Source organism: Schistocerca piceifrons, chromosome 3 (genome assembly GCF_021461385.2).
Source record: "Schistocerca piceifrons isolate TAMUIC-IGC-003096 chromosome 3, iqSchPice1.1, whole genome shotgun sequence".
Lineage (NCBI taxonomy): Eukaryota > Metazoa > Arthropoda > Insecta > Orthoptera > Acrididae > Schistocerca > Schistocerca piceifrons.
Genome location: NC_060140.1, coordinates 93,807,753 through 93,879,841, shown reverse-complemented (window position 1 = coordinate 93,879,841; position 72,089 = coordinate 93,807,753). Strand labels below are relative to the sequence as shown.

The window sequence follows — 72,089 nt, the reverse complement described above, 5'->3', positions numbered from 1 at the left end:
AACCGAAGGCAGCTTTGGATACAGGCCCTGAAACGGAAAAACTTTAAGCCATCTGCACATACGCGCCTTTGCTCAAAACATTTCGCGGAGAAGTGTTTTCATAGGTTAGTTATTTACAATGTATATTTATAATTTATATTTAGTGTCTGTAATTTTTAAACTTGGGCTCCAAAATTATTTTCTGAAACTTCAAAGTCACACCTTTCATCTAAAATATTTTTTTAAACTGATAGTTTAAACTTTTGTAAAAATAGTGGGAAGTGAACCTTTGAAGTGCACCTAAAATTGATACTCTAAAATGGACCTCCTCCTAAAGTCGACAATTTTGGCGCCTATAGTTGATATAATTCCCGTACCCCATTTTCTGTTATAAGCGACTAGAGCTCAAAACGCGGCGAATCCAACGTTTAAAGTTTTGACACGAGCCCACTCTTACTGTTTAAAAGAATTTTAAAGACATTTTACTTTAATTGATAGTTTATAGTAATTTCGTCCCGCTGCCCACCAGAGTGGCGTTCGATGTATTTGTTAGATTTTATAAATGGTAATGTGCACAAATCCAGGTCAAAGTAGTTCTGGCATAATTTTTCGAAAATAAAGTAATTTTTGTGGGAAGCGTTTGGCAGTCAATTGATAAATGTGGGGAAATACATTATAAACATAGGATGGCAGACCGCTGATTTGATATCCCGCCACGTTTTGCCAACAGTCACGTGGTTTATGTTGGAGCCACACCAGCCCTATAGCTTCTGCACAGCAACGCCAGTCTACTAGTATCTATGGTCGAAGTGCTGGCTACAGATAGTGCCCTTTGCGTCTGAACGCTCACTCCATAGATATTAGTGCTGTACGTGTCGAGCCAGAGATAGTGTCGGGTAGCACGGTGTCAGCGGGTATCTTGTCCCGCGTTCCGGCACTAGAGGCTGGCGTGGCGTGGCGTGGGCCGGGCCGGGCCATTGGCAGCCGCGCCACGTACGGCCCGAGGATGTCGGCACTTAACACTAATTCCTGCCAGTTCAGCCTCATTTCCTCATCTGGCGCTGCGCTGCGCTGCCGGCCCCGGCTGTTGCCGCCGCCGCCAGCGCTGCCTTCTGCCGTCTGGCGACCCTCGCGAAATCCTGCGGCCGCTCGGGAAACGTCAAGGAGCGGCGCAGTCAGGGGATGGCGAAAACCGACCGGTTAAAAACTATAACCGGTATCTTAGTTATGAATAACCGGTATTATTCCGGTGTTTGTTTGGTCTCGGCTATACCAGTAATTTCTAATTAATTAGTAATAACCGAGTAGGAAAATGGAAATAGCAGCGATCCATAGCAACATTGCTTAACTTTTTCGCTTTTAAGTACTTTTTTTTAAAAAAAAGTAGTAATTTCAATTCGCAACCTTTACTTCGATTTGAAATATTGTGATAATATAGAAAATGGGAAAAGCGACCAATGCCATGTTAACATCAGTGCCTACAGAAACGAGCAACAAACATGTGAGATGAGAAATGGTACAGCATTGCAGAAACAATACTGTCCCTGTTGCTGTATATCGTGGCTTAAGGGAACTGGTCCGTGAACACCAGGGGAACTCCTGAAAAAATTGTCAGTTTTCTGACCAGTGTGACTCAAAGAATAAGATTTGTAAGCTTATATAATGCTTACCACCTTTCACGACATCTTTTGCGAACATTTTTATGTATGGACCACAGCTTTAGCATCCTCACTTTTTTTTAATTGTATTTTTTGTCGCAAATGAAATAAACGTTGCTAAGTATTTATGTACATCGTAAGTACACATTACTCAAAATACAAACAAACTAGAAGGTTTATGTTTTTCCTGTAAGCTCTTTACACTATCATCTTTAAAGCAGACTATTGATAAGACAGTGCTGTCATAAATTGTGGTAAAAAAAATTTTAAGTGTGATTATCAAAAATTATGGAAATGAATTAAGAGTTTTTCTTCAAAAAGCATTTTATTTTCAAATTTAAGTCACAAGAGTAGTCTACTATTTAGTTAAGCGTGTTTTAAGACAGTATACAAAATTTCAGCTCTCCATCTTTAATAATCTTTAGCCAAAGTGTACCAGAACATGAAATAATTTAATTTTCAGGAAAATCAAAGTAAAAACTTGCTTTTTCTATTAAAATTGCATGGTAGTAATGCATCCCAGGCACATATTCATCTTGTTTCCTGTGTTGTTCTTGTTCCCATCTTTTTTCACACTTTTTTCACTTATTCTTGCTTCTTTGGTGCCTGCCAATACCGATTTTTCTGCTTCGGAGAGTCTCCTTCGGTCAATGGCTATTAGAGCTCTATGCATATTTAGTCCACCAGGCACTCCCATCAGTTTCATAACACTAAGCCTTGACACCGCACCATCCTTGAAAAACAGAACAGCATCTAGCATACCTATTTTCAAAATATTTAGTCCTACTAGAACATTTTTGGTACCCGTTCCCATATACAATTGTTGAAACAACAGCAAACAATGACTTAACACTTTGTATAAACGAAAGATAAGCAACGGTAAAGCTTTCGCAAGTCATAAAATCGAAACAGGTGAGAGCAAAACTTTATTTTTAACAGAGCTGACTGTGTGCCAAGAGGGTGACGTGGTGCGTGCAGCCACTTTTAAAGTCCTCTAATTTTGCTACTTTCTGTGGTTCATTTTCTCTGAAGTAAATTGTTTCTCGTTCAGAAAACTGAGAATTTAAGACAAAAATTAAAAAATCGATTTGACTTTTTCACGTACAAGTCCTCTTAAGGTACGCGTGTAGTTGCAGTGCGCAAGACTTGCCCTTGCCCCCACCTGGTCTATATGGCAGTTCCTCGTTGTCGATGCTGGACATCCGTTGTGTTGCAGAATGGCACCAAACCTAGTCTGGAAATGTGTTTACGAAATGGCGTAACAGTTAAATACAGCAATCCAATTGCTTTAAAAGATTAAAGATTCATCTGACATTTCTACGAAATAATAAAACAGGAAGGGGATTATGGTAACTGTAATAATATGAATACTTAACAATTCACCCATAGTATACAATAAAAATAGAAAGTAGCTGTTCTGCTGTCTGTGTCTACACAATATGCCTTTATATGCTTGTAGCCCTTAAAAACTGAGGAATTAACACGAAAAAGAGTTCTTCAGCCTCAGTTTACTCCCTCTAGCACTGACTATTCCAATGCCAAAATAGTGGTATAATCCCCAATTACACGATTTTTGATCAGAGCTTCAAAAAATTAGAATCAATATAAGAATACTGGTGGTATTATTCAGCCAATTATCACTTTTCGAAGAAAGCAGCGAATGGTGAATGGACCAAGTTTTCTTTTATTAGGTAGTCAATCTTTGTTCGATTTCTGAATTTATAACAGGAAATAACGGAAATAAAAGCCCGAAAATCAGTTATTTCAGAAACCAGTTACTTTGAGCGGCTTTAGCAGTCAGTCTAAAATGGCTTGGAAAGAAAACCGATACAACCGAAAACTGGTTGTTTCAGCTATAGCCGCCATCCCTAACCGCGCAGTACCGTAATGGAATAGCGGTACCCTGCCAGATGCAACGGACCAAAAGTCTGCAAGAATTCTTTTGAATTAGCCTATACTAGATGTCCTAGGACGAATCGTCAATATTTAAGGATATGACAAGCAAAAGAGTCTAATAAAGATGAGCTCGAAAATGCCTACCTTAAGACCGATGAGCGCCTATACAGTCGAAGAGGTGTGTTTCACAGTAGAGGAGACGAATATGTGCTCATATGTCTTAAAGCATTCGTTTCAGAGCTCATCTTTACCAGATGTTTTTGCGTCGAAGGATCGTTCTTGTCAAATCGGTGGGACACCCTGAATGCGCTCGTCGTGCAAAACTTTAGTCACCCTCTTCATACCTTCTTGGTTGATGCTGTACTTCTGTCCCATTAAAGTTATACGCAGTTTTGAGTGTCTGCCTGGCAAGATGCTTTCGGAATGTGGAGAAAAATACTACGCATCATGGGGTGGATATGCCAGACAATTTATTATATGTACAGGACCAAGTAGAGGGCAATGAAACAAGCAAAGAACCTTAATAAGGACATATCTGGAAACCAATTGTTTCTCCAGTACGACGTATTACGAATGAGTACATGTAGACCTCATGTCTCAGAGGACCCAAACTGCAGATATGTAGTTGAGGATGGTTGGTTGGTTGGTTGATTGATTGATTCGGAGGAGGGGACCAATCAGCGAGGTCATTGGTTCCATCGGATTGGGGAAGGGTGGGGAAGGAAGTCGGCCATGCCCTTTCACAGGAACCATCCCGGCGTTCACATGCAATAGTTGAGAACAAAGACATTATGCCAAATGATTAACATGGCGACCGTTCATGCGAAGGCAGGTTTCAGCACCTCTCCTCATCCATGACCGTACACGTTCAAAAATCCAAGGCGTGTTTCAAATCCGTTGACAACCATACACGTGCACCCATACAGAAGTGCTCATCAGTCAACCAATCCCTAATGATAACGTACAACTAACACGTTCAGGAAAACAAACCCAAAACAGAACCGAGCGGCGATAAATGCAAGCTTAAGGGCGAAGAGTAATGACGGCATTACTGTTACAAACAGTAACTGTGAATGGAACAAGACACATACCGTCGAAATTTGGACTACCGTGCCGGTATGTCCAGAGCACTACAGATACAAAGGTAAATAGGGTAGGAAACCAGACGAAATGAAACTGCTCTGTAACGCACCACCGGAGACCAATGGGTACGTTGCACCAAAATACGCAGAAAATATACCCGTACGACCTCCGAGATATTGTCAGGGGATTTCTAGTTTTTGTTTTAATCTTTCAAGGTATCCAGTAAGAAAATCCCACTTATATCGTAGAAAACATTTGTTTCAACACACTTTTCAGTGCTGGTTTTGTTCCTCACGTGGAATGGCCAGTTTCAACTGCAGCAACAAACAGGCATACAAAATCAGTTGGTGAATTTTTAAACCGATCGTACCACTACCGATAAATTCGGTTTCAAATTTCTTTGGACCAATATTCTACAAAAGCGGCTCCCAGACTGTACTAAGCTTTAACATAGCTAACTTTTATCTAAAGGGCACCATACACGTGTGATATCTCGCTGACGAACCAAAACAAAACTATACAACTATGCATAATAATTACCCTAGTAGCAGCCAGGCAGCCATATTGCCACACGTGCCCGGTTCGTCGCGCCATATTCATCAGATTCTTTGGGAATCGCGAGCTATCAGCGATCGATCGCTCCAGTTCTGTAGCCTTGTTATAAAGATGGCCAACTCCAGTTTTTTACAGGTTGAGATTTGAAGAGCAAAGAGACTAGGTAATCCAGTAGTGATTCTATAGCAGCAAAAACGTCCAGAAGCATGTTAAAATTGTACCTAAAAGTCTGTCCTGGTTACAAAATCGGCCAGCCCTATACTGAGGTGGTGACAAAACCGGTCACTTCCTCCAAGTAACATTCACAAAGTTTTACTCTGTCGCGTGACCACGCAAGCACATGACGTTTATTAGAGTTGTATTGACGAGCAGCGTGTTTTGCATCTATTATTGCTTGTTACTGCAGAGTTTATTAACGAACCATTATTAAGTAACACTTTGTTCAACGATAGCAATAGAAATAGAAATATCGAAGGAGTTGCAAAAGAACCTCCCATGTATAAAGGAACAATTAAAGTTCCAAATCTATTAAACTTGAAAAGACAAAAACAGAAACAGAAGTACAAATACACTTTCTTGGATATAACTTGGCTGTTGAGGGAGGTTTGCAGTAATTGTTAATCTCGTTTCTCCTGTGATGTCTATATGTTTGATATAAAACATGACTGTTAGTATTCTAAGACAAATTCGTTATAATATTATGAATAGTTTCGATATGTTTGTGCTTCGAAAGAATATAGGATGTTTTTAGCTAATCTGTTGTACCCTATATCCTGGATTCTGGTTAATAATCAAAGTCAGTAAATGACTAATGAGCCAATAAACAGCTGATGGTTAAAATGTATTTCATAAAAAAATAAAAACAGAAGGCACCGAGTATTAAACGTAACCTAGTTTTTGTTTTAACGTCATTGTTCATTTTCAGGTATGCAGCAAATGCATTACCTGAACTTGCATATTGCCACAGAGGAAATAAACGTTGCAGCTTGTTATAGATGCAAGATATAAACAGGTTTCATACAGCATTTTAATCCGTTTAATCCAAAACCAGCCAACATGCCTTCCTTCTCAAGTTTTTTCAACAGCTCTTAACAGATCCAAAGAAACAGACCTGGGAACGGACCAACGTCCATTAAAAGAGTAACCCATACTTTGTTCAAACTGTGGCAGCAAACAGAAGTATGTAGTCAGGTATTCATCAAGGTCTTTCGTATTACAAAACAAGGAGCTGAAGATGTTTTATAATATTTAAGAAAGGAGGATCTCTATTCCCTGTTGTAATTCGAGTTGGTTAAAGGAAGGCTGGCATTTATTAAAAGAAAACAGATTAACTCATGGATTTTGTCAAACAATTTAAAGGCACAGAATCGCACTACATTAGAGCAAGCAAATTGCGTTTACGTTGCCATAACGCATGACGCCTCATTCCGTCGAGCTGACGTGCCCGCCTTCATCGCCCTTGCCTTCTTAACAGTATCAGGCGCAGTATGTCCATTTCCATGATTCTCAGCTGAAATGCATAAAAAATTTTACAGTTTCTCTGACCGCATGTTTCCATGCATGCATAATAACGATAGCGTATTTGACTACTGTGCAGATTATCGTACATGCCGCATTATGTCATCTTATTCTCATTCACACTGACATCGTGTTTTGGATTTTACGTTTCGGAAAATGAATTAGGAATAGTGTGTAGTACCACATTGTACTAATACATTTATAAAAACACCCGAGAAATTGATTCTGAGAGTTTCAAAGAATAAGATAAACAGAATGTTGTTATAACACGTTCCTAGAGATCCAAATTAAGTAGCTCACTTCCCTATACGATGCGTCAACGATTTGGGTCTTAAACAAAAATTGAAAAAAAAACGCATTTTCGAGAGCTCGTGCAGTTCATGGAAGTTTATAACATGCATCTCATGAATGAAAATGTTTCGTATATGGTGCTACAGTCTAAAGATATTACGGCAGAGACCTTTCATCTCTGTCTACTGTGGTTGAGGATTCGACCGTAGACAAATACTTGTGACAAGCAAGATTGTGAAGATGACTGCTACTAGTTACATTCCCAGTAATTTAAGTTGTGCTCTTAGATTCCTGTCTACCCACATACTCGGAAATCGCTACATATTCAGAAAAAATGGTGAATTATTTCTGACAAGAAAAAATATAAAGGTCACTGTCAGCTGTTTCACTCATAGCAATTTCATCTCCAACAATTTCATATTTTAAACACACAGAAATGACGAAATCATTACTGAGGAAGTGCGCTCTTACATGTAAGTAATAACGAATATTGCAGAAAAATGTTAACTTACACGAATAACGTCTCAGAACGTGTTGCATATATGAACAGGAAAAAAAAAATTTTTTTTGCGTTCATCCACGCGCGAACCCGTGACCTTTGGTATCGCATTCTCGCGCGCTAACCACTTTTGGCCACTCCACACAACTGACATGCAGTGCTCATTTGTTGTTGTATTGTGTAGAGGAACATAGGCTGACTTCGTTGCCAAACAGTGCTGCGTAAGTCATAATTGCGTGATAATTTGGGAGGTTTCCAATATCAGGCTTCACATAATTGCTTTCCATTGTTACTTGAAAGTTGTTAAAACATTTCGATAATTACTAACTAACCTATTTGTGGGAAAAGTACACAAAGGCAGTAGTAACGTTAGTTCACACTCATGTAATATATGCAAGCAGAGCTGATGTCTTGATATTTAATGATCTTTAAACTCTTATTTGCATAAAAATAACAAGTAGGTTGAGAGAATATAGACCGAAAACTTTTTTTATGTAATCATTCACAGTAATAACCTAACCATATTTCTAACAAAGGAAAATAGTCTACTACGAACTCACTTTCCAACTGGATGCGTCCTGTGGTGATTCTTTAGTAACACAATCACTAAACCCAAAGCTAAAACCCCTAAACATGTTTAAAATAAATTATAGGTGGACATAAACCAAAGCTCACCGATCGACAGAGCCAGACTGAAATCCAAAACCTCTCGGTACAATTGTCGTAAAATCGGTGGGAGGACCGTTCGGTCTCAGAAGTTTACTGAATAGGCTATTTCGATGAAGAACTGAAAATGACGTCACTACCGAGACTAACCTACTACACCGATCGGTATGAACGATACAGAATAGGGGCCCTGCGTGGAACCTTAGCCGGGTAGTATTAATGTACTGTGTACAGCATATCGGAACGAAAGCGACAAATTTCGTCACGGGATCGTTTGTGAGGCATGAGATCGGTGCCGAGATGTTCATCAAATTCCAGTGGCAGTCGCTTCAGTGGAGGCGATGTGATTACTGTAAAAATTCCTAGAGAGTGTGTGCCATGAGGATTCACGGTACGTATTACTTCCTCTCACTCACACACACACACACACTTCGCGAAATAACGATGACTGGGAAATAATAGAAATTAGAGCTCATACGGAAATAAACTGGCAGTCGATCTATCTACGCAGCATTCGCGAATGGTACAATAACGAGGGGTACCAGAGGCCCCTTCCGCCACACTGTACAGATGTAGATATATTTGTACAAGAACACGGAAATGTAAATCCAGTTGGTATGGGACTGAAATATATTTAACGTCATTGAATTAGACGTGTAGTTTGGATCTGGTCCTACTACGTGAGTCCTACAGTTCCACAGAATTTCTATGAAATGAAGGACACTGTCTAATGAATTGAGGCTATTTATATTCATCAGGTGGTGGATGATTATAGTTTTGTAATGCACTCCAGTTAACTACGGGGAAATGCTCGTCAGGTTCTTACTTTATACTTCTCCGGCGCAGAATTGTGGTTAGTTACAAATACAACAGGATAATTACACAGAGTGCGATAAATCATGGGCATTTGTCTTACTTCATACTAAGTAAGCCTTAGATAATATAGCAACTGTAAATCTACGCTTCACCAGGCTCAACATGTTTGCGCTCTTTGATAGTCGTGTATAAGCCGTCGAGCAGCGAGTACTTTACAGAACGACAAATACTAGTAAATATAAAATGACATGAATGTTATCAAAAAACTTATAGCACTTTTTGTATACCGTAATACTTTTGATTCATAGTATCATCTTAAGTGGGCTGTGCACTATTTATCTGCAAATGCTTAGAATTTGATAATAGTTTAGAGTTAATAGACACTGATTTTTAGACGATTCGTAACTGATTTTTCTCTTGAATTTCTTTTTTTAACGTACTCTAGTTTCAGGCAACTCCACAGGCGACAGAGCTTCACAGAAAACAATATTTCACCGCCAACATACGAGTATCGAGTATATTCACCTCCTTCGATATTTCACTATATTTTCACGTTTCATAAGAAAATAACAAGACAGGAAAGCCCTGAAAATGTATGTAAGACACAATCAAACTTTGATGTCTTACTTTTGTTTAGTTACATCTACTTACTACAACTTACATAAACTTGTTACATGAGAACTGTCACGTTTTATTTTTTTTTATGGTCAGTTGTTCAGGAAGATGTGAAATTATGGTACATTTTGGAGGTGGGAACTCACTTTTTGATTACATTATGTTCAGTTGCTATTTATTTACTAATAAGCTGCAGTTCGTATTTCATTAAAATTACAGAGAAACCTCAAATATCTTCTGTAAGAAAAATTACTATTAATATTAGGTGTTAGCAATCGTTTTCTATTTCTGTTTCATATTAATCTGCATTTCCTTCATATATACATTCCCTCTGTCTTATGAGAGTCTCTGGATTGCTGTATACTTCCATGCAATTCTGAGAATTTTTGCAGCAACAACTGAAGATTGAAATAAGGTTCGTCTTTACCACCAGCTAAATAATGAATGGTGAACGTCTTATTATCTGAAAAATGTACCTCAACATGAGCACAAGCCAAAGAAGTACTGAATAGCTAATATGCTAGTTGTTACCGCACATCCAATCCGTTCTTCACGTATCAAGGTGTCCTACATTTTCTATTCATTATTCTGATTCCTGAGAACTAGTGCCAGATCAGCAGCCCCTGAATGACAAATGGGTCTGGGCGCTAGACGTACACAGTAAATGGTTCAAATGGCTCTGAGCACTATGGGACTCAACTGCTGAGGTCATTAGTCCCCTAGAACTTAGAACTAGTTAAACGTAACTAACCTAAGGACATCACAAACATCCATGCCCGAGGCAGGATTCGAACCTGCGACCGTAGCGTACACAGTAATTTATATATTAATGTGTCATCTGTGTTGTATGTAAAGCCGACAAGAATCGAATAAGTCGAAAAAGCATTTCTTATTGTTCGTGAATCATTCCTCCTCCTTTAATCGATAAAAATTACCCAGAAAATTTAGTCTGCTAGCAAGCGACAACTCGCACACTCACCCAAGTCAAATAAGTTCTTAATATGTTATTGACAAAGTTTCCTTCTTCATACCATCTTGATTTCATTGGTGGCATTGTATTACACCATTGTTCGTCTGTATCAAATTATTCTTTTGCTTATTCTGCCTGTACTTAATTTTTGATGGTGTGATTCTGATACGTCTTCCTAATACAAACATGCTACTTTTCAGTACAACTCTTTACTTTTATGCATTATCCTTCTTTAATTCCTTCAGTTTTGGTATGTCTATCCAACCAATTCGTGATAATAAGCAGTATTTTTAGTTTTACTGTAAAGGCGAGTCTTTCGATTTCCCAGTCACTTGTAGTATAATTTCTTATTTAATTCTCTTGTATTCACTTGAACGTTGTATCTGTGATAAGTTTTATGACATCACTATCTGTCTGTTCTGTAACTGCTCACCAGTCAGTGTGTCGGTTTGTCCCAAAAGAGTCAAAAATTTATTTCCTGTGGACAGAGTGGCTCTAGTGACGGATTTTCCCGCTGTGTGTGTCTACGACGCACATTTTATTAGGGGATCAACCGATATCCTTGAGGAAGCTTCAGTTGGATCAAAATGGTTATTTTCGTAAACGGTGTTCACATGTTTGGCGATTTTGCCTTTGCAAACATGGCCGACGCTACCTTCAACTTGTTCCCTGTTTGAAACAACCATCATAATCCTCGCTTTGTCCAGAAGCCAAGCAATAATCAAGCCAGTCGAAGACTGTTTCAGTATCACTACCAATGAATGCAAAAAAGTGCGAAGCAATGCGAAGAGATGTTGGTTAGTTTTCTCGACATGATGAGGACCCATCATAATATTTTTGTACCTCAAGATACTACAGTTAACCAGCATCACATCTTCAAGTGATGAACGGTTGAGCGTGACACGAGAGAGAGAGAGAGAGAGAGAGAGAGAGAGAGAGAGAGAGAGAGGGAGAGAAACCTACTTTGTGGGGATCAAGAGTGGATTTTCCTCCACAACAACTCCTCACCTCTCCACCAGGGACTGAGTGCCTTGAGTTTCTGAACAAAAACATGCCACCTGTGTTCATCTACATTTACATCGGTTCTGGCGCCCTGCGTGTTTTTTTACAGTCCTTTGCAATAAAATGGACAGTTTCAGAGTATGGAAGAAGAGAAACAAAAATTGCTGAATATATTACATGTCACAACACCTGATAACTTCAAAAACTGTTTCCATCAGTGCGTGGAATGCAGAAACAAGTGCATTAGTTGCAACTGACATTATTGTAAAGGCGATATAGATTTGTAAATGTTTTACGAAATACAAAATGCATTATTCGATAATTGTCACTTCTGGGCCTTACGTCGTATTGTCAGTGGAACTGCTGTGGTTGTTACCAATGTATATCATTGCTTTCTCTGTAATGTCATCCGTGCTCGTGTGGGATAAAAAAATAAAAACATCTCTTCCTTATTTCTCCTATAAGTTGCTCTGAAGTAGTTGTTGAGGCATAGCAGTAGATTCTAGATGAAAATAAGACATCAGACGAACTCCCTGGACTACAGTGGCCTGACCATTGGAGCGCACTTCACACAATTTGCTTTGTACCTCCCTATCGATAATGGATACTTCAATATTCAAAAGAGGCAACCAAAATATTGTATTAAGCATTTATAACTGCGTTTGCTGTGTGTTACTTAACACCACGTATTACAAAGTTATACATGCGTGTTTCCTCATTCCTGCAAAATTTTGATCAAAACAAGAGATACTATGGATACTTATGACATTGATCTACCTCCAAGGTCCATGGGTTAAGTTAACAAAACAGATACTTCATAAATAAAATGACAAAGTTTAATGCCAAGACAGCAAGAAATACAATTCCAATGTTAACAAACTAACAATGAAAACAGTCTTTAATAGCTTCTGATATTTATTATTGTACAGCATTTTAACACGTAGATCAGTATTTTCATTATTGTAACTCAAATAGAGCTCCACAAATTTAAAATATTTTCTTGTTACAGTATAATCCATTCTGATTTTCATCTTCATTGACATCACAATGACTCAAAAATTTGCATATTTAATCTTATGAAATTATTTTTTATATTTGTTAATTCATATTTTTGTTGGCATTGGTCTTTCACATTTGCTGATGTTTATACAGACCAACACAGACAACGATAGTTCAGGTATACATGTCGACGTCGCAAGCTGAAGATGAACAGATAGAGAAAGTGTAGGAGGATATTGAAAGGGTAATGCAGTATGTAAAAGGGGACGAAAATCTAATAGTCATGGGCGACTGGAATGCAGTTGTAGGGGAAGGAGTAGAAGAAAAGGTTACAGGAGAATATGGGCTTGGGACAAGGAATGAAAGAGGAGAAAGACTAATTGAGTTCTGTAACAAGTTTCAGCTAGTAATAGCGAATACCCTGTTCAAGAATCACAAGAGGAGGAGGTATACTTGGAAAAGGCCGGGAGGTACGGGAAGATTTCTATTAGATTACATCATGGTCAGACAGAGATTCCGAAATCAGATACTGGATTGTAAGGTGTACCCAGGAGCAGATATAGACTCAGATCACATTATAGTAGTGATGGAGAGTAGGCTGAAGTTCAAGACAGTCAGGAAGAATCAATACGCAAAGAAGTGGGATACGGAAGTACTAAGGAATGACGAGATACGTTTGAAATTCTCTAACGCTATAGATACAGCAATAAGGAATAGCGCAGTAGGCAGTACAGTTAAAGAGGAATGGACATCTCTAAAAAGGGCCATCACAGAAGTTGGGAAGGAAAACAGATACAAAGAAGGTAGCTGCGAAGAAACCATGGATAACAGAAGAAATACTTCAGTTGATTGATGAAAGGAGGAAGTACAAACATGTTCCGGGAAAATCAGGAATGCAGAAATACAAGTCGCTGAGGAATGAAATAAATAGGAAGTGCAGGGAAGCTAAGACGAAATGGCTGCAGGAAAAATGTGAAGACATCGAAAAAGATAGGATTGTTGGAAGCACAGACTCAGCATACAGGAAAGTCAAAACAACCTTTGGTGACATTAAAAGCAACGGTGGTAACATTATGAGTGCAACGGGAATTCCACTGTTAAATGCAGAGGAGAGAGCAGATAGGTAGAAAGAATACATTGAAAGCCTCTATGAGGGTGAAGATTTGTCTGATGCGATAGAAGGAGAAACAGGAGTCGATTTAGAAGAGATAGGGGATCCAGTATTAGAATCGGAATTTAAAGGAGCTTTGGAGGACTTACGGTCAAATAAGGCAGAAGGGATAGATAACATTCCATCAGAATTTCTAAACTCATTGGGGGAAGTGGCAACAAAACGACTATTCACGTTGGTGTGTAGAATATATGAGTCTGGCGATATACCATGTGACTTTCGGAAAAGCATCATCCACACAATTCCGAAGACGGCAAGAGCTGACAAGTGCGAGAATTATCGCACAATCAGCTTAACAGCTCATGCATCGAAGCTGCTTACAAGAATAATATACAGAAGAATGGAAAAGAAAATTAAGAATGCGCTAGGTGACGATCAGTTTGGCTTTAGGAAAAGTAAAGGGACGAGAGACGCAATTCTGACGTTACGGCTAATAATGGAAGCAAGGCTAAAGAAAAATCAAGACACGTTCGTAGGATTTGTCGACCTGGAAAAAGCGTTCGACAATATAAAACGGTGCAAGCTGTTCGAGATTCTGAAAAAAGTAGGGGTAAGCTATAGGGAGAGACGGGTCATATACAATATGTACAACAACCAAGAGGGAATAATAAGAGTGGACGATCAAGAACGAAGTGCTCGTATTAAGAAGGGTGTAAGACAAGGCTGTAGCCTTTCGCCCCTACTCTTCAATCTGTACATCGAGGATGCAATGATGGAAATAAAAGAAAGGTTCAGGAGTGGAATTAAAATACAAGGTGAAAGGATATCAATGATACGATTCGCTGATGACATTGCTATCCTGAGTGAAAGTGAAGAAGAATTAAATGATCTACTGAACGGAATGAACAGTCTAATGAGTACACAGTATGGTTTGAGAGTAAATCGGAGAAAGACGAAGGTAATGAGAAGTAGTAGAAATGAGAACAGTGAGAACAGTGAGAAGCTTAACATCAGGATTGATGGTCACGAAGTCAATGAAGTTAAGGAATTCTGCTACCTAGGCAGTAAAATAACCAATGACGGACGGAGCAAGGAGGACATCAAAAGCAGACTCGCTATGGCAAAAAAGGCATTTCTGGCCAAGAGAAGTCTACTAATAGCAAATACCGGCCTTAATTTGAGGAAGAAATTTCTGAGGATGTACGTCTGGAGTACAGCATTGTATGGTAGTGAAACATGGACTGTGGGAAAACCGGAACAGAAGAGAATCGAAGCATTTGAGATGTGGTGCTATTGACGAATGTTGAAAATTAGGTAGACTGATAAGGTAAGGAATGAGGAGGTTCTACGCGGAATCGGAGAGGAAAGGAATATGTGGAAAACACTGATAAGGAGAAGGGACAGGATGATAGGACATCTGCTAAGATATGAGAGAATGACTTCCATGATACTAGAAGGAGCTGTAGAGGGCAAAAACTGTAGAGGAAGACAGAGATTGGAATACGTCAAGCAAATAATTGAGGACGTAGGTTGCAAGTGCTACTCTGAGATGAAGAGGTTAGCACAGGATAGGAATTCGTGGCAGGCCGCATCAAACCAGTCAGTAGACTGATGACAAAAAAAATGTTTATACAGTATTCAGTTGAAGAGTTTCATACAATGACATGTCTCTCTTCATAATATTAATCTAGTTCTTCCTACAAAACCTTTAAGTTCAAATTTTCACACAATGGTTATGCACTCTTACAATATTTTTAATTACAAATAATTTGAAAAATAACTTTTCTGGTCCTAAGCCAGATTGATACACATTAATTGCCTGGTAATTACACTTAAAGACAAAAAAAGACAAACCACGAAGGAATTATTCTAATGGGACGGAAATCGGGAGACATGTACAGACAAACAAATGATTACAATATCAGAAATATTGGATGATTTTTTCGACAGAAAGAGATTCACAAACCGAGGAGGGGTATGACACGTTGACCTACTCTGGCCATTATCCAAGATTTGCAAGAGTGGCATTGATTTAGAGAGCTGTTGGATGTCTGCCTGAAGGATATCGTGCCAAATTCTGTCCAACTGCCGCGTCATATAATCACGAAGTGGTCGGAGGACCCTGCCCATAACTTTCCGAACGTTCTCAACTGGGGACCGTCTCTTAACAACCTCGTTGTCGATTCGACGTTAAAACACCCATCTCCTCCTCAACTGGGTAGCGATCCGGCGACCTTTCTGGCCAAAGTAGGGTTCCATAAGGCCGACGACACACAGCAAGAACTATCGTCGTGTGTAGATGGCCATTACCCTGCTAAAATGTAATCAGAGAATGGTTTACCATGAAGGGCAACAAAACGGGACGCGAATATCGTCGACGTTACTCCATGGTGTACGGGTGCAGCGAATGACAACGAAAGTGTCCTGCTACGAAAAGAAATGGCACGCCACGCCATCACTACTGGTTGTCGGACCATATGGCGGATGACAGTCAGGATGGTATCCCACCGCTTTTGCTGGTGTCTCCAGGCACATCTTCGCTGGTCAACAGAGTTCAGCTCGAAGCGGGGCTCATCACTGAAGAGAATTCTACTCCAGTTAATAAGATTCCCCACACCACTACAGAAGGGCTTGTTGACGTACATAGGTCAACGGTAGTCGACGCAAGAGGCGCCGTGAGCTCTGCCTCCTTTCTATGAGCCGCCTATTAATGGCACTTGTGTCCAGGGAAACACCATTTGCACGTCGGATCAATGATGATGATGAATCCGGGGCTGTGAACGCCTGTCTTACAATTGCTCGGCCTCACGTTCTGTCGTCGCTCTAGGTCGACCGTTTCCATCTTGACGCTGTGATCGACCACGGTTCACCCAATCCTTCCAACATCGTCCAACAATGGCATCGCTCGTATTCAAATGTTAAACGATTCGCCCGTTACTCCAACCGGCTTCTTTGAGACCAGCTACGCATCGTCTCTCAACTGCTGACACCTGCGTATATTTTACACGCACATGTCTGCGTGGTATAGTTACTGTTCAACTGAGTACGTGGAATTAACTTCTTAAAGATTTTATTCCATGGTGTCGACACGTTCCCTGTTTGCTATGCTTGCCAGGTGGCGCAGTGGTTAGCACACTGGACTCTCATTCGGGAGGACGACGGTTCAAACCCGCGCCCGGCTATCCTGATTTAGGTTTTCAGTGACTTCTCTAAATCGCTTCGGGCAAATGCCGAGAAAATTCCTTTGAGAGGGCACGCCCGACTTCCTTCCCCATACTTTCCTAATCCGATGAGACAGACGACCTAGCTGTTTGGTTACCTCCCCCGAATCAACCAACCACCGAACATCCATCGGCCACCGAAGTTAAGAATTTTGCTTTTTCCTTCGATACCTGTAGGAATATCAAGTTGTGAGCTGTTTGCCCTACTCCTTCGTGGTGCGTCGTTTTCTTGTCTTAGAGTGTATTAACAATTGACATAATATTACTGTACATCAACCAACAAGCGAGAAAAAGCAAAATTTAAATGTTACACACGTAGGTATTGTGCAGATCCTCTGACAATGAAAGCGATGATTTCATTATTCGCTTTTGTATCAGGTTGATCTCTCACTGAACGTGATTTCTTTACTTTTTTGTGTGTGGCGAAAACAAAAACTGTTTCGGTTTCTATACATCTATATCTACATACCTACTCTGCAAACCACTGAAGTACGATGCAGAGGGTACTTAGCATGGTACCAGAGTTTCTTCAGTTTCCACTCTAGTACAGATTGTGTGCGTGTGTGTGTGAGGGCCTTCCCATTGATAAGCACTTGAGCAGCAGGAGACCTCGTCTTCACACTCCTGCGGCACTAGTACTTAGGAACGGGACAGTGCGGGCGTCGGCGTCGACATGCCGTCTGTTGTCTGTTGTCGGTGGGCGTCGCCGAATGTGCTGTGGACGGCAGGTTCTTGATTACTCTGTGTCGTCTGACAACTCTTGTCTGTGTCTAGCGTGCGGTGTCCATTCTGTTACACTAAGACGTTGTATTCCTTGAGTTCTGCACACACACATTCTAACTTTTTTCAGAGTAAATGTGTTGAAACCCACAAGAAACTCCAAGATATTTTTAGCAATACCATAGTGGTTAGGTTAATCACGATGCTACAGAATCGATATAGCCTTAAAAATACCCTATCGAAGGCAACAGAATCTGGAACAAGCCAGCATTATTCCAGCTCCATACCACAGGACTCCATGGGGAAAAAAGCGTTATGTTTAATAAATAAATGATAACGTAAAATATAAAACTGCCTTCGGTTACAAATCGTGATATTTATTTCAATACACGATGTCTTTCGAGCCCTGAGGGCTCATCTTCAGGTGCTTCACTAGTCTACATTGCCTTTTGAGGTATATACGTATATTACACGGTGGCATATTGTAACTATAATTTTATGAAACAAAGACAAATTAGTTGCTTTTTCCAGCAGCGGTTACATAGTTTTCAAGTACAGTATGAGTAGATAGATTTATCTAGATATACACACTTTTCGTCTCACAGCACGTATGTGAACAAAATTCAACAAGTCAACGAATATCCAAATGTGAGGATACTCCATGTTTCGCATTCACAGAAGTGTTGCTATTTCTAAGATGATACAAGATGGTTACATTACTATTTATACATGGGTGTAATTTGGGAAACAATTATTTGTGCAAATATGAGATGTGATCTTACGTTATGAAGTGGTTGCAGCTATTAATACTTGTTTCTTTATTAAGTAAATATTTTGAAATTTTTGAAAAATCTGTCTATTAAAATAGAAAATTTATCTCTGTGTGACAGTATTTACAATTTTCGTAGTAGATCAACTTTTCTACGCTTATTTTCTGTGTAGAGTATGTGTAGAGTACAGGTGTGTGTGTGTGTGTGTGTGTGTGTGTGTGTGTGTGTGTGTGTGTGTTTAGCATGTACATTAAATGACTTCCACAAAGGCATAACTCTACTTCACACAGAAAGTAATGGTAGGAAACTTGATCTGCTGTAACTATTAGATATGCTCTTACACAGCGAAAAATTTTCTGAAACATGTTAAGCGAACAAACTGAGTTTAACCGCCACTATTTGTTCAGCAATTTCAAAAGTTTATTTTTAGTTAAAGAAACAAGTATTTAATGCTTGCAACTGTTCCATAGCAAAGGGTCACATCTGATATATGCACAAATAATCTTTTTTCCAGACGACATCTGTGTATGAACAATAAGATCCTTATATCATCTTAGAAATAGCAACGCCTTTGTATGTGTGAAAATGTAACAGCTTTGGATTTGGTTTTTTTTTACTCCTTTGTATTTACACTTATTGTGTGAGACAAAGTGTGTATGAGCAGACAAATACGTCTACTCATACTGTAACTACTAGTGGAAACAGTAAGTACTTTTTCAGGTTCATCTTAATTTTTATAAAAACTGTAGTCGCAGTGTGCCACCTTCTAGAAGTAGGTTATCAGTGTCAGTTCCAAATATAATGGGCATTGCTAATAAGAGAAGGACATCCAGTGTCAGGTTACACACTTGGGCAATTCAAGGTCACCCCCACCCTCTCAACCCTGTGAAATTATGAGGAATTGATCAGTGCCACCTAGGGGAGCCACCCAGGCGATTGTGCGACTTATATTCAAGGCCATGACGTAAATGTATAGTCTTCACGTGATATAAAAATTGGGGTAACTCACCCTCAGCCAGTGGAGTACAACTACCTGGGTAACCTTGCTCATTTCCCAGCGATTCCCTGGGGGAACAGAGAGTGGGAGTGGCTTTTAATGTAACTCGTCCAAGAGTGTAAACAGAACTGGATGTTCTTACTTTATCAGCAACGCCCACTATATTTGCAACCGGCACTGATAACATACTGTAATTTACCTATGTACTTCTTAACATGACGAGTAAGAACTCCAATACGAAGATGACAAACTTGTCAAGCATCTGCAGCTGGCCCCCAAGGCTCGAAATGCATCTTATATTGAAATAAAAATCACGATTTCTGACTGAAGACCTTTTGTTTTCTTTTTTACTAGAGTAATAAAGTCACAGATGCAACACTGACAGCAGTGGACAACGTTAAGAAATAATGTTTAAAGCTTTCAACGATGTTTAATGGTATATATTCTGTTAAATTTTGAAGTTATCAGGCATAAAATCTAGGAAACCAAAGCTTACCTAAATCTTGTACGAAACCATACTGCAGTTAGATGGGCCGAGCGACATGAAACAGAGCTAGTACTGTAGTTGGGGAGTGAGTGATATAGGACTGCACCATTTCCCCGTCGTTAGTACATCTGTGTAGAGAGCAAGCAATATAGGAAACCAAGGCGAATGTTGGAAAACGGATTAAAACTTCTGGGAAATGAAACCACACTTTTAATTTACCGATGAAATAGTAATTTTTTTCACAATTGACAAAAGATTTCGAAGATTGTTGAACGGAATGGATACTGTCTTGAAAATAGGTTGTAACATGAACACCAAAAAGTAAACAGGCGGTAATGAACTGTAGTTGCATTAAAGTGAGGTACTTCTTGGGACATTAGAACATGAAATGTGTAGGCCGAGTTTTAATAATTGGACCGGAAAATAACTGACCTTGGCAGTAGTAAACAGGATATAAAATATAGCTTAACAATAACAGCAGCAAGAAATATTTCCTCAAAAAAGAAAAAATAGTGATTTCTAAAATAAATTTAAGCGTTAGGAGGTCCTTCGTGAAGTCACTTGTCTTCAGTAAAACCCTGTATGGAAGCGAAGCATGTACGATTAAAAGTTCAGGAAAAAAGAGAATAGACGTTTTGGAAATGTGGTGCTAAGACTGCACAAGATTAGTGGGACAGAGGGATTACTGATGAGAAGATACCGAAGCGAAACAGGATGAAAAGAAATTTATGGCACAATTAGACTAAAAGCAGGGCTAACCAACAGGACATATTCTGATGCATTAAGATAGTATGAATTTGGCAATGGTGGAAAGTTTGAGGGGTAACTGCTGTAGAGGGAGACCAAGGGTTGAGTACAGTAAGCAGATTCAGAAGGATGTAGATTGCAGTAGTTACTCGGAGATGAAGAAGCTTGCACAGGGCAGACTAGCATGGAGAGCTGCATCAAACCAGTCTTCAGACTGAAGACGACAATAAGAACTGGAATAGATTCTCTTTGCTTTGTTTAATCTCTACATACAGGTCAAACTAGGTCTTTAATATTTTTGTTATTAAACACTGTCCTACAGAATTCTCCCTGACAAAGACAACTCAAGCTTAACCTATTCATTTATTACCCACAGTATACAAACCCAATGCAATCTGACTGCTATACGTCGACAACATGACATCCAATAATTAACACAAAAGAATAGCCCTGAATTGCAAGAAATCCTAACAATAATACAAATCCAAAAAATATGAAATTAAGGAAATTTGAAACTACCTCCAGCTCTGTTAATTGCCTAAACTCATTTCAATTACGAATCCCGATAGTGGAAACCCTATTCTTTTTCATAAGTCACTTACCCCACAGAAAAAATTCATAACACGAACTACAGCAATTACAGCAAGTAGCAACAACAGCCAGCTAACTAAGAGGACTCTACCTACCATAGACTAACTACTAGGGGGCATATGGTATCAAAACAGAGTTTGTTGAAGAGCAAACAACGTACTTAGAAAATTTTATCTAATTCATGTGAGATCCAGTTCCAAGAACTATATAATTGTCAATAATTTTACTACCCAAACATTATCAATCATACATCCATTATCATACCTTTCGTTGCATCTTATAAGCAATTTCATCTCACCTTACATTGCGTGCCCTACTAACACAGTCTCCACTAAGAAAAACATGTTCATGTTCATACGCTTCTCTATCCACTCGCTAACTGCTAGCCCGTCCAACCAAAGAATCTCTTGCCGAGGGCGCCGCAGCGCTGTCAGCGATATTAACACAGTCTATAGCGCTGCCAACATACAGACTACTTATCACAGGCAACGCCCTGACTGATTCACGCACTGACTCATCATCCCCCAAGCCCAAATTTGCAGAGGGTGTTGATCTTATATTGTAACTGGTGTTTAAGAAGAAAATTTTCGAAGTTCAACTCCTAAATGGGTGAAATAGGGAATTAAAGATTTTTTGAGAATATGTCGCTATTAAGGCAGTTTTGAAGTTAGACCTACGAAAAATCAGTATTTGGCTTCTCGATCAGAAATAAAGAAATATGTGTTTCACCATTTTTGGAAATTTAATCTCTTTGGGAATGAAATATGGGAGTATTTGAAAATTAATCGTTATTAAGTACTACTAAACTATTTTTAAAGCTACATCTATGAAAATTGGTATTTGAGTTCTCTGTTGGAAATTAAAAAACAGGTATTTCAGTGTTTTTGGTAATTCAACCCTCTAAGGGGTGAAATAGTGCATGAAGGGTTTTATGAAACATTTCATTATGAAAGCATTTTGAAAACTAAATCTTTGAAAAGCAATCTCTATTAGAAACGAAAAAATATGTGTTCATTGTTTTTGGGAAGTCAATCCATAGGGGGGCAAAACAATGGGTGATACCTTTTTTTGGAAATAACTCCTTGTTAAAGAATTAATAAAGCATTTTTGAAGCTATGTCCATGAAAATTAGTATTTGACTTTTCAATTAGAAATTAAAAAATTCGTGTTTCACTGTTTTTGGCAATTCAAAGCCTAAGGGTGTGAAATATGGAATAAAAATTTTTCAGAACATATTTCCTGAGCTATGGAAATTGGTATTTCACTTCTCGCTTAGGTATAAAGAAATACATGTTTCTAGCTACCACAATCTCTCTCTGGTCAGAAGTACGTTCGGAAAAGACTAAGCTCCTGGGACATTAGTGTGAAAACTTTAGAAGGTGTTGTAGTTTGTTAATTATGTAAAAATTTTATTGAAGAAAAAAACAAATTTGTGCATACCATATAGACTACGCGAACCAAGCAGCGGGCGCTATGCTAGTTGATTTTGTAAGGCAATGTAAACTGCATACAAGCTGTGGACTGATTTCCGATGTGAGTGAAGCAGTCTCTTTCAGCCTTAAGCGATCTTCGCTTGTGGGACAAGTATATTTCTTCTACGTAACAATCACAAAATCATCTCTCATTTTCATATTATCGCTTATGTATTTCGGAATTTACGGATCCCTATGTCTACGCCGTAGATACTGCGCATTCCTGGCTCTGATATATGAGGCGCTATCACCCGGCTATGAGAAGAAGCTACAGTGTTTATGTTCTTATTGCCTACTAATCAAATAGTTCGGCAGATAAACTCTTTTTTCTGCTGAGATTGTCCTTCGGTCCTTCCTTACTTGGTTGGTTGTACTGATGGTGAACATTATCACTTGTTAAGCGATAATTTTATGGCTGAATCTCTCTTGTGTTGCCTAACATGGCGTAGGTTTCATGCTCTCATTGCCTTCCGAATGAAGCAACACTACACAATTCAGAATCGAGCGATGAGATTTATTTTATCAAAATATTTATAAAACTACATTTTTTATTTAGTCTCTTTTGAATCTGTTATTCAGCGCTATATCTAAAAGTGGAAGACAGCTTCGCTTAACTGGTATGGGGCAGTGAATGGCGTTCACGCCGGCTCCGAAAGACATGATCACAAGGCGAATCGCCACTAACAGATTCGAGACATGCTGTGGTCATGAATGTGGATTGCTCAGTCTGGTATTGTGAAACTATAATGTAATAAGTAGATTACCACACTGTTCAATAACAGCAAGAAACAGTCCGATTCATTGGTTGCAGTTGAATGGGAGAATGTGGGGTAATAGATTATTCCCGATTAATGCACAATATGCCAGTAACAGATCCCACACTCAGTGGCTTTCCACAGAGTTCAGCCTTGTCTCCAAATGGTACCACTCAATACACGAAGGACATCGAGGGACCGGGTGCAGCGTGCAGCCAAGTAGTACACGTGGGGAGACCAACTGAGTTTCCGATCGAACGTAAGCCCTAAGAACTTCGTTGCATCCACGAAGTTGAGAGCATTTTGGCCCAGTCGTAAGGACGGTGGAAGAAACGCCTTTTACCGCCAGAAGTTGACGCAAACTGACTTGGATGCTCAAGTTGGAAAGATATGCAGATGTCTGTTCGGATTTCGTGCTGAGGCAGAGAGAGTTGTTTAAAGTTTCGTTGGAACAGCGTGCGTGTGTGTGTGTGTGTGTGTGTGTGTGTGTGTGTGTGTGTGTGTGTGTGTGTGTGTGTGTGTGAGGTTAGAGGGGGGGGGGGGGTAGGGGGAGGGGACATGTTAGTACAAGCGCGGTGGTGAGTCCAGGAATTAATATTGAGGAATGAAACGTGTGTTGGTTGGTGTCACGTTTGTGATAAGGATAAGAAATTCGAAGGTGTTAAGTGTGGGGGAGAAGAGTGGGAAATTAATGTGATCACACAGGATCCTGATGGGGGAAGATAAATGTGGAAGGCGAGGAGTGCATAACTTTTGAGGATTCGGTGGGGGTGGTATAATTTTGGTGTAGTGGAAATTCAGGCGACATTGGTATAAGAGAAAAATGGTTCAAATTGGTCTGAGCACTATGGGACTTAACATCTGAGGTTATCAGTCCCCTAGAACTTAGTACTTAAACCTAACTAACCTAAGGACATCACGCACACATCTATGCCCGAGCCAGGATTCGAACCTGCTAACGTAGCAGTAGCGCAGTTCCAGACTGAAGCTCCTAGAACCGCTCGGCCATACCGGCGGCATAAGAGGAGATAAGTCGGTTTGAGGCGCTGTGAATATAGTGAAAGATGTGCCAAGCAAGTCCGTAGCGTTTTCTACTGTGGTCTGTTCAATTCTGGTATAGTGGATGTGCTTGCAGGCCTCTCACTTACGCATTCCCAGTCCAGGTGGGGATAACGATTACTCGGCAGGGATTTAGCGTGACTTTGGGGCCTGCGCGTAGGATGTGTCTGCGCCACTGTCGCAGCTGTTCCAGACACACTTGCCACGACCTAAACGGCCTCACATGGTTCCATGTGCGTCCACAACAACGTGCTTCGAATCACGTCCTTTACTGTCCTCTGTCATCACCCAAGGCAAATACCTTGTCAGTCCAAAAAGTTTAGAGGCTGGGTTCATAAATAACAGAAAAGTTAAGATGGTGGTTTTAATGCTTAATGTGTTGTACTTAGTTTTCTTCCACTTGAGTACGACGCAGAGAACATTCATACAACCACGTGGCACTGTCAGCAAAGCCCTTCTGTGGGATGTTCTTCAACCCACGGGTCACGATGGCTAGAACGTCTGTTATGGCGTCGAAGCGGTGGTCCCTGATGTGAATTTCTGAACTTTCGTCATTTGTTAGTAGGATCTTATTGGTAACACCAAGTGTCGTCAACCGTGATGATTTTTTCCAGAAGAGCTGTTCATACACTAGATTTAAATCACGTCGTGGTATTTTTTTTTTTTTTTTTTTTTTTGTGGTTCTAGGGCGCACAACTTCAGCGGTCATTAGCGCCCAGACTACGTTAGGAATGCGCCGCGAGTCGCAAGTTTAAAACAGCAACGAAACGGAAAACACGATAAAAGACAGACTGACAGGCATAGGATTAAAAAAAAAGCATAATCAAATGTCCTTAGAGAGGGTTGTCAAGTTGATAAAATGAAGAACGCGAGCACCTGCTCGTGAGTCATCCGCTAAAATGGCATCTAGAGTACATGGCAGGCCAAGATCAAGACGCAGTGTGTTAAAATCCGGACAGGATGTTAAAAATGTGGCAGACCGTCAGCAATTGCCCACATGGGCAGAACGGCGCCGGCGCAGCCGTCAGCAGATGGCGATGGCTGAACCGGCAGTGTCCAATTCGTAACCGGGCCAAAACTACCTCCTCCCGCCGAGAAGGGCGTGAGGAGGACGTCCAAGCCGCGGGAAGAGGATTCAAGGCCCGAAGCTTGTTGTCTGTAAGTGCAGCCCAATCGGCATGCCACAGCGATAAAATGCGCCGACAAATGACCCTGCTACAATCTGACGAAGGGACACAACAAGAAGCTGTCCGAGGCTGGAGGACCGCAGCCTTGGCCGCGGCATCTGCAGCTTCGTTCCCAGGGATACCGACATGGCCAGGAACCCACAAAGCTAACCGGAGAACCGACGTCCACCAGCTGCTGAAGAGAGCGTTCGATCCGGTGCACGAAAGGGTGAACCAGATACGGATCACTGAGGCTCTGGATGGCGCTCAGGGAATCGGAGCAGATGACATATGCAGAATGTCGGTGGCGGCAGATGTAAAGAACAGCCTGGTAGAGGGCAAAGAGCTCAGCTGTGAAGACCGAACAATGGCCATGGAGCCGGTATTTGAAACTTTGTGCCTCGACAATAAAAGAACACCCGACCCCGTCATTGGTCTTAGAGCCATCTGTATAAATGAAGGTCATATTAATGAACTTCGAACGAAGTTCGACAAAACGGGAGTGGTAGACCGAACCGGGGGTAACCTCCTTTGGGAGCGAGCTGAGGTCAAGGTGAACGCGAACCTGAGCCTGCAGCCAAGGTGGCGTGTGGCTCTCGCCCACTCGAAAGGTTGCAGGGACTGAAAAATTAAGGTGTTGGAGGCGACGAAAGCGAACTCCAGGGAGTAGCAGGGCAGAGACATACAACCCGTATTGACGGTCGAGAGAGTCGTCAAAAAAGGAACGATAAGACGGGTGGTCGGGCATTGACAGTAGCCGACAGGCATACCGACAAAGCAGTATATCGCGCCAGTAGGTGAGTGGCAATTCACCAGCGTCAGCATGAAGACACTCGACGGGACTAGTATAAAACGCTCCGATCGCAAGGTGTAAACCCCGATGTTGTATGGAGTTGAGGCGGCGTAAGATGGATGGCCGTGCAGAGGAGTATACGAAGCTCCCATAATCCAGCTTGGAGCGGACGATCGACTGATATAGGCGAAGTAGGACGGTTCGATCCGCTCCCCACGACATACCACTGAGAACACGGAGGACATTTAGGGAACGGGTACAACGGGCAGCCAAATATGACATGTGGAGACCAGCTAAGTTTCCTGTCAAATGTAAGACTTAAAAATTTTGTTGTCTCCACAAATGGGAGAGCAATGGGACAGAGTCGTAAGGACGGTGGGAGAAACACTTTGTAGCGCCAGAAGTTAATACAGACCGTCTTCTCGGCAGAAAAACGGAAGCCATTGGCGACACTCCAGGAGTAAAGACGGTCAAGAGAACGCTGAAGACAGCGCTCCAGGAAACACGTACGCTGCGCGCTGCAATAGATGGTAAAATCGTCCACGAAAAGGGAGCCTGATACATCAGCTGGGAGGCAATCCATTATTGGATTGATCGCTATGGCGAAGAGAGCGACGCTCAAAACTGAGCCCTGTGGCACCCCATTCTCCTGGCGAAAGGTGTCTGACAGGACAGAACCCACACGTACCCTGAACTGTCGATCCATTAAAAAGGAACGAATAAAAAGAGGGAGGCGACCGCGAAGGCCCCATGTATGCATGGTGCGGAGAATGCCCGCCCTCCAACAGGTGTCGTAAGCCTTCTCCAAATCAAAGAACACAGCCGCGGTCGGGCGCTTCCGCAAGAAGTTATTCATAATGAAGGTTGACAAGGTAACCAGATGGTCAACAGCAGAGCGGCGCCTACGAAATCCACATTGTACATTGGTAAGTAGGCGCCGAGATTCGAGCAGCCAAACCAAACGAGAGTGAACCATGCGCTCCATCACCTTACAGACACAGCTGGTAAGCGAGATGGGTCGATAACTGGAAGGCAAGTGCTTGTCCTTCCTCGGCTTAGGGATCGGGACAATAGACTCGCGCCAGCATGCGGGAACATGTCCCTCAATCCAGACGCGATTGTAAGTACTAAGAAGAAAACCTTTACCCGCAGGAGAAAGGTTCTTCAGCATCTGAATATGAATAGAATCAGGCCCTGGAGCGGAGGACCGTGATTGGCCAAGTGCGTTTTCGAGTTCCCTCATGGTGAATGGGGCATTATAACTTCCACGATTCGAGGAGCGGAAGTTAGGTGGCCTAGCCTCCTCTGCCTGTTTGCGGGGGAGGAAGGCAGGGTGGTAATGAGCGGAGCTCGAAACCTCAGCGAAAAAGCGGCCGAAGGCATTGGAGACAGCCTCAGGGGCCACAAGGACGTCATTCGCGACCGTCAAGCCAGAAACTGGTGAGTGGACCTTAGTGCCAGATAGCCGGCGCAGGCTACCCCAGACAACAGAAGGAGTAAAACTGTTGAAGGTGCTTGTGAAAGCAGCCCAGCTGGCTTTCTTTAATAATACGACGACACTGTGCACGTAATGGTTTATAATTGATACAATTCGCCACTGTAGGGTGCGTAAAGCACGTCGACGAGCACGTAAAGCGTGTCTACATGCTGCGGTCCACCAGGGGACCGGTACGCGACGTGGAGAAGAAGTAGGGTGAGGGATGGAATATTCAGCAGCAGTGAGAATGACTTCCGTGAGGTGTGCGACCTGACGATCGCAGCTTGTGAAGGTTTGATCCTGGAAGGTCGCCCTGGAAGAGAAGAGCCCCCAGTCTGCTTTGGAGATGGTCCAACTAGATGAGCACGGAGAGGGGGTATGCTGCAGGAGATGGGTAACACACGGGAAGTGGTTGCTCGAATATGTATCAGAAAGTGCATACCACTCAAACCGTCGTGCAAGTTGGGGAGTACATATAGATAGGTCTAAATGGGAATAGGTGTGAAATGTGTCCGAAAGAAAAGTAGGGTGGCCAGTATTGAGGCAGACAAGATTGAGCTGGTTGAAAAGGTCTGCTAACAGGGAGCCCCTCGGGCAGGATGCTGGAGAGCCCCAAAGGGGATGGTGGGCATTGAAGTCACCAGTTAACAAAAATGGTGCAGGTAGCTGAGCAATAAGTTGGATCATGTCTGCCCTGGTAACGGCAGACGACGATGGAGTGTAAACGGTACAAATGGAAAATGTAGAAGTGGGGAGAGTAATTCGGATGGCAACTGCCTGCAGGCCGGTGTGCAACGTGATGGGATCTTAGTAAATTTCATCCCGGACCAGCAACATAACCCCTCCATGAGCCGGGATACCTACCACAGGGGGTAGGTCAAAACGCACAGAGGTGTAGTGTGCCAAGGCAATTTGATCGCATGGGCGTAGCTTCGTTTCCTGGAGGGCTACGACGAGCGGACGGTGCAAGCGGAGCAGCAACTTCAAGTCCTCTCGGTTGGAGCGAATGCTGCGAATATTCCAGTGAATAAGTGCCATCGTAGAAGGAAAGGAAGATGAAAGAAGGGGTCACCTCGAAGGCCGCTGAGGGCCTGGCTTCGAGCGAGCACTACCGCTGCTATCAGTAGGCGGACAGTCATCGTCCATTGGTTCTATAGGTTCATCGGCCATCTTGGTAAGATGGCCGGGAGGGGGAGCTTCCTCCGCCGGTGAACGGCCAGATGTTCGGCTACCAGCGGTGGGGCCAGGCGAAACGGATGACGGCCTGGGGCGGCAACCGCTGGGTGGCGCAGGGGAAGAAACGCGCCGTGGCGGAGAAGGAGAACTGTGCTTCCTATGAGCCTTCTTGGAAGGTCGTTTGGTGGAAGTACCGGTCGATAGCTGGGAGGCCGAGGTACGTAGGAAGTCTGCACGGGACGGTTCCTTCTTGAAGGCCCGTGCATCTGACTTCTGGGTCTTCGTCTTAGCAGAAGCTGATGAAGAGGCTGGTGTCTGTGGGGTGATGGGAGGAAGAGGAGACGTCGACCGCGCGATCTTAGCACTGGCCGAACGGACGACCGTGGTGCTGAAGGTCAGATCGCATGTCTGGGTTGCCACCTCCCTGGTAGTCCGAGGAGAGGCAAGGACAGAACTGTATTTCCCCGCTGGGAGCAGCGTGGGCTTCTTACTAGCCAATAGCTTGCATGCAGCCGAGGTGGACACTTTCTCTTTGACCCAAATTTCTTGGATACAGCGTTCTTCCTTATAGACGGGACAGTCGCGGGAGGATGCTGCATGGTCACCCTGACAGTTCACGCAACGAGGAGATGGAGGTGGACATTCACCCTCATGGGCATCCCTGCCACAAGTGACACATTTAGCCGCATTGGAACAAGACTGTCGAGTGTGATTGAAATGCTGACACTGGTAGCAGCGCGTAGGTGTCGGGACATAGGGGCGAACAGAAATAACCTCGTAGCCCGCTTTGATGCGCGATGGCAGCTTAACACTATCAAAGGTCAAGAAAAGTGTCCGGGTTGGTACAAGGTCATTGTTGACCTTTTTCATGACCCTATGGACAGCCGTCACGCCCTGCTCAGCGAGCAAAGATTGAGTCTCCTCGTCAATCAATCCGTCGAGGGATCTAGTATAGACCACACCACGAGACGAATTCAGAGTTCGGTGAGCCTCCACCCGGACAGGGAACGTGTACAGGAGTGTGGCTCGAAGCAGTTTTTGTGCCTGAAAGGCGCTCTCAGTTTCTAGTAACAAGGTACCATTACGCAACCTGGTACAAGACTTAACAGTACCGGCTATGGCATCTACGCCCTTCTGGATAACGAAAGGGTTGACAGAGGAAAAATCCTTTCCGTCCGCAGATCGAGAAACGACGAGGAACTGTGGGGCAGGCGGTAGTACTTTTGTCACTGGTGGCTGGTCAAGTTTCCGTTTTTGGGCAAAAGTCTAGAGAGATGGAGTGAAATCCATTGCGGAGGAATCCCCCATGATTGCCAGCGTCTCCGATGGCGCGCTCCTTCCTTATGGGGACCCTCTCAGATGGCACTCCCACCTTAGGTGAATATTTACACCTCAGGTCACACCTCCCGAGAAACAGACGGAGGGACCAATCGGCATGGTCAGAAGGTATCAGCTCAGGCAATCACCCCTCCCTGGGCCTGGCCTTTACCAGGGGGTATGTGCGTGCCTTACTTGTCTACCCAGGGCAGGGAATTACGCGTTACCCCGTCACCGGCTACGCGTGCGAACGCGTGGGTCGGCCTTCAGGCGCGCACAGGGAGGAAGGAAGAAGAAGAAAAAGAAGAGAGAGAGGATTGACTGTCTCAAACGCCGAGGCGGAGACCAGAGAAGGCAAGGGGAAGGAGGCAAGGAGAAGGAGGCAAGGAGAAGGAGGCAAGGAGAAGGAGGCAAGGAGAAGGAGGCAAGGAGAAGGAGGCAAGGAGAAGGAGGCAAGGAGAAGGAGGCAAGGAGAAGGAGGCAAGGAGAAGGAGGCAAGGAGAAGGAGGCAAGGAGAAGGAGGCAAGGAGAAGGAGGCAAGGAGAAGGAGGCAAGGAGAAGGAGGCAAGGAGAAGGAGGCAAGGAGAAGGAGGCAAGGAGAAGGAGGCAAGGAGAAGGAGGCAAGGAGAAGGAGGCAAGGAGAAGGAGGCAAGGAGAAGGAGGCAAGGAGAAGGAGGCAAGGAGAAGGAGGCAAGGAGAAGGAGGCAAGGAGAAGGAGGCAAGGAGAAGGAGGCAAGGAGAAGGAGGCAAGGAGAAGGAGGCAAGGAGAAGGAGGCAAGGAGAAGGAGGCAAGGAGAAGGAGGCAAGGAGAAGGAGGCAAGGAGAAGGAGGCAAGGAGAAGGAGGCAAGGAGAAGGAGGCAAGGAGAAGGAGGCAAGGAGAAGGAGGCAAGGAGAAGGAGGCAAGGAGAAGGAGGCAAGGAGAAGGAGGCAAGGAGAAGGAGGCAAGGAGAAGGAGGCAAGGAGAAGGAGGCAAGGAGAAGGAGGCAAGGAGAAGGAGGCAAGGAGAAGGAGGCAAGGAGAAGGAGGCAAGGAGAAGGAGGCAAGGAGAAGGAGGCAAGGAGAAGGAGGCAAGGAGGAGGAGGCAAGGAGGAGGAGGCAAGGAGGAGGAGGCAAGGAGGAGGAGGCAAGGAGGAGGAGGCAAGGAGGAGGAGGCAAGGAGGAGGAGGCAAGGAGGAGGAGGCAAGGAGGAGGAGGCAAGGAGGAGGAGGCAAGGAGGAGGAGGCAAGGAGGAGGAGGCAAGGAGGAGGAGGCAAGGAGGAGGAGGCAAGGAGGAGGAGGCAAGGAGGAGGAGGCAAGGAGGAGGAGGCAAGGAGGAGGAGGCAAGGAGAAGGAGGCAAGGAGAAGGAGGCAAGGAGAAGGAGGCAAGGAGAAGGAGGCAAGGAGAAGGAGGCAAGGAGAAGGAGGCAAGGAGAAGGAGGCAAGGAGAAGGAGGCAAGGAGAAGGAGGCAAGGAGAAGGAGGCAAGGAGAAGGAGGCAAGGAGAAGGAGGCAAGGAGAAGGAGGCAAGGAGAAGGAGGCAAGGAGAAGGAGGCAAGGAGAAGGAGGCAAGGAGAAGGAGGCAAGGAGAAGGAGGCAAGGAGAAGGAGGCAAGGAGAAGGAGGCAAGGAGAAGGAGGCAAGGAGAAGGAGGCAAGGAGAAGGAGGCAAGGAGAAGGAGGCAAGGAGAAGGAGGCAAGGAGAAGGAGGCAAGGAGAAGGAGGCAAGGAGAAGGAGGCAAGGAGAAGGAGGCAAGGAGAAGGAGGCAAGGAGAAGGAGGCAAGGAGAAGGAGGCAAGGAGAAGGAGGCAAGGAGAAGGAGGCAAGGAGAAGGAGGCAAGGAGAAGGAGGCAAGGAGAAGGAGGCAAGGAGAAGGAGGCAAGGAGAAGGAGGCAAGGAGAAGGAGGCAAGGAGAAGGAGGCAAGGAGAAGGAGGCAAGGAGAAGGAGGCAAGGAGAAGGAGGCAAGGAGAAGGAGGCAAGGAGAAGGAGGCAAGGGAAAGAGTAAGGAAGACAGTGAGATGGAGAAGAACAAAGAAAGGAACCAACCAAAGAAGGAAGAAACGAGAAGTGAAAATCCAAAAAGACCACAAATATAGGTCGTGGGACCGTCCGTCTCCGGACACAGGCGCTAACTACCCCCTTGAGGGGGATGGACTGCTTTTAGTCGCCTCTTACGACAGGCAGGAAGACCTCGGGCCTATTCTAACCCCCGGACCCGCAGGGGGGACGTCGCAGTAAGCGTCCACGCGTCGTTTTTGTTCCGGAGTGACGGTCTGCGGGCCAGACTTTGTATACTCTTCTTCAAAACATTCTGGTGAACGTCCTGAACATTTGATTTAGAATAAAATTTTCACTCTACAGCGGAGTGTGTGCTGATATGAAACTTCCCGACAGATTAAACTGTATGCCGGACCGAGACTCTAACTCGGCACCTTTGCCTCTCGGGACAAGTCCTCTACCAACTGAGCTACCCAAGCACGACTCACGCCCCGTCCTCACAGCTTTAATTCCGCCAGTACCTCGTCTCCTACCTTCCGAACTTCACAGAAGCTCTCCTGTGAACCTTGCAGAACTAGCAATCCTAGAAACAACTCCCAGGAGTGCTAGTTCTGCAAGGTTCGCAGGAGAGCTTCTGTGAAGTTTTTGGAAGGTAAGAGACGAGGTACCGGCGGGATTAAAGCTGAGTCATGCATGGGTAACTCAGTTGGTAGAGCACTTGCCCGCGAAAGGCAAAGGTGCCGAGTTCGAGTCTCGGTCCGGCATACAGTTTAAATCTGCCAGGAAGTTTCATTTGATTTAGAGTTGATTATTTGGAGTTGTAGCCGCATTGCGTCCTGTGGCAACAACAACTTTGGCACACTACAGCCACGCAACCACTACTTAACACCGCCTGCTCACAACTGAGTGGTGGAATGGACATCTGTTGTTTACCACCGTTAGTTCGAGCTGCCCAGATAGTTACTGTGCTGGCGTCGCTTATGTGCGAGGAATAAAATCAGTCTCGCAATATTTTGGACGAGCGTTATATCCACTGCCTAAAAAAGTCGCAACACCGAGGAGGAGTTGCGCGACATAATCGAAAGTTGGTTAGGAGCGTTTCTATACTTTAATGATATCTATTCAAACTTCGCGCCTGTCTTATAAGAGAGGGGCTGGTAGCACTACAACGAGGATGTAAATCAGGTTTGCTCTAAACACACGCTGTTAAGGTCGTGAGCGTTGCTTACCTTTGAGAATGGACGTGGTGCGTTGATAAGTGTCCAGAATACTTAAAACTTTGAACATAGCTGCTAAGGTTCAGTGACCGTGTCAGAATTATATTAGAACAAATGAGCCCTCGGTCACAAGTATTAAGTCAAAATTGACCAGGTTTCGACGCTACTATGAGCGTCGTCTTCAAAATTAAACTGTGTGTGTGTTTGAGGTTTACGGGCGTTAAACAGCGTGGTCATCAGCATGAAAACAGGAACACATGCAGTGAAGGGACTAAGACGAACAGCGAACAAGGAGAACGGCCAAAAGACAGACCTGACGCAGTTCCAAATCCTCACATACAGAGGCAAAACAAGAGGAGAAGGAACACACTAAAAAGGAAGGGAAACAAGGAAAAGAGAACAGAAACCGAAGGGAAACATGGAGGTAATCGTGACTGGCTGACCTCTTACCTAAAACCTGGGTGAGCCAGTCACCCAGCAGCACATTAAAACCCTCTCCCTAAAATCCGAGGCAACAAATTGAACAGGACACAAAACCGTAAGACCTTAACTACAGTCGTTGCGTCGTCTTGCAAAATAGAGGGCAAATCCGGAGGCAAAGAAGCCACCGCCCTCTGGTCAGAGAATAAAGGACAGTCAAGTAAAATGTGGCGGACAGTAATCTGGACGCCACAAGCACTGCAGATTGGGGGGTCCTCCCGCCGGAGTAAAAAACCGTGCGTTAAGGGACTGTGCCCGATGCGGAGGCGAGTGAGGAGAACCTCATCCCGCCTGCATGACTGGTAGGACGTACGCCATGGCCGCGTGGTGGCCTTGACCAGACGCAGCTTATTTTCACCGACTGCCAGCCACTCCTCTTCCCACTGACGCATAACGCGAAAACGCAGGAGGGAGGTAACAGCATGGAGGGGGACGGCACATGCAACAACGTGAGGGAGGGAACATGCATCTTTTGCAGCCACATCCGCCGGTTCGTTTCCCCTAATACCCACATGCCCCGGCACCCAGCAGAAGGAAACCTCCTTCCCCTGCCGTTGCAGGTGGAGTAGGGCATCATGGATGTTCTGGACGACCGTATCCGCTGGGTATAAGTGTTGCATGGTCTGAAGGGCACTCAGGGAGTCAGAACAGATGAGGAACTTAAGACTGGGAACACATCTCATCCGCTCCAATGCCCGCAAGATCGCAAACAATTCGGCATCAAAGATGGTAAACGCCGCAGGAAGCCGTAACTTGACGACTCGATCAGGGAAAACAACAGCACAACCAACAGAGTCCCCCTGTTTAGAGCCATCCATAAATATTGGTACATGGTCGGGATGCTGGTTTCAAATATCATAAAATAAGGAGGTAAAAACAAACGCAGGAGTGCAGCTCCTCCGGTACTCCGACAAGTCTAAAAGGACGCTGGGCCTCTGGAGCAACCAGGGAGGCGGCGGGTAAAACCTTGTCGTTGGGGGGCAACACGCTCCACACCAAGGGACTCAAGCAAATGCTTGGCACGAATCCCAAATGGTCTCGTTACCCTGGGACCACTGGAAAAGAGACGTTCTATAGGCGGTCGGGCAACGGTAGGGTACGCAGGGGAGGTAGGACAGGCAAGGAATTTTCACACCCGTCGCACCATGAGGAGTTTCCGCCGGATGGCGAGCGGCGGTTCCCCTGCCTCAGCACACAGGCTGGGGATGGGACTGGTACGGAAGGCACCAGTGGCCAGCCTGATACCCTCACGGTGTACTGCGTCAAGAATCTTCAGATACGAAGGCCTTGCTGACCCATACACGGTGCAACCATAGTCAAGACGCGATCGGACGAAAGCCCTATAAAACTGCAGCAGACGCACCCGATTTGCTCCCCAGGACCGATGGCTCTGACACTTCAAAATATTCAGTGCCTTCAGGGCCCGCATCTTGAGGTCTTTAAGGTGAGGCAACCACGACAACTTGGAATCAAAAGTGAGGCCCAGGAACCGCACAGTGTCCCTCAGACGCAATTCAGGGGAGGTAAAAAGACGTCGAGAACGATTAAAATGAACACACACACATTTGTCTGCAGAAAAGGTAAAACCCGTCTTCGCAGTCCATGCCTCTAATCACTGTATCGTAAGCTGCAACTGCCGACTAGCAGTGGCAAGACTGGAGGAAGAACAGAAAACAGCAAAATCGTCCACAGACAAGGAGCACTGGGCAGGACTCCGGATAGTGGACGTGATACTGTTAATGGCGACGGCAAAGAAGGTGACACTTAAAACGCTTCCCTGACGAACACCATTCTCCTGCACATACAAATCAGATAGCATATTACCAACCCTATATCGAAAGAGGCGGTGGGGAAAGAAAGGACCGAATGAAGATGGGGAGACGGCCACGAAAGCCCCACTCATGGAGTTGATTGAGGATATGGCGGCGCCAAGTAGTGTCATACGCCTTATGAATGTCAAAGAATACACCTAGACAATGCTGGTTACGCAGGAAGGCCTGCTGGATGGCCGCCTCAAGCAGGGTCAAGTTGTCTATAGTTGAACGACATCTCCGAAAGCCACGCTGAGAGGGGCTAAGGAGCTGCCTGGTCTCGAGCAGCCAAACCAGGCGACGGTTGACCATGCGTTCCAACGTCTTCCCGACACAGCTCGTCAAAGAAATACCTCGATAACTACTGGGATGCGTTCGGTCCTTCCCCAGTTTGAGGAGAGGAATCAAAATCGCCTTCCTCCACGAGTCAGGTTATGTGCCGGACAACCATACCATATTAAAACAATTCAGGAGAACTTCCTTGGATGGCAGCAACAAGTGCTGCAGCATGCTGTACCGGATTTGATCATGACCAGACGCAGTATCATGAGCCACAGACAGCGCCGAATCCAGTTCCCACATTGTGACGGGGCAGTTGTAGGGTTCAGAATTTGGAGACCAGAAGTCCAAGTGACCCCTCTCGATGGCAGTGCGGTAGCGGCAGAAATCTGGATCACAGTTAATAGTGGCGGTAGATTCCGCAAAATGCATGGCCAGTGTCTGGGCAATGTCTCTCGGCGCCGTGAGGAGACATCCCTGATGCAGCAATGCCGTGACAGGTAGTTAGCCGAGTTTCCCGGAAATCCTCCTGGGAATTAAACTAACTGTTCTAAAACATAATAGGTACATAAGACATTAATAAACTAAAGTGTGTCCTGACTGGAAAGAGATGCAGTACTTACAAGTCACATTCTAAAAAAATCTAAGCCGGAAAGGCGACGTCATGAAAAGTTGTAAAGAAGATAAGAGGGCGAGCCGCTAAGGGCTGCTCGTACCTGAGTGAACAAGGGTTGCAACAAAACTTTTCATGACGTCGCCTTTCCGGCTTAGATTTTTTTTAGAATGTGACTTGTAACTACTACATCTCTTTCCAGTCAGGACACACTTTAGTTTATTGAAGTCTCATATACCTATTATGTTTTAGAACAGTTAGTTTAATTCTGAAGACGACGCTCATAGTAGCGTCGAATCCTGGTCAATTTTGACTTAATATTTGTGACCGAGGGCCTATTTGTTCTAATACAGTCAGGAATACGTTAAACGCGCCAAAAACGCCATTATCAGTACCTCACTGAGTTTGAAGGAGGTCGTGTAAGAGCTACAAGAAGTTGGATGTCCCTTCTGCGATACTGCAGAAACACTTGACAGGAATGTAGCCACTGTGCGTGACTGCTGGCAGCGGTGGCCAGAAGAATGTACGGCCGCAGGAATACTGGGGTCCAGACTGCAGAGAGCGAACACCATCGTGTTCGGCGTATGGCTCTGGCACATCGTACCGCATCTGCAGCAGCAATGGTGCTGCGTTTGGCACCACAGTGACTAAGAACTGCTTCAAATTGGTTGCTTCAAGGACAGACCCTAGCCAGAAGCTAAGTAACGTGCACTCGATCAACCCCAAACCATCGCCATTTGAGATATCAGTGCTGTCAAGTGAGAGCTCATTGGAAGGCCAGGTGGAGATCTTGTGTTTTCTGACGAAACCTGGTTCTCCCTCGGTGCCAGTGATGGTCGTGTGGTGATTGGGAGGAGGTCATTTGAGAGCCTGCAACCAACCTGTCTGCGTGTTAGACGCACTGGGCCTACACCTGAAGTTATGGTCTGGGGGTACGATTTCGTATGACAGCTGCAACACACTCGTGGTTGCCCCAAGCACCATGACAGTAAATTTGTGCGTCAGTGTGGTGATACGACTTCTTGTGCTGCCCCCAGAGCCATACGCCGAACACTGTGTCCTCCCTCTCGGTAGTGTCACGAGGCCTTAAGAGACCGATCTGATTGCGGCCGTACGTTCTCGTGACCACAGCGGTTACATTCCTGCCAAGTCTCTCTGCAATATCGCAGAAGGGACATCCAGCTTCTCGTACATTTATTACACGACCTCGTTCAATTTCAGTGAGATGTCGGTAATGGCGTCTTTGTGGCCATAAAGGCATCCTTGACTAACCAACTCACCACGTCTAATCTCAAAGGTAACACACTCACGATCCTTACAGCGTGTATAACATTTAGGCAGGATGAAGTCTGTTAAACAAAACTTTAGAGACTTAGTTGACAATTCTACCTTCCAACGTAATTCTGCACCACATGTGGGTTTGTTTGGGGTTTAAGGGCGCTCAACTACTGAGGTCATTAGCGCCCAGTCACAATTGTTAGAGCACATAGAATCTAGTAAAACTCAAAGGGGAGGGGAGGGGGGGGGGGGAGGGACACCAGAAAGTTCTTACAAAGATGCAGATAAAATAAGTGAAGGAGTTATATGTCTTTGGACAAGCCAGTCAAAGTAAGGAAACGAAGAGCACGAGCAGCTGCTCGAGCGTCATCAGCTAAAATATCCTGTAAAGTAGATGGCAGAGACAGGACAACACGAGATTGACTAAAACGGGGACACGACAATAAAACATGGCGCACTGTTAATGCATGACCACAAGGGCACTGCGGGGCTGGGTCACCGGAGAGCAGGTAGCGCTGGCTAAACCGGCAATGCCCAATCCGCTACCTGGTCAGAATGACCTCTTCTCGCCGAGATGGTCGGGAGTAGGTTGTCCAAGCAGTTGGGAATGGTTTTACTGCCCGGAGCTTGTTTCCTTGAAGTGATGACCAAGTATCCCACCACAGAGACACAAGCCTCCTACAAACAACCCCACTAATGTCAGATGACGGGACACAATGGAAGGCTGGCCGAGGCAGGAGGACTGCAGCCTTGGCTGGAGCATCAGCAGCCTCATTCCCAGGCACTCCTACATGGCCGGGAACCCACAGAAAGCTGACAGGAGAGCCATCAGCAGCAGAAGAATGGAGGGACTGCTGGATCCGTTGCACCAAGGGATGGACCGGATATGGAGCTCCAAGGCTCTGAAGAGCACTGAGTGAATCAGAGCAGAGTACATACGATGAGTGGCGGTGGCGGCGGGCATACTGAACGGCCTGACGGAGAGCAAAAAGCTCGGCCGTAACCACATGTGGGAAAAGACCTGTTTGGAGTAAAGTTACAGTAAAACACAAAAGTATTGTTTAACAGTATAATTTTGACGTTCTTTGGTGCCACGAGAAACTTACTTGAAGGTGATGTTATGGAAAGGGGAAAAGGAAGCAGGCGAAGAAAAAAGGGGACATACGGTACAGTAAGAGGAATTTGACAGAATATTGAAAAACTAGGTCGAAAGAAGCGACATGGGGCTGGCGACATTCCCTCTGAATTACTGAGCTCCTTGGAGAACATACCATGACGAAACTTTTCCACGTTGTGTGCAAGATACACGAGGAAGACGAAATACGCCTAGACTCCAGATAGAGTGAACTAGTTGAAATTCCAAAGAGGGTAGGTACTACCCATCAGTTCAATAAGCCATGACTGCAAATACTGACACTATTACTTACAGAAGCAAGAAAAACTGGGTGCAGGTGACCTCAGCGAAAATCAGTTTGGGTCCCAGGGAACGCACGAGGCAATATTAACCCTACGACTTAGCCTAGAAGATCGACGTAAGAGGAGAAAATCTACGTTTATGAATTTGTGGAGACAGCAAGAACTTTTGATAATGTTGACTGGAATACTCGCTTCGAAAATCTGAAGGTAGCATGAGTAAATTGTACCGAAAGAGACTACAGTTTAAGGGTCGAAGGCGATGAAAGGAAACCAGTAGTTGAGGCAGCGCAGAGTCAGGCAGGGTTGTACAGCCTATCCCAGAGGTTACTGAATATGTACATTGAGCGAGCTGTGAAGGAAAGCAAGGAGAAATTAGGAAACAATACTGAAGTTCAGGGGGAACAAACTTTGAGGTTAGTTTGTGAACGTTTTGTCAGAGACAGCAAAGAAATTTGAAGACCAGTGAACAGATTGAACAGCATCTTAGAAAGAGGTTATCAGATGAACATTGACCTATGTAAACCTAGTGTAATGGTCGAATTAAAGATGACGACGCTGAGGGAATTAGATTATGTAAGCAGGCATTAAATTTAGTAGATAAACATCACTACTGGGCAGTAAAATAGCTGATGATAGCCGAAATAGAGAAAATATGAAATGCGGAATTTCTAAAGAGACATTTGTTAACATTGAGTATAAACTTAATTAATATAAAGTATTTTCTCAGGGTATTTGCTTGGAGTGTAGCCTCGTATAGAAGTGAAACATGGGTCATAAGTAGTTCAGATAAGAAGAGAATGTAAGCTTTTGAAATATGGTATTACAGAATAACGCTGAAGATTAGCTGGGTCGCTGGATAACTAATGAGAAGGAAGGGGAGAGTGCTGGACGTTGGTACACTTCTCAGACTTCTGCCTCAAATCCAGCCCTGTAACAGAATGAGGGCATTCAGTTTTTTTCAATTTTTGTACGCTGTAGTCTTTTTCTGAAATAACAAAAAAGACGCCAGTTTTTCCAATGTCAAAACATGTTCCAAGGTACACCAACGTCACGTAATCAGGAACAAATATTGTTCTAAAAATTAAAAGCATAACAATCGAGAAAATCTTGTCACTATTTTGTGTAATCGTCTGTTATATTGTTACTTTACTACATACCAGTAATCAGTAAATGTAATCAAATTAAGCAGAAGTGTTATTAAACAAATTCAAGTTAAATACATTTTGAAACAAGCTATTCAGAACTAATACAAATTTTCATTTTCGAGACAGATAAAGTTATCAGGACATTAAGAAAAACTCAGTTCATTTCTAAGGGTCATATGTTCCATGGTAAAAGACCACCATCACCATCTACATCCATTCTCCGCAAGCCACCTCACGGTGTGTGGCGGAGGGTACCTTGAGTACCTCTATCGGTTCTTCCTTCTATTCCAGTCTCGTATTGTTCGTGGAAAGAAAGATTGTCGGTATGTCTCTGTGTGGGCTCTAATCTCTCTAATTTTATCCTCACGGTCTCTTCGCGAGATATACGTAGAAGGGATCAATATACTGGTTGACACCTCGGTGAAGGTATGCTCTCGAAACATCAACAAAAGCCCATACCGAGCTACTGAGTGTGTCTCTTGCAGAGTCTTCCGCTGGAGTTTATCATCTCCGTAACGCTTTCGCGATTACTAAATGATCCTGTAACGAAGCGCGCTGCTCTCCGTTGGATCTTCTCTATCTCTTCTATCAACCCTATCTGGTACGGATCCCACACCGGTGAGCAGTATTCAAGCATTGGGCGAACAAGTGCACTGTAACCTACTTCCTTTGTTTTCGGATTGCATTTCCTTAGGATTCTTCCAATGGTCTCTGTCTGGCATCTGCTTTACCGACGACCAAATTTATATGATCATTGCATTTTAAATCACTCCTAATGCCTAATTCCCAGATAATTTATGGAATTAACTGCTTCCAGTTGCTGACCTGCTATATTGTAGCTAAATGATAAATTATCTTTCTATGTATTCGCAGCACATTACACTTGTCTACATTGAGATTCAATTGGCATTCCCCGCACCATGCGTCAATTCGTTGCAGATCCTCCTGCATTTCAGTACAATTTTCCATCGTTACAACCTCTCGATATAGCACAGCATCATCCGCAAAAAGCCTCAGTGAACTTCCGATGTTGTGGATAACATCGGAAGTTCACTGAGGCTTTTTGCGGATGATGCTGTAGTATATCGAGAGGTTGTAACGATGGAAAATTGTACTGAAATGCAGGAGGATCTGCACACACACACACACACACACACACACACACACACACACACACACACACACATATATATATATATATATATATATATATATATATATATATATATATATATATATATGAATAGCAACGCTCCTACCACACTCCCCTGCAGCACACCTGAAATCACTCTTACTTCGGAAGACTTCTCTCCATTGAGAATGACCTTGTGTTTGAAGATGCACGATGGACCACGACCGACTAAGTAAGGATTATCTGTCCAAATGTTACGTAAATAGTTCTAAAATATATAGCATTTTATTCACCATAAAATGCTATAACTGAAGAATTAAGTCTACTAACGGAAAAATGCTCTTATCTAAGCAGCAAAAGGCGCATATGCTCCTGTTTAAAAGACTGAATAGTGGGGTACCAGCTGCCTCATTCTATTTTTCTCAGCATCTTTAGAATTTTCCCAAAAAGTTTTGGCGCTGTTTTTAACAAGCAGTTCACTTCTCAACCCATTCTCTCACTAAACCATCTCACTCATTCTTACTAACTCTTTGTCATTATCTCTGTGTCTCACAACCACAGTCTCCTTCGTTCTATGTCTCTTCCTAATACTGCCTCCTCTCACTGTAGTCTCCCTCTTGCTCTCTCTTACACTTACTCTTATTCATTTCATCCCACTGCTGCTGTCACTTATCACCGTCACTGTCGTAACCTCTTTCTCTCATTATCGCTCGGTCGCACCCACTTCCACATTCTCATTCTCTTTATTCCTCTCCCACTGACACCGTTTGCTTCACTCTTTTTCCCAACACTATTCTCTCACTGTCAACGATGTCACACTGCTTTTGTGCCCCTCTCTTTCTGTTAGGTCTCTTTCCCACCACTGCCTCCTCCTCACTCAGCGTAAAAAAGCACGAATATGTTCGCATGCGAAAATTTCTCAAGAAATTTTTTAAAGGTGCTGAGGAAGGTAGAATGATCAGCTGGTACCTCGCTTTTTAGTCAGAGTCATTTAAACAGTAGCATATTCGCCTTTCTTATCCTGTCACTGATAGAAATAACACAAAATTAATTTTACACCTCAGACCGGAATTTATGTGCACAAAAATTTTGCAGGCACTTCAGTACTACAATATGAGGTTCCCAGAACCCTGGTGATAACAGACACACTTTACAGCGTATTTCTCCATGATACGTCACTTTATAAACTACGTTTTAGCCTCACCGGATTTTAGGTGCGTATTTTACGTGTACAAATAGGGTAACATTGTATCTCGAAAAGGGATAAAAATACACTCCTGGAAATTGAAATAAGAACACCGTGAATTCATTGTCCCAGGAAGGGGAAACTTTATTGACACATTCCTGGGGTCAGATACATCACATGATCACACTGACAGAACCACAGGCACATAGACACAGGCAACAGAGCATGCACAATGTCGGCACTAGTACAGTGTATATCCACCTTTCGCAGCAATGCAGGCTGCTATTCTCCCATGGAGACGATCGTAGAGATGCTGGGTGTAGTCCTGTGGAACGGCTTGCCATGCCATTTCCACCTGGCGCCTCAGTTGGACCAGCGTTCGTGCTGGACGTGCAGACCGCGTGAGACGACGCTTCATCCAGTCCCAAACATGCTCAATGGGGGACAGATCCGGAGATCTTGCTGGCCAGGGTAGTTGACTTACACCTTCTAGAGCACGTTGGGTGGCACGGGATACATGCGGACGTGCATTGTCCTGTTGGAACAGCAAGTTCCCTTGCCGGTCTAGGAATGGTAGAACGATGGGTTCGATGACGGTTTGGATGTACCGTGCACTATTCAGTGTCCCCTCGACGATCACCAGTGGTGTACGGCCAGTGTAGGAGATCGCTCCCCACACCATGATGCCGGGTGTTGGCCCTGTGTGCCTCGGTCCTATGCAGTCCTGATTGTGGCGCTCACCTGCACGGCGCCAAACATGCATACGACCATCATTGGCACCAAGGCAGAAGCGACTCTCATCGCTGAAGACGACACGTCTCCATTCGTCCCTCCATTCACGCCTGTCGCGACACCACTGGAGGCGGGCTGCACGATGTTGGGGCGTGAGCGGAAGACGGCCTAACAGTGTGCGGGACCGTAGCCCAGCTTCATGGAGACGGTTGCGAATGGTCCTCGCCGATACCCCAGGAGCAACAGTGTCCCTAATTTGCTGGGAAGTGGCGGTGCGGTCCCCTACGGCACTGCGTAGGATCCTACGGTCTTGGCGTGCATCCGTGCGTCGCTGCGGTCCGGTCCCAGGTCGACGGGCACGTGCACCTTCCGCCGACCACTGGCGACAACATCGATGTACTGTGGAGACCTCACGCCTCACGTGTTGAGCAATTCGGCGGTACGTCCACCCGGCCTCCCGCATGCCCACTGTACGCCCTCGCTCAAAGTCTGTCAACTGCACATACGGTTCACGTCCACGCTGTCGCGGCATGCTACCAGTGTTAAAGACTGCGATGGAGCTCCGTATGCCACGGCAAACTGGCTGACACTGACGGCGGCGGTGCACAAATGCTGCGCAGCTAGCGCCATTCGACGGCCAACACCGCGGTTCCTGGTGTGTCCGCTGTGCCGTGCGTGTGATCATTGCTTGTACAGCCCTCTCGCAGTGTCCTGAGCAAGTATGGTGGGTCTGACACACCGGTGTCAATGTGTTCTTTTTTCCATTTCCAGGAGTGTATCACGAAAATTTTCAAGTTGTTCGGGATCTGGTTCTTAGGAATATACCATAAAAATTACAGCCCTTTTCTGTATACAGCCGTCTTGGAATCCGTGGCTCTGTTTTGGTGCCCAAAAACCATGTTTTTTGGGTGTTGCTCGATTATGGATAAATATTTTTGAAGACGGGAAGAACGCACTTCTACATAGATGCCTACAGTATATACCATTAAAATTTGAGCAATCTGCTGCGGTTATTTATTATTTAGATTTCGTCTCAAACTTTATTTTACGAGCGTATTTGATGTGTACAAGTACGGTAACTTTGAACCTACATTTCTAACACCAACAGAACCAGAGTTATAAGCACCGCAAAAGTGTCTCGATTTTATAGGCGGCGCCTTGGAACATATTGGTAGCGCACGCTGTCGCATGCGTACCGATTTTTCAAATGGTATTAATGTATCACACAGCACTGAGGTGCCTGTAACTTAAAATATTTGCAAATGCTTCACAAAAAAACAACCTCATGTCTAATAACGACAAAGAAGACTACAGAAAATGCAGGAAACTGCTTATGACGGTCTGTGGTGCGCGTTCTTTCGTGAGATGCTAAAATCAGTCACTACACTGAAATAGGGATCAAAAACATTGTGTGTTACTAGGTACAACACACACCCCTACTGGATGAATTTGTGGGGACGACAAGTTTGTGACACAAATGGAATGAAAGGAGGAATCCCAAAACATCCAGGAATAGTTAATTTGCTAAAGGAGAGAGATGTAGAGGGTAACAACTGTAGTGCCAGACCAAAAGATGACTATGGTAAGCAGGTTCATATAGATTTGTGTTCCAATAGTTGTGATGAGATAAGAGGCTTGTACGGGATAGAGTAGCATGGAGTGTTGCATGAAAACAGTCTTAGACTGAAAATAGGAACAACTGCATTTCTTTTATTCTTTGTGCACTATTTAACTAAAAATGGTTTAGTCGCCTATATACTGGGTGATTATAATTAAAGTTTCAAAACGCTGTGGAAGTAACACCACTGGCCAGAATGACGTCAAATTGCAACGGAATATTACCGGAGAAGGGGGAAAACGTATGGCAGAAGAAAAAATAGTGTGAAAATTGATCAATACATGGCGCTGTATGTTTCAGAATATGTAAATGAAAACACCTGTCATGCGCACGACCCACTGAAGTTGGTATAAACACGCCGGGTACACGACTTTTCCTCCTTTCGCGTCTGCGACGTTCGCCATGACTGTCTCAATGTAGAATCGCGCTCTGTTTGCAATGCTGCATTAAAGAATGATGACTGTGCAGCCGTCGCTCTGCAGAAGTTCCGGTCACTTAAGGGTTCGAAAAAAGGCGTTGGTCCGATTACTGCCGTGGCTCTGGAGAAAATGATTCGGAAATTCGAAAAGACGGGTTCTCTTGGTGTGCAACCAGGTAGAGGGGGAAACAAATTGATTCGACGTCAATGGAAGCAGTGGCCACAGCAATGCAGGAGGAGACGAGTGGTGGTGTGCAAATGTATACTGCACGGAGAATCGCCCAGACATTGGACATACCTGCGAGCACGGTTCGTAAAATCCTAAAAAAACATCTTTCTTTGCTATCCGTCCAAAATTAGCCATGTGCACGAGTTGCTTCCTGCTGATCTGCCAGCGAGAGAGACTTTAGCTTTAGAATTTGTTGCTCGCATGGCAGAGGACAATAATTGGCCGTGGAAGATTTTGTGGACAGCCGAAGCCCACTTCCATCTGACAGGAGATGTCGATACTCAATTGTCTAGTATGGGCAACGCAAAATCCAAACGTAAATCAGCCAGTACCACTTCATCGTGAAAAGTTCACTGTGGGGTGCGGATTACGGCATCATTTATTACAGGGCCATATTTATTCGAAGAGACAGGTGCTTCCGGTCCTGTTACCTGTACCGTCACTGGTAAGCGCTTTGAGTGTCTTTTGCGCAACCACATTCCAGCTCTCCAACAGCGCGGATGTGTGGATGGGATCATTTTTAATCAAGATGCCGCACCTCCGCAAATCAAAACCCAGTTAAGCAGCTACTGAAGCGCCATTTTGGAAATGCTAGAATTATCAGCCGACAATTCCCTACAGCCTGTCCATCCCGATCACGTGATCTTAATCCATGTGACTTCCGGCTGTGGGGCTATCTGAAAAATGTGTTCAGTGTTCCGATTGCAAACTGAGCTGCATTGAAGGCACGCATTGCGCAAAAAATTCTGAACGTGACCCCGGAAACACTTTCATCAGTTATGAAACGACTACGTCGTCGTTGATGGTGGATTGCGCAGGAATATGGTCATTTGAGCATATATCACACTCAGTTAACCCTTAATGCAGCCTACAACAAAAAATCTTCACTTCTATCTGCTGTAATGAAAGTTATTCAGCTTCAAAAAGTGTGTACGGTATTGTTGGACGGCGTCTGTTTGTTCCCTGTCATACTGTTATAGTGAGATTTTTTTTTAAATTTTTGCCAGTGCTGTCTCCTGTAACAATATGGGACACTTTTCTGTAACACACTGTGTAGACTGTTAAATTAATGACATTTCGTCCAATGTATGGTCGGCTATCAGACAGAATACAAACCAGGAGGTTTTTCCAGTACTGAAAGAGTACGTCTATACACAATTGGGTGGGGCAATTCGCAAACAAGTTTGCTCAGATGTTTATAGGGAGATAATTTGTGAGTGAATTTGATGGAAACGAAAAGCACCTAGTTAAAAAATCCAGATATACGTGTCGCCGCTTTTGAACATATTCTTCCCCTAATCAAAGATAACCCAGTCGGACCGTGAATGATAAATATTTCAGAATTATCAGCGTGTAAACATAACGTTGCGTAATGGTGGTGAATTGTTTACAGCGAATATTGAGAAGCCATGTGTACACGTGGCAACAGCGGTAAGGCACACAAGACGTTCTTACTGCCGGGATTCGGTAGCTTGTATCTTGCTATGTGCGCGTTTGGAAAACTATTCCGGTAACTCTGACCCACGTCAAAAATGTGCCATCGACTAATTGTAAGAAAAACAATGTAACACTTCTTTGGGGACTTCAAAAATTAAGTTACACGTTATTTCCACAAGCAAGTAACTTTTACTTAAACATAATTGGGTGAAGCTGTGAGTTTTGCGTCGAGATAATAAAGGCATTCAGCAAAATTTGTTACGATAGCTGCAATAGGACGACGTCAAGTCTGATATATAAATTACTTACGAATGGATGAGAGTGCAGTTCCGTATTTGCCTTGTAAAGTGGCTTCTAATTTTACAAAATAGAATACTCGCTTGCAAAAGGGTATATTTGCACAAGACGGGCACACTAAAATACTGCGCTTTCTTGATACAGAAAAGACCTACTCTACGAGTAAAGCAGTCAAATACCACAGTGCACATTAACCAACACAATTCCAGTGACACGACTTATGAAACACTCAAGGAAGACTATCTGAAGGTAAATAAATGCTTAGTGCACTATTTTCTTTTTCGAATAACTGAATTAATAGATGTGGTGCTCCAACAACAACGAAGTTAATAAAAAGTACGAAACAGATGAAGCAGTTTTTAACTTGAGGCATCCAGAGTTAAAAAATAGACAAAATAATTCGAAAGCTAAGAATTTTTTTAAATTTTAGAATGTGATCACCTCCTCTATCACGGCTTGCTGAAAAGCTGCCTGGACGTTGCCTGATGTAGTGTTGGACGGCTGTAGCTATAACCGCGGATATGAAGTCGCCTGCAGCATATTCTACTTGCCCATCAGCACACGATTAGTAGAGAGACGAATGAAAACAACTAAACTGAAACAAGCACACTACAGAGAGATCAAATAGCTGTAGCTATGCCAGCGTTCCAAGCCGTTACATGGTTATATTTCGCATTGCAGTGAACAGAAGACGAGCGACTTTATTGATCAATTCTACGGTGAGGCTCTAGATTTGATATTTCTTTGACGAAAGGCAGTATTTGACCAAGTCCCCTACTGGACTGTGAAATTTCTTTGACATACATATTTGACGTCAACGTTAACAAAGAAATATCGTAGTGTAATACCAGCCTTACCGCTGGAAAATCTTTCCCCGCCCTCTTTTCATTTTACCGAAATGATTGCATAGACATTGTCGTCGTGATCGATGTCCTTCCTTTCCGATCGCCACCACTCACGCCTGTGCGTCCTTGGTCAAATTGCTGCCACCATTTCACTGCGGCTGCACGCGACATTGCATTTGGTCCACATATAGTCATAATTAAACGGCGAATCTGTGTGAGTTTTAGACATTTTGCCCACAACAGTCTTACTGTCCCGCGTACTTTGGAGCACTTTCGAATTACCGCGCAGTTTCACTCGCGCCTTGTGATGTATCTGTTTTGCGTACGGCATCAGATCCGTCTGCAGGAAATCCAGAATATGCGCTCTTTCCTGAAAATGCTCCACTCTTGTTGCGCAATGGTCTTGGCGTGGGACGACATGTTTAACTTACGTCCTGAACCCCTCTGGTTTGTATGTGTCGTTTCGGCTGACTTATCCGGCTGAAATCCCGAGAATTGTGTGTTGATTGAACTTCGCAGGAACGATAATGAAATCGAGACGTCTTTGTATTTCTTTTAGCAACTTTAGAAACTACATCTTCATAGATACCCCGCAAGCCACCGAACGGCGCGTGGTGGAAGGTTCCCTGCACTACTGCAAATCATTCAATTGACACAGCTACAGGTTACCTCTACAGAGGAAAACTGTTGCTGTTTATAATGCACAGGATGAGACGATTGTTCGAGTTTATCCTTTACCTTGAGGCTCTGGATACTATAAAAAGAATCACACGAAGTTTCAACGATTGTGTCCAAAACTTCCGTTGAGAAATTTAATTGATTACTGAAAAAGTGATTAGCTTGCTATATTTCTAGATATGCAATGAAGAACGGCTAGTTTTTTAGGGTGATGCCTATGAAAAAAAGAACAATTACAGCATGCACACTGTAACAACAAAATAAGTGTGTCGCTTACAGATCAATATCCTCTGTATTGCCACGTTCTACACCTCTTTAACGCACCTGTTACTTCCACCCGCTGTTTTCCTGTGCTGAGATACAAATGTTCTCATAATTCCGTTTATTGTTCGACTACGCAAAGACAAAATTTTTCTTCCTTTCTTTTACGTTCATAGGGTCTTTTGTGAAAGACTTTAATGTATCGTTGAAGTATTCTATCGCTCTCACTTGACAGTGATAAATAAAAAATAAGTTCGAAGGTAGAAGCAGGATGCTCGATATTTTACGTATCGTCCTTTGAAGTACGAAACTTTAACGATCCGCCAGAGTTGTGCGAAATATTTAATATTAACTTCTCAGGGGTTGCCAGCTCAAAAGTTTTATTCGTATAGGCAAGCCTGAAAAACTTTTACACTCTAGATTTACCAAACAGGTTTGTCAAATGCGCTATAACAAAAACGAAGAAAAATATTGTATCAAGTTATGTAATCGATGAAAAGCAAAGACTCACTTGTCTGACGCAGAATGAAGTACACTAAACAACCGCTGCGTTCGGATCCCAGTGCGACACTCAGTGTTTATCTATCACCCTTTAAAACAGCGGAGTGAAAGATTCATACTCCTGACTCATGGAGTTGAAACTGTCGCTTAACTGATTCCAAAAAACTGCTTAGCGTTTCTATTACTTCCGTAAAACAAAGAACCGACATCTTACTACTTTAAGATCACAGCATTATTGTGGCCAAGATAGACACGAAGCCCACGCCTACTACAGTAGTACAAGTTTATATGCCAACTAGCTCTGCAGATGAAGAAATTGAGGAAATGTATCATGAGATAAAACAAATTATCCAGGTAGTGAAGGGAGACGAAAATTTAATAGTCATGGGTGACTGGAATTCGACAGTAGGAAAAGGTAGAGAAGGAAACGTAGCAGGTGAATATGGATTGGGGCTAAGAAATGAAAGAGGAAGCCGCCTGGTAGAATTTTGCACAGAGCATAACTTAATCATAGCTAACACTTGGTTCAAGAATCATTAAAGAAGGTTGTATACATGGAAGAACCCTGGAGATTCTAAAAGGTTTCAGATTATATAATGGTAAGACAGATTTAGGAACCAGATTTTAAATTGTAAGACATTTCCAGGGGCAGATGTGGACTCTGACCACAATCTATTGGTTATGAACTGTAGATTAAAACTGAAGAAACTACAAAAAGGTGGGAACTTAAGGAGATGGGACCTGGATAAACTGAAAGAACCAGAGGTTGTAGAGAGCTTCAGGGAGAGCATTAGGGAACGATTGCAAGAATGAGGGAAACAAATACAGTAGAAGAAGAATAGGTAGCTTTGAGGAATGAAATAGTGAAGGCAGCAGAGGATCAAGTAGATAGAAAGACGAGGGCTAGTAGAAATCTTTGGGTAACATAAGAGATACTGAATTTACTTGATGAAAGGAGAAAATAGAAAAAAAGCAGTAAGTGAAGCAGGCAAAAAGGAATACAAACGTCTCAAAAATGAGATCGACAGGAAGTGCAAAATGGCTAAGCAGGGATGGCTAGAGGACAAATTTAAGGATGTAGAGGCTTATCTCAAGAGGGGTAAGATAGATACTGCCTACAGGAAAATCAATGCGACCTTTGGAGAAAAGAGAACACCTAGCATGAATATCAAGAGCTCAGATGGATACCCAGTTCTAAGCAAAGAAGGGAGAGCAGAAAGGTGGAAGGAGTGTATACAGGGTCTATACAGGGGCGATGTTCTTGAAGACAATATTATGGAAATGGAAGAGAAGGTAGATGAAAATGAAATTGGAGATATGACACTGCGTGAAGAGTTTGACAGAGCACTGAAAGACCTAAGTCGAAACAAGGCCCCGGGAGTAGACAACATTCCATTAGAACTACTGACAGCCTTGGGGGAGCCAGGCTTAACAAAACTCTACCATCTGGTGAGTAAGATGTATGAGACAGGCGAAATTCCCTCAGACTTCAAGAAGAATGTAGTAATTCCAATCCCAAAGAAAGCAGGTGTTGACAGATGTGAAAATTACCGAACTATCAGTTTAATAAGTCACAGCTGCAAAATACTAACACGAATTCTTTACAGGGAATAGAAAAACTGGTATAAGCTGGCCTCGGGGAAGATCAGTTTGGATTCCGTAGAAATGTTGGAACACGTGAGGCAATACTGACCCTACGACTTATCTTAGAAGCTAGATTAAGGAAAGGCAAACCTACATTCCTAGCATTTGTAGACTTAGAGAAAGCGTTTGACAATGTTGACTGGAATACTCTCTTTCAAATTCTGAAGGTGGCAGGGATAGAATACAGGGAGCGAAAGGCTATTTACAATTTGTACAGAAACCAAATGGCAGTTATAAGAGTCGAGGGGCACGAAAGGGAAGCAGTGATTGGGAAGGGAGTGAGACAGGGTTGTAGCCTATCCCCGATGTTATTCAATCTGTATATTGAGCAAGCAGTAAAGGAAACAAAAAGAAAAATTTGGAGTAGGTATTAAAATCCATGGAGAAGAAATAAAAACTTTGAGGTTTGTCGATGACATTGTAATTCTGTCAGACAGCAAAGGACTTGGAAGAGCAGTTGAACGGAATAGACAGTATCTTGAAAGGAGGGTATAAGATGAACATTAACAAAAGCAAAACGAGGATAATGGAATGTGTTCGAATTAAGTCGGGTGATGCTGAGGGAATTAGATTAGGAAATGAGACAATGTAGTAAAGGAGTTTTGCTATTTGGGGAGCAAAATAACTGATGATGGTCGAAGTAGAGAGGATATAAAATGTAGACTGGCAATGGCAAGGAAAGTGTTTCTGAAGAAGAGAAATTTGTTAACATTGAGTATTGATTTAAGTGTCAGGAAGTAGTTTCTGAAAGTATTTGTATGGAGTGTAGCCATGTATGGAAGTGAAGCATGGACGATAAATAGTTTGGACAAGAAGAGAATAGAAGCTTTCGAAATGTGGTGCTACAGAAGAATGCTGAAGATTAGATGGGTAGATCACATAACTAATGAAGTATTGAACAGAATTGGGGAGAAGAGGAGTTTGTGGCACAACTTGACTAGAAGAAGGGATCGGTTGGCAGGACATGTTCTGAGGCATCAAGGGATCACCAATTTAGCATTGGAGGGCAGCGTGGAGGGTAAAAATCGTAGAGGGAGACCAAGAGATGAATGCACTAATCAGATTCAGAAGGATGTATGCTGCAGTAGGTACTGGGAGATGAAGAAACTTGCACAGGATAGAGCAGCATGGAGAGCTGCATCAAACCAGTCTCAGGACTGAAAACCACAACAACAACTTCAGATAAATCGAAGATTTTAAGTTAAACAGAGTAAACATTTTCTTGGCATCACGTTCAGAACCTCAGAGCTCTTTTCTACAGTAGCAGAAAAATTTCCACGATCCCTCACCTTTTAACGCGAAAGCTTTATCACTTTTCTTTTTTATGGAAACCTGCTACAAAACAGGCACAAATTGCAGAATACCCACAAAATCCTAAAGCTTTCTGCTATGTTTTTGTATGTCGTTACAATTGTTCTGTGACTATTTTTTTTTTAAATAGAGAATATGTTTCTGCACAAGAGTCGGAACTTTATATTCTAAAAAGGCTTCCAAAAAATGGTTTAAATGGCTCTGAGCACTATAGGATTTAACATCTGAGGTCATCAGTCCCCTAGAATTTGGAACTATTTAAACCTAACTAAGGACATCACACAGATCTACACCAGAGACAGGATTCGAACCTGCGACCGTAGCGGTCGCGCGGCTCCAGACTGAAGGGCCTAAAATGGCTCGCCCACACCGGCCGGCAAAACGCTTCCACTCCTTAAAAAAATAAACATATTCAGTGTTACAGACTATTTCATATGACTAACGTAGACAAAGGTGAAGCATGATCCTCACAAAGACATACTTTTATTAAATTAAGGAACATACATACAGTTCTCAACTTATGCTTATGCCGCCCTGCTGCCTCAAACTTTCTGTTGATATTCGTTTTTTGAAACTACAGTATACTGTTGACTGCTTTCTAGCTGAATATTAAAATTAACGCAAGTCCCAGTTTGGCGGAACTAGTTCTTAGATGTGCTAGTTATGACTTATCTATCTATCCTCGAACACGTCATGAAGATAGGAGATGTTATCACACAATACTGCTGAGCGGACAAGCAAACTACGAGGATGAGTCCAATGAAAACCTTAAATTTGTAATAACAAATCGAAATTTCGCGCCGTTATCCTGTAAGTTGGTAAGCGTGCAGAATGGCTTGTAGGTGGCAGTATATTGCAGATGCACACATACCGTTCCAGTATCAATATAAAGTTGGCCACCCCACTTGCGACTTGCAGCAGGGAAGAACAGCTTTCTATTATTCGGTTTTTGCGTAGTGAAGGTGTGAAACCTATTGAAATTCATCGACGGATGAAGGTTCAGTACGGTGATGCATGTTTGTCACAGCAGCAAGTCTACGAATGGAGTAGGAAGTTCGCAAATGGTGTGACTTCAGTGGAAGTGCTCCTCGTTCAGGTCAGGCACGACGAGTTGTGACTCCAAAGAACATTGCAGCAGTTGAAGCCATAGTGAAGGAAAACAACCGAGTGACACTGAATGACATTGCAGCATGTTTACAGATTAGTCATGGGTCAGCACACCACATTGTGCATGATGTGCTCCAGTTTCTCAGTGTCTGCAAGATGGATGCCACCGCAGCTGACTCCTGAAATGAGAGAACGACGTGTTCATGCTTGTGAAGAACTACTTTGGCGCTTTGAACGAGAAGGTGATGGTTTCCTTGCAAGAATCGTTACTGGGGACGAAACCTGGGTTCACTTCCACCAACCGGAAACGAAGTGAGCGATCAAGGATAGGCTCCATTCCTCATCACCAAAACCAAAGAAGTTTCGAACAGAACTATCAGCATGGAAGGTTATGCTGACTCTTGGGACGAAAAAGGCGTCATTTTGGAGCATTACATGCCTAGAGGGACCACTGTCACCAGTGCATCATACACAGATCTCCTAAAAAATCGTCTACGGCCTGCAATCAAATCAAAGGCACATGGATTGCTGTCAGCAGGTGTCGTTTTGCAACATGACAATGCAAGGCCCCACACTGCCCGTACAACAGTTGATACAATCACAGACCTGCATTTTGAGTGTCTGCCTCATCCACCATACTCACCAGACCTTGTCCCAAGTGATTTTCATATGTTTGGACCACTCAAAGAGCCAATGGGAGGAAAGAAGTTCCGTTCTGATGAAGAGGTACGCCACGCGGTGCATGAGTGGTTGCGCGGACCACTAAAACAATTTTTTTCTAAAGGAATTTATGCACTTTGTAAGCGCTGGAGGACTTGCATTGAACGTGGGGGAGATTATGTTGAAAAGTGATACAGCTTTGTACCAAAAAATGGGTCAAATGGCTCTGAGCACTATGGGACTCAACTGCTGAGGTCATTAGTCCCCTAGAACTTAGAACTAGTTAAACCTAACTAACCTAAGGATATCACACACATCCATGCACGAGGCAGGATTCGAACCTGCGACCGTAGCGGTCTCGCGGTTCCAGACTGCAGCGCCAGAACCGCGCGGCCACTTAGGCCGGCAGCTTTGTACCACTTCTGCATAATAAATATTTTAAAAAATATTTCAGGTTTTCATTTGACTCACCATCATATAAGAGGAGATCAAAAGTTTCCATTCGAATACTGTACAGTCCAGAATCGGTAAGCCCATCAGACAAAATCGCCGTGAGCGTTGAAGGAATCATCCCACCGATGCACCAGGTTAAAGATAATCATTTAGTGAAGCACCATACACTTCTGAGTGAAGACGTCTATCCTCGTCCAACAGGAAACAGGAATCGTCGACTCCTTTCTAAGGCGTCAAAGGGGTTGTAATCGCATGGGGAGATATCAGGGCTATAGGGAGGGTGTTCCCACTTCAGAAGCTTGGTTTCTCAGATCGACTGGCATGTTGTATCGAACCGCGACCAGCACGGAACTTGGCGCAACATTCCCCAAGTCTAGTTTCGGACAGACATCATGCCGATATACAGTAATTGTCCTCCGATGAATGTCTATCCATGTTTGTCCATCATCAGCCAAGAAGAGGAGGAGGAGGAGGAGGAGGAGGAGAAAAAGCAGCAGCATATGGGTCCTGTTTCCTATTTGGATGCATTTGGTAATAACATCGCCATTGTTCACGTTTCTGTATATACCGCATGCACACTGAAAGAACATGGTTGCCACACTAATCCACCAACTAGATGTCAGTGCTTGTACAAGGAGCGTTTGAAAAGACTGTGCAAAAACAAACTACTTCCATGTCTGGGGTCAACCTTTTTTATTTTTTGACATAGCCCCTTTTAGACTTATACACTTCGTCCAACGCTGTTCCAATTTGTTGATCCCTTCCGAATAATAGGAATTGTCCAGGTCTGCAAAATAGCTATTAGTTGCTGCAATCACCACCTCATTCGAATAAAATCTGGTCCCGCCAGCCATTTCTTCAAATTGGGGAACAAATAATAGTCCGAGGGAGCCAAGTCTGGAGAATGGGGGGCGGGGGGGGGGGGGGGGGGATGTGAAACGAGTTGGAATCCTATTTCCAATAATTTTGCGGCCAAAACTGCTGAGGTGTGTGCTGGTGTATTATCATGGAAAATGACTTTTTTTGCGGTCCAATCGACGGCTTTTCTTTGCAGCTCTGTTTTCAAACCGTCCAATAACGATGAATAATATGCACCTGTAATAGTTTTACCCTTTACCAGATAGTCTATGAGGATTATCCCTTGCGAATCCCAAAAGACAGTCGCCATAACCTTTCCAGCCGAAGGGTTGGTATTCGCCTTTTTTGTGCAAATTTTTCCCTTGGTAACCCATTGTTTAGATTGCTGTTTGGTCTCAGGAGTATAGTAATGTATCCATGTTTCATTCACAGTGACGAAACGACGCTTGAAGCCCTGCAGATTCTTCCTGAACAGCTGCAAACCATCCTTGCAACACTTCACACGATTCCATTTTTGGGCAAGTGTGAGCAATCGCAGAACCCATCTTGCAGATAGCTTTCTCATGTCCAAATGTTTATAGAAAATGTTATGCACCCATTCATTCGAGATGCCCACAGCACTAGCAATCACACACCTTAACTCTTCTGTCAACCATCACCATATCATGGATTTTATCAATGATTTTTGGAGAAGTTACTTCCACAGGGCGTCCAGAACGTTCAGAATCACTTGTGCCCATATGGCCATTCCGAAAATTTTGAAACCACTTATAAACTGTTCTAATCGAAGATGCAGAGGCATTGTAATATTTATCAAGCTTCTCTTTAGTCTCCTGAGGTGTTCTGCCTTTCATAAAGTAATGTTTAATCAACACACGAAATTCTAAATTCTTTTTCGACCATTTTTGACAATCACTCGACTTCCTTGATTCACACGAATGCCAAACAGAAAGAAGTAGATCAATATGGCTGAAACTTGGTGTGCGTTCTTTCCGAAGATGCTACTAACTAAACGATCTCGATACGCGCCGGTGGTGCCATCTCTCTGGCTTTGCACGGACTTTTCAAACGCCCCTCGTATATCTACATCGGAGTCGCACTGCAGTGAATATAATCTGCAGCGACGCCTTTAGCAACAAACTTTTTGATCGCCCCTTATATAAAGCCAGTGTTACACTATCACATTTTTTTGCGAAAGTTGATATGCGAAAATTGTGTGTCAAAGAAATTTGATAGTTAATAGGGAACTCCGGAACTTTATCAAGACTCGCCTTTCGTCAAAGAAATATGATAGAATCTAGAGCCTCGCCGTAGATCTGATCATAAAAGTCGCTCGTCTTCTATCGACCGCAATGTGAAATGTACCCGCCTGGACCGCTGGCATCCCTACAGCTATTTGAGGTCAGTAGTGCGTAAACATGGCTTCAAAGTTTAATTGGTTCGTTCCTTCAGCTCTTTATAATAGCCTTGCTTCGACTGGAGTACGAGTCGAGAAAGGGCCACCATGCATGCTACTAGTCATGTGATGATTGGCATGTGGCATGTACTGCAGGTGACTTCAAATCCATAATCACAGCAACGGCCATCCTCCTCTACATCTACAAACATCCGGACGCTTTTTGGCAAGCTGGAGTAGAGGACGGCACGATCTAAAATAGAAACCATTTTTAGCTCTCGATTCTACTTTGTCTATTTTTGAACTCTGGAAGCCACAAGCTACAAAGTTCTGTTTCGTACTTTTCATTAATTAAATTATTCAAAAATAAAATTTTTTAATGCTCGTATAGTCTACGAAGCAGTTATTTATCTTTATATACTCCTCCTCCAGTGCTTTATAAATCGCTTCACACGTATCTGGAATTCTTTTGGTTGATGTGCACTGTGGTATTCGGCTGTTTTATTACAACATAGAGTAGCTCTCTCCTGTAACAAGAAATTGCAGTGTCACTGTTCGTCTGTCTTCTGCACAAACAGAATTTCTCATGTGAGTATCCTGCTTTGTAATATGAGAGGCCGCTTCACTGAGCAAATACTGAAATGCACTCTCTTCCATTAGTAAGTAATTTATATAAGATTTGACTGCCTCCACTGCAGCTCTCTTAAATTTCGCTGCATGCTTTTATTATCTCGACGTAAAACCCCCCGGCTTCATCCATGTGTGTTTCCTTTTTTTTTGCCCCGCTTCTCTTCCAAATGCACACACAATGCATTTGTGGTTCAAGCAACTGCAAGTTGTTGAAGTCCGCCATCTTTAACTTTGACGAAAAATATGATGGAAGTATAACATCCCTTTTCAGTGCCACGTCAAAGATCTATGTCTTAGAAATTTGACGAATATTTCATCATATTTCTTTGTCGAATAAATAAACCCGGCTCCTGTCTGCGCGAGGAATGACAGCAGGCGACAGCCGTAGAACTCAGGAGCGCCGGTTGTTGATGAACGAGAAACAGATAAAAAATCTTGTATTGGACGTTCGCTCTGTGTTTCGTCTACTGGATGGACTGAAGCGGTCTTGATTATGGACAAGGCCAAGGTTCTCACTGAAACTGCTTTGAATTATTTGAATTCGCTACAGAATAGTTAGGAAAATACGGCGCACTGCATGAACAAGGTATGTCAGAAAGGACTTTAGAACTTTGGGATGATATCGAAATTTATGGAGATAACTTACGGAATTGGTAGATGCGTCATTTTGGAGCAAATAACCTCAAGTTTCAGATAAAAATGTCATTTCGGTTCGATGTGATGCGGCAAACATTCCATCAAAAAATGGTTCAAATGGCTCTGAGCACTATGGAACTTAACATCTGAGGTCATCAATCCCCTAGAACTTAGAACTACTTAAAGCTAACTAACCTAAGGACATCACACACATCCATGCCCGAGGAAGGATTCGAACCTGCAACCGTAGCAGTCGCGCGGTTCCGGACTGAAGCGCCTACAACCGCTCGGCCAAAACATTCCATCGGTATTCACTTTCTTCCCACACTCGTTGCAGCGAATCGCGCGTGACGTGTGCAGTGGAAGCGTAGATTCGATTTTTCTGGTCGGCTAAATTCTCTAGTAGGGGATGAACATACACACGATCTCTAATGAAACCACAGAGAAAGAAATCCAGTGTGGAGCGAAGTGGCCATGCGATTGGTCCTTCTCGGTCAATCCTGCAACCTGGGAAACGATTATCGAGGAAACCTCGAACCTGTGCCAAGAGTAAAATGTGGGCCTGCTTGGAGGTTCTTTAGCGTATGCCGACCAGTGGTTGCACAGTTCGTTTCGTGAAACGAACATATGCAGCGAGCACATTCTGCGCCAGTGAAAGTAGCCTTGTCAACTGTGCACTACTCTGTCGCTCCTTGTGGTGGACTAGGGTACTGACGCACTACGTGAGAAACTTCAGGTAGTTTGGTACAGAATGACATCTACCGATACTGTAGGTTACCTCAATCAACTTGCATATCATTTCAAAGTTCGAAAGTGCTTTCTGACTCACCCTGTATATTGAGTTTTCAGAACATATAAAAGACTTCGTAGTTTGAACTTTAAAGGCAGTTAAGTATTTCAGTGCGCTTTGCTGATTGTGAGGTTACTAAGCTGAATATTTTATTTCAAGTGGAAAATATGTACACGAGTTATTTGCTCCAAAATGACATCTACCGATTCCGTAAGTTATCTCAATAGATTTCGATATCATTCCAAAGTTTTAAAGTCCTTTTTGACATACCTGTTCTCGCAGAAAACCCAAAGATTCTGGTCATACATAAAGCACACCAGTGTCAAGACTCAATCAATACCTTCACTGCGCGATAACAAAGGTGAAGTCACTGCCACTAAAGCAGAGTTATTGAACAGTTTTCGAAAACTCCTTCACCAGAGAAGATGAGGAAAATATTCGTGAATTCCAATCAAAAACAACTGCCTAGATTAGAAACATAGAAGTAGATATCCTCGGAGTAACGAAACAGCTTAAATCATTTAACAGATATTTTTGGCGTCTTGACAGATCGGGTGCAGCGACGAATATTTTTATCTTTTATGTAGTGAGATGAAATTTTCAATCGGGGTAACCACTTAACTGACCATTGCGCATTAACTAGTGTTTTACTTTAGGCCCTTACTCCTGGGAAATGGAAATGCCGTGTGGCGAGGGCCTCCCGTCGGGTAGACGTTCGCCTGGTGCAAGTCTTTCGAGTTGACGCCACTTCGGCGACTTGCGTGTCGATGGGGATGAAAATGATGAGGACAACACAACACCCAGTCCCTGAGCGGAGAAAATCTGTGACCTAGCCAGGAATCGAACCCGGGCCATTAGGTGTGATATTCCGTCACGCTGACCACTCTGCTACCAGGGGCGGACTACTACTGGTAATGTGTCTGTGCGTGTCCAGGATCGTGGATATACGATGTCAGATGAAATCAATAAATCGCCTCGCAATACGGAGACGGCTACAATGGCGACCTCTTCTGCCAGGATACTTTTGGAACATACGTGAATTTAGCAGGATTTGAGTGTGATTGAGTTGCTCAGTGGCACAGCGGCTTCAGTGAACTATGCGTGGCACTCCGGGTGCTGCTATGATTTCCCTCCCTCCCCCCCCCCCCCCCCTCTCTCTCTCTCTCTCTCTCTCTCTCTCTCTCTCTCTCTCTCTCTCTCTCTCTCTGTCTGTGTCTGTGTCTGTCTGTCTGTGTGTGTAGGTTCAACGAATCCCTTAAGACACTGGCGGCGCTGTTGGGAAAGCCTAGGTGGACAATACAGGCAGAAACCGCAGTTTCAGCGTCGGTGTCTGTGTCTTCTCGGTGGTGCTGGTGGCACTATTGTTGAGTCCACTGAACATGCTTGAGCACTTTCGCACGCTCTCTTGTTACGGCCGTACAGTCAAGCATATGCCGTATCTCATCGGCCCATTAGCTACGAGGCGGGGATGCCGTACTATTTCTCTACCCCACCGGGCAGACTGCTGACATTTCGGTGGCGGCAGCGGCGGGTGACCGTTCCACCGAGGGGTCGCAGTAGAACGTAAGTGAGCCACGGAAAAAATTGCTGTTTTGAAGAGCGCGCCGCAGCGCGTAGTGTGAAGCAGTCGCCCTCCGTTTCTGGCGGTGGCGCCGCTGTGGCAGTCACAGCTTTGGTGTCTCCCTCTGTTGGGAAAGGGAAAAAGTTGCCAGTTCACGTGCATTTAAGGGGCGATATGAGCTAGTCAGGCTGTCAGTCAGTCAGTCTGGGTGAGCCTGGAGTCAGTCTGGGATCAGTCTCGCGTCCCGAGCTTGCTGGTCTGTCTCTGGTCCGAATTTGTGGCGCAGTGAGAGAACTCAGCGAGTGGTCTCCCGGTCGGGGCTTGGTTCCTGCATCTGAGTCTGTGCGTTAGACCGTCAGTCTGTTCGAGTTGCTCAGGCAACGGTCATTGGCAGTTGGATCGATCGGTTGGTCGGTCGCGCACTGAGGCACAAGATGACTGTCTGCCTTGAGCGTCGGCACATGTGAGGTCGCCACGTGAGTCCAGTGGGCCGCGCCGTATAGCGAGGGGTAGTGGCTTCGCGGCCGACACGAGAGCAACAGGAGTCAACCCACGACATCAGTCTGGCCGGTGCGAACTGCGACGCCGTGAGACGGGAGATCGGCGCGCCTTGCTGCGTCCGTTGAAGCAGCTGGCAGCGGACGGTTCGGGAGAGGGTTTTGGGGGTGCGGCGCCAGGTCTTCGCCAGAAATCGCAGTTTATTAGAAGTTAAATGACTGGTGATATGTTGTTTCATTTACTCTTGTTAAATTCTACTTGTTTTCTTGGTGAGGTCACCAGCCGCTTTGTTTTGGGGTCGTCCTACCATTCTTCTCCGTTTGCCCACCCGCGGGAAGGTGGTTATTTATGAATTGGGTGATTCGTTTTTCCCTTGTGGAGTAGGGGCGGGTTAGAGCAACCTGCGGTTCGGGTTGTTCGGTAATCTCCCTATCTAGCTGCCGTACGTTAATAGCTGCCTCTGTCATGTTTGTCGGATTCGGTGCGTTAACGAATTTATTGCTTGAAGTGCAACGGCCTAATTCCTGAAATATGTTTGTATCTTGCCTATCACCTTGAGAGGCGGTATATGTGTACTGTAGAGCATGTTTGGCCAACCTTGTATAATTTTATGTAAGATTGCATTTCATGGGCTTTTATTTAAATGTCATTTTAGTATATGAAGTTGCCACCCTTCCACCATAAGACTCTCTTAGAAGTTAAAATCAAGTTGCACCTTCGGTGGCAAGTTAATCTTTTAATTTTAGTGTTTTGTACCATTTCCATCCCTCCTACGGGGTGCATAATTTGTGTGCTTGTGTGAATTGTTAAAACTCTTACTTTAAAGTAATCTGGTGTGTTGCAGTTTTGCACCAGTGTACTCTTTCCGAGGTGGTTGTGAGCGGTCGTGTCAAAATGGAGCGGCAAGGTTCTCAGCCCGAAAGCTGATACACTCAAAAATTTGTTTCTTTCTGCCTCTGAATAAATTGTAACTTTGATATTTAGAGGGTGATTTCTGCTTATTTTAAATGTTTTTAAAAAAGCTTTTAGGAATAAAATTCACATTTGTTAAAAGCAATTTTATTTTGATTTCATCAGTTACTCCCTGGCAACCACTTCCACGCTCACATAGTGTGATTAAATGTGTTAATGTTCTTGATGAATCACTAGTAAATAAAGTAAATTCTCAAGAAAAAGTTTTGGAAGTAAATTCACGGTTCAATAGGGGTAGCTATTCAGCGCTCCTGATAGCCTTTAATCTGAGGGGCTTCGGCTACAGCTTCAGTTTCGTTCGTCTATCGGCAGCGCACAAATCAATCGGCGGCTGATCGACCCATCAGCTACATCGCATGGCTGGCTGGCTGGTTATATTTAACGTACAATAAAAGTTTTGTAATAACTAAACTAAATTCCCACGGATCGGAAAGAATTATAAAAAGTACTTAGCTGAGGTATATGGTGAAACAGACAAATTTGCGACAGGTACAGAAATGGTAGGCAGTTATAGTATCGAGTGACGAGGGAGAAGCAAAGAGGGAAGCGAGTTGGCTCACTGCTGTTTGAAAGTATGTTTCATGAAAGGAAATCTGATAATCAGCAATTAAAGCTAATCATAATAAATTAGAATGTGAAACAAAACTAATTGATATGGGAAGTGAAACCTAATCATAACAAATCAGAATACGAAAGGAGTTCCAATCGTACTGAATTAAAAGCCTAATCTGTTAGGTTAGACGATACGTTAGATACCAATTATAATGAATACCAATCTTGGCAAGCTGGAAAATAAGCTACATATTAATTACAAAGCGTTTAAAGATGAATTACAGTATCAAAGTAAATAATTAAGAAAGGAAGTAAAATCAGGTGATTCCATAAAAGAGGACCTTACAGAAGAAATTAAGCGATGCAACATGAGGTCGAAATGACTAGCTAGGAAGCAATAAATAAGTGAAATGAGAATAATCTAAAATATAAGGAAGAACTCTGAGGAATTTGCAGTAGCTAACTACCGGACAAACGATTTAAATGTAGATGACACCAACTCTATACCTAACCTAAAGAGGAGAAAGCTGAGTTTATATGTTCTGTTGAAAAGAAATTTTTTGAATTCAGAAGTTCATGTGAGGGAACGTGTCAGAACCAGTGTGAAGCCATTAAAACCTTCTATAATGATGTGCGTCAAGTAAAGTCCGAAGTAACTGAGCATGTAAAGGGAATGGGTAGGAATTGTGGAGCAATGGTTATTGAACAAAAGTCCATCACCGAAAACTATTTTGATGAAATTCAGGAGTCGCACTCTGATGTGAAGGAAACCATGTCGGTGGTTGAATCTGATTTAGCCTGTTTAGAGAAGAATACTAGACAGTGTGTAACCAAGCAATAAGAGAAATGTAAGGAACAAGGGTAAAGTGTGTAAGGACTGCTAAAGAAGGTGTCTCAGAGGAATTAAGACTACACAATTTTGCTCTTGATGATCCAATTCGGAATCTACACCGTGTAACATTTTTAAAGTCCACCCAGAGTGTGTTCCCAAAAGGTTGGTTAGAAGAGCGTGAAATCAGGTTTGTGGTAGATTTGAGGGATGCTGCCGTTCAACGGGGATTTATGCCCTGAGACATTCTATGAATTTGTGGATGCCTTCAAGAACCGTTTTTGGTCACAAGGTGACCATAGTATGTTACGTTTAGGTCCAGGAGAGTATATAAATGAATATGGGAGAATTAGGCTATATTTTGAGAGGTATATGAGTTTCTATGAAAAATTTTAATTTCTAACACCTTGTGCATATATTGGTTGTTCTGGCGTAACCACAAGCTCCGGAACTAAGAAGAACGCAAAGCCAGAGGAGGCGGTGAAACGAAGTCGGCCAGTGATGCGCTGACCAGGACATCACCACGATAGGAGTGGCATCTAGCGGAAGTGAACATAAGGGCCGCTTCTGCTAGTCTCGGTCGGACATTAGTGGACAGTATTTGCACGGCCTAGCAGAGAGTGCTACGATATCAGTTATTAGTGATCCATATCCATTGCTTGTTTGAACTTCGTCTATAGCCAAGAACATTGTTTCCATGTCGCCCATCGCTTGCGACACTTGTTCTAAATACAAAGTTAAGCATTGTCAAACTACTTTACTGAAATAAAACTACTAATGTTATTTGCTTCAATTGTTGTACAGCATTCAGAGAAAGCAGCCTGACCCAGTAAGAATGAGCCTGATAAGAGAAATGATAATGGCCTTTCAGCAATCAGGAGGATTCCCCTAGTAATGACAATTCAGACAGTAAAAACCTATATTGCAAGAATCACAGCTTGCATGCTAATGTTGATTATCATCACAGTGAAGGAGATGTCTTTAGAGTACAACTGGAAACCAGAAAACTAACGGCAGTCAATGGAGTGTCTCTAACCTTAGCCGAAAAACGTCCTGTAATTGAACGTAATTAGTTAACTAATAAAGAATTGGATGGTAAGGAAATCCAATGTGTCTGCGGTCCAGATGAGGGTGGAGATGGTTGCATTGTGTGTGTCGACAACTGAATCACTGCGTATGAAATGTCCTTCGAGAATAGACGAGCAATCTTCGAATTAAATGATAGTCTATATGGTTGTATCAGGTTAATTGTATCGGTTACTGTAGTACAATGCTATTGTTAAATGTTCAAGGTGAGTGATTATTTTTATTCCAAAACTGGTTTAAGTATTTGCAAAAAGTGGGATGCTAACTCTGAAAGATATTTAACTGCATTGACTACTTAAGAAAAAAGTTTTGAACACAGTGGGAGTGAGAAGATACTGAAGTATGTATTGGTTTAAAATGTTATTGTAATAATCATTAATGAATGTTTGAAAGGAGCATTGAAAACTGTCATTTGTGACAGAAGTTATCATGTCAATTATTGTCTGTGGAAGTTTTGGACTATGTGTAATTTTTAGGCATTATAGGCTATGTAGATGCTACGTATTTACATCTAAGAGGTATGTTATTTAACGTAAAAGTGAAAGATAAAGGTCTGAGGTGCATCTATTGCCAAAACCTGGGTGGTGGTTATGTTATTTCATGCTGAAGGCACATAGAATCATTGCGAATGCGGTATTCCTTTGCATGAGCAGTGATAGAACGTTAAGTAATGAGCTGTTTTGACTGCTGTGGCAAAAAGCCTAGTGTTAAACAACAGAGCATAGACTTAATGCCAGATACCTTGTAGACACTAAGGCGTTGTCAGTGTGAAATTTCATAATTACTTTAATGCTATTGAATGTTAAGTAAGTAATACAACGTTGAAAAGGTGTATTAGTAACGTGTAAGCCACTTCTCAATGTGAGCTTACAGTTTTGTTAGTAGTATAAAGAAGAAAATATTTTGTATCATGCTGAAGGCTGTTAATCAAAAATATGATTTTGTTGTTGGATTAATTTAATTGCATGGGCTCTGTATCATTATATTAGCGTTTATCTATTTATTATTAACAGAAAGGTAGAGAAAGAGTTAAATGTTTACGTAAATTAAGAGATGTTACTGCTGATCGATTAGTTGTTTTTGTAAGCTACGGCTGCAGTTTGCGAATATAATCATTGATCTGGTGTAGACACGCTTAAGCGCCAATGAACAATATTTCCGCTTTTGCTTTAAGCGTAGCTGCGTCATATCTGGCAGCTGCTTCATCGAAGATGAATACTATTTACGTTGTATAAGGAATGCTTCTGCAATTTAATAATTTGTTGTCATAAGAGTAAAACTAAAGTATCAACAAATGCAAATGTCTATTAACAAATAATGAATCACAAATTTTAATCAAAATAAAGTCTTAATTTTTAATTCCTGGCTGTATGAAAAACAAACTTGATACAGTATTACGTGATTAGGTGAAAAAGAACATTAAACGTGTAATGATTAACCTGTCCCAAAAATGGTCGATCACGGGTGAAGCAAATGTCAAACATGAACGAGTTTGCCAGTCTGTCGCAGGTTGCAGTTGTGGAGAGATGTGCAGGCTTTCACAGGCTAGTCTAGCCTCGAGAACTGGATCAAATTAGTCTACAGACTGAAGAGCACAGCAGTAACAACCCCATATGATCCTACACTACTGGCCATTAAAATTGCTACAACACGAAGATGGCGTGCTACAGACGCGAAATTTAACCGACAGGAAAAAGATGCTGTGATAGGCAAATGATTAGCTTTTCAGAGCATTCACACAACGCTGGTGACGGTAGCGACACCTACAACGTGCTGACATGAGGAAAGTTTCCAACCGATTTCTCAAACACAAACAGCAGTTGACCGGCGTTGCCTGGTGAAGCGTTGTGATGCCTCGTTTAAGGAGGAGAAATGCGTGCCATCACGTTTCCGACTTTGGTAAAGACCGGCTTGTAGCCTATCGCGATTGTGGTTTATCGTATCGCAACATTGCTGCTCGCGTTGGTTGAGATCCAATGACTGTTAGCAGAATATGGAATAGGTGGGTTCAGGAGGGTAATACGGAACGCCGTGCTGGATCCCAATGGCCTCTTATCACTAGCAGTCGAGATGACAGGCATCTTATCCGCATGGCCGTAACGGATCGTGCTGTCACGTCTCGATCCCTGAGTCGACACATGGGGACGTTTGCAAGACAACAACCATCTGCACGAACAGTTCGACGACGTTTGCAGGAGCATGGACTATCAGCTCGGAGACCATGGCTGCGGTTACCCTTGACGCTGCATCACAGACAGGTGCGCCAGCGATGTTTTACTCAACGACGAACCTGGGTGCACGAATGGCAAAACGTCATTTTTCAGGTGAATCGAGGTTCTGTTTACATATAATGGTCGCATCTGTGTTTGGCAACATCGCGGTGAACGCACTTTGGAAGCGTGTACTCGTCATCACCATATTGGCATATTAGCCGGCGTGATGGTATGGGGTGCCATTGGTTACACGTCTCCGTCACCTCTTGTTCCCATACAGAAAATGTTCGACTGCTGCTCTGGTCAGCACATTCTCCAGATCTCTCACCAATTGAGAACGTCTGGTCAATGGTGGCCAGGCAACTGGCTCTTCGCAGTACGCCAGTCACTCTTGATGAACTGTGGTATCGTGTTGAAGCTGCATGGGCAGCTGTACCTGTACACGCCATCCAAGCTCTGACTCAATGCCCAGCGTATCAAGGCCGTTATTACGGCCAGAGGTGGTGGTTATGGGTACTGATTTCTCAGGATCTAGGCACCCAAAGTGCGTGAGTAACTACATGTCAGTTCTAGTATAATATATTTGTCCAATGAATACCTGTTTATCATCTGCATTTCTTTTTGGTGCAGCAATTTTAACGGCCAGTAGTGTAGTTGCGTAAATAAGCGCTGGTTTGGCACTCTGGCGGAAGTGCTCTTTGGTAGTCAGGATTAGTCTCGCACGCGCGCGGCCACTGAGGCGCACAGCAGCAGTGTCTGGAGGCAGCGGGCAGGCCCCGCAGCTTCTGCGTCACTGGGGGGTGGTGGGGGGGGGGGGGGGCGCGCGCAGGTGGCGAGGCTGCACGCGGAGACAGATTGGGCGAGATTGGGCGCGGCGTTTAGCTCATCAGCTGCGCCATCGGGCGGCAGCCATCAGGCCACCTCGGCGAGCCGCGCCGAGCTGTAGGGAGGACGTGTCTCGTTGCAGTGGTGGGCAGGATGTGGCCAGATTGAGCGCCCGCCAAGTGGATAATTCCATTAGCGGCGGGCCGGGCCGGGACGCGGACGTGGACGTGCCGCGGCGAGGGGCTGAGGCCGCGCTCCTTGCCCTGGGATGGAGCGCCTCGCCTCGCCAGTTCTCGAGTCCTCGTTTGTCACCACGGGCGTTCTAGAAATTCGGTCATCACCGAGGCGGTCCGCTTGTGATGTTGCGAATCTCACTAGCGGACGATAGAGCACATGTGTGACCTGTACTTCAACTTCGATCGAAGCACAAAAGAGCAGAACATTGTTGTTGCCTCCAGTCTGAAGACTGGTTGGCTGCAACTCTCCATGGTATCCCATAGTGTGCAAGCCTCTCCACCTCCAAATAACGACTGCAACCTAATCCATTTGAAGCTTATCTCCCTCTACACTTCCCTCTATTACCAAACTTATGATTTCTTGATGCCTCAGGATGTGTCCAGCCAGCCGATGCCTTCTTTTCGTCAGGTTACGAGCATACAGTATATCTCATTTCCTCAAATCCATAAAAAAAGCCAAGCTCCGACCAAACAGGCCACGAAGGCCCAACGGTCCTGACCGGCCTCCGTGTTATCCTCAGCCCACAGGCGTCACTGGATGCAGATACGGAGGGGCATGTGGTCAGCACACCGCTCTCCCGGCCGTATGTCAGTTTACGAGACCAGAGCCGCTACTTTTCAATCAAGTAGCTTCTCGGGTTGCCTCCCAAGGGCTGAGTGCACCCCACTTACCAACAGCTCTCGGGAGACCGGTTGGTCATCCATCCAAGTGCTAGTCTAGCCCAACAGTGCTTCACTTCGGTGATCTGACGGGAACCAGTGTTATCACTGCGTCATGGCCCTTGGCCAAATCCCTTCAGTACTTCCATATTAGGTATTTGATCTACCCATATAATTTTCAACATTCTAATGTAGCACCACGTTTCAGAAGCTGTGTTTTTTCCCCAAGTTGCTTGTCGTCCACGTTTCGGCATGTTATCGACATTGGTATTGGCAAGATATTGGTCCTGAGGACTCCAAGACTTTCGAGAATGTTTTGATTTCAATAGTATAGATTTTCCTGTTATTTGCATTGATACAGGCAAAATAGCGGTCCCAGAGACTAGGATTTTCGAGAATGTTTTATTATCAATAAAATAAATGTCTCAAAGTCATGCAGGAGGCACACGAGCGATATTTTAATAATCAGTAGTTCTCCATTCAGGCTGACTGGGTCCCAGTGGTAAAAAAATGCCCAGACTACTACTTAAAGTGATATAAGCGAACTTTCCTGGAGAACCAGTCCATTCAGTAGTGAAAACCGTATCGGAATCCTTAGAGTAGTTCCTGAGATTAGCCTCCACATACAGATAGAAAGGCATGGCAGCGGAATTTAATTTATAAGATATATAAATATTAATAAGTACCTCTATCTTTCTTGCTATACCCAGTTTACATTTTAATTCTCTCTACTTCGATCATCGATAGTAATTTCACTGCCCAAAAAGCACTTTGTCTTGTTTCTGTTCTGAACAGCACGTTGCAAGAGATTCCAGATACGCTCAATAATGTCGTATCTGGGGAGCTTGGTGGCCAGCTGAAGAGTCTTCCTGATACAGAGCCACCCACACCCAGAGAGAGAGAGAGAGAGAGAGAGAGAGAGAGAGAGAGAGAGAGAGAGAGAGAGAATTTGAGGTCCACAGTAAGCAATTGTCAGTCCATTCTATAGTCTGAATACTGTCTGACAATGTATCACAAGCAGTTCACTGTATAATATAATTAACTACGACCAGTGTATATTTGCATTGTAAGGCACCAAAACATGCAGTAACTTTGTTATTGGGCCACATGTCGTAAAGGCGGCGGTGGTGCTAGCTGTAGAACGAGCAGGCTCATTCTGTGCTGAGTTTCCGTGTTAACACGCATTGTGCACAGTGCGATGGGGTGCAAAGGGAACTTCATTTGAAAAGAGACAGCTTGTTATCTTCCATCACGCTAAAGGACATTCTGAAAGACAGATTGCCGCATTGTTACAAATGAGTAAAAGTACTGTAGCTGACATTATACCAAGATTCAACAGAGAAGATAGAATTGAAGATAAACCATAAACAGGGCAACCAAAGAAGTTGAGTAGTAGAGAGGAAACCGAAGTAATAAGAAAAATTAAAACAAATCCAAGGTTGTCGGCAACGAAAGTTGCTGCCGCAGTGCAGCAGGAATAAGAGGAAGATCCGCACCCTGAAACAGTCCGACGAATTATCAGACGAGAGGGCTATAATGGTCGAGTAGGTAGGATGATAAATGAGAGGAACAGAAAAAAAAAACGACTGACTTCGCGAAGCAGCACGTAAATAAAAGTGTCAGTTGGTGGAACGAAGCAATTTTTGTCGATGAATGTCAACTGTAGATGTTCTTCTCAAACGGAAGACCTATGACTTGGAGAAAACCACCTGAAGAATTTCAATTGAAGCATCTGCAACCCACAAACACGGGGGTGGAGGTGTCATGATTTGGGGTTCCACGTCGTCATCTGTGGTAGGCGAATTAGCATTCATTGAAGGTACAATGGACAAGCGTGAAGTATCTGAACATCCTAAAAGAGAACTTGCCGCACAGTGCTACAAGTCTCGGGCTTTCGAGGACGTTCAAATTGTATCAAGACAATGATCCAAAGCATAAAGCGGATATTGTGAGACTATGAACGCTGTATAATTGCACTAAGGTTTTGGATACCCCTCCTCAGAGTCCAGACTTGAACCCAATAGAAAATCTTTGGAGTGAATTGAAGCAAAAAGTGAACGCCAGTGATACCAAAACAGGCTTTAAAGGAACGAATACTGGAAGAATGGCGACAAATAAGTCCAATTATACGTGAAAGCTCGTTCACAGTTTGTTTAAACGCTTGGAACAAGTGATTAAGCAAAAAGGACTGCATACAAGGTATTCAAACGTACAAGGTTGTGAGTGTTATACTTGCCGCCCGGAAACTTTTGTGGCTGTGATAGTGGGCATGTTTCTGTGTGTGTTATTGTTTATGTTGTTTAAGTTTGCAAAATGCTGTTCTGTTGTTTATTAGAGTCCTATGCCATTTTGTGCCGAGACTTCTACTGTAATATGTGATGCCTGTATATAATGAAGTAAAAATAAAACATAACACTGGTGGACAAATACTTTTGTGAGTCACTGTACATAGACAAATAAGAAAAGAGAGACAACGTGAACACACACGATGACAGATCACTCTCAGATCTCTTAAGAAAAATCTGCTGTTACTACCAGCCAGTAGCGGTGTTCTACAGCAGGTATCTTATGAAATATTTAAACTGCAAAACAGACAGCTCTTAACACGAAAATTGTTACGAGACCGTTTTTCGAGAAACGGTCATGTAACATATACGAATTCATTAAGCTCCATTTGATCGGAATATGTGACACCGAGGAATATGATAAACAGCAGCACTAGTGATTGTCAGTAACTGAATAACACAACCTTACTAATTTGCTATTAATTCGAATTTGTGCGACTTCTAGAAGTGAGACCGAGTGAGGTGGCGCAGTGGTTAGCACACTGGACTCGCATTTGTGAGGACGAGGGTTCAATCCCGCGTTCGGCCATCCTGATTTAGGTTTTCCGTGAATTCCCTAAATCGCTTCAGGCAAATGCCGGGATTGTTCCTTTGACGTGGCACGGCCGACTTCCTTCACCATCCTTCCCTAATATAATGAGACCGATGACCTCGCTGTTTGGTCTCTTCCCCCAAATCAGTAGAGTCCAGTCTAGAAGTGAGAAAACGTTTAAAGCACAATGACACCGCAAACGGATCGCCAGAGGCTGTAGAGTCGACTGCCCCTTAAAGGAAGCTTGAGGAAGGACCGTCAAGGGAGAGCTACATTTCGATGGCCCACGGGCATTGGCTGAATAAAAACCACAGCTAAAGTTGCTGAAAGGTGTATGTAGCCC

The 72,089-nt window shown here is 43.8% G+C and overlaps 1 protein-coding gene across 1 annotated transcript; it reads left to right on the top strand.

The window, feature by feature from the left end:
• The first annotated feature begins 23,103 nt into the window (after positions 1–23,103).
• On the top strand, positions 23,104–32,386 carry LOC124788419 (vicilin-like seed storage protein At2g18540). Its single transcript, XM_047255685.1, has 2 exons — positions 23,104–23,108; positions 30,982–32,386. Exons 1-2 carry the CDS (start codon positions 23,104–23,106, stop codon positions 32,384–32,386), a joined length of 1,410 nt encoding a protein of 469 aa, XP_047111641.1.
• Positions 32,387–72,089: the final 39,703 nt, after the last annotated feature.